At 54.0% G+C, this 72,089-nt stretch overlaps 1 protein-coding gene across 1 annotated transcript; it reads left to right on the top strand.

The window, feature by feature from the left end:
- Window positions 1-39,831: 39,831 nt before the first annotated feature.
- Window positions 39,832-69,337, top strand: surf2 (surfeit 2). Its single transcript, XM_070863647.1, has 6 exons — window positions 39,832-39,979; window positions 44,202-44,353; window positions 45,409-45,512; window positions 51,906-52,088; window positions 61,996-62,123; window positions 69,149-69,337. Exons 1-6 carry the CDS (start codon window positions 39,881-39,883, stop codon window positions 69,251-69,253), a joined length of 771 nt encoding a protein of 256 aa, XP_070719748.1. The 5' UTR covers window positions 39,832-39,880; the 3' UTR covers window positions 69,254-69,337.
- Window positions 69,338-72,089: the final 2,752 nt, after the last annotated feature.

Raw genomic sequence — 72,089 nt, 5'->3', positions numbered from 1 at the left:
CCGACTCTCTGCGACACTCTGCGACACTCTCCGACACTCTCCGACTCTCTGCGACGCTCTCCGACGCTCTCCGACACTCTCCGACTCTCTGCGACGCTCTCCGACGCTCTCCGACGCTCTCCGACACTCTCCGACACACTCCGACACTCTCCGACACTCTCCGACACTCTCCGACTCTCTGCGACGCTCTCCGACGCTCTCCGACGCTCTCCGACACTCTCCGACACTCTCCGACACTCTCCGACACTCTGCGACACTCTCTGCGACACTCTCCGACGCTCTCCGACGCTCTGCGACGCTCTCCGACACTCTCCGACTCTCTGCGACACTCTGCGACACTCTGCGACACTCTCCGACTCTCTCCGACTCTCTCCGACGCTCTCCGACACTCTCCGACTCTCTGCGACACTCTCCGACACTCTCCGACACTCTCCGACTCTCTGCGACGCTCTCCGACTCTCTGCGACTCTCTGCGACACTCTCCGACACTCTCCGACACTCTCCGACTCTCTGCGACACTCTCCGACACTCTCCGACACTCTCCGACTCTCTCCGACTCTCTCCGACACTCTCCGACTCTCTCCGACACTCTCCGACACTCTCCGACACTCTCCGACTCTCTGCGACACTCTCCGACACTCTCCGACTCTCTGCGACGCTCTCCGACGCTCTCCGACACTCTCCGACTCTCTCCGACGCTCTCCGACACTCTGCGACACTCTCCGACACTCTCCGACACTCTCCGACTCTCTGCGACACTCTCCGACACTCTCCGACTCTCTGCGACGCTCTCCGACGCTCTCCGACACTCTCCGACTCTCTCCGACGCTCTCCGACGCTCTCCGACACTCTCCGACTCTCTGCGACGCTCTCCGACGCTCTCCGACGCTCTCCGACGCTCTGCGACGCTCTCCGACTCTCTCCGACACTCTCCGACTCTCTCCGACGCTCTCCGACGCTCTCCGACGCTCTCCGACGCTCTGCGACGCTCTGCGACGCTCTCCGACTCTCTCCGACGCTCTCCGACACTCTGCGACACTCTCCGACACTCTCCGACTCTCTCCGACACTCTGCGACGCTCTCCGACGCTCTCCGACACTCTCCGACTCTCTCCGACACTCTCCGACTCTCTCCGACACTCTCCGACGCTCTCCGACGCTCTCTGACGCTCTGCGACGCTCTCCGACGCTCTCCGACGCTCTCCGACGCTCTGCGACACTCTCCGACTCTCTCCGACACTCTCCGACTCTCTCCGACACTCTCCGACTCTCTCCGACGCTCTCCGATGCTCTCCGACGCTCTCCGACGCTCTGCGACGCTCTGCGACGCTCTCCGACTCTCTCCGACGCTCTCCGACACTCTGCGACACTCTCCGACACTCTCCGACTCTCTCCGACACTCTGCGACGCTCTCCGACGCTCTCCGACGCTCTCCGACGCTCTGCGACGCTCTGCGACGCTTTGCGACGCTCTCCGACTCTCTCCGACTCTCTCCGACGCTCTCCGACACTCTGCGACACTCTGCGACACTCTGCGACACTCTCCGACTCGCTGCGACGCTCTGCGACACTCTCCGACACTCTCCGACACTCTCCGACTCTCTCCGACACTCTCCGACACTCTGCGACACTCTCCGACACTCTCCGACACTCTCCGACACTCTCCGACACTCTCCGACACTCTCCGACTCTCTCCGACACTCTCCGACACTCTCCGACACTCTCCGACTCTCTCCGACGCTCTGCGACACTCTCCGACACTCTCCGACACTCTCCGACACTCTCCGACACTCTCCGACACTCTCCGACTCTCTCCGACACTTTCCGACACTCTCCGACACTCTCCGACTCTCTCCGACTCTCTCCGACACTCTCCGACACTCTCCGACACTCTCCGACACTCTCCGACACTCTCCGACACTCTCCGACACTCTCCGACACTCTCCGACTCTCTCCGACACTTTCCGACACTCTCCGACACTCTCCGACACTCTCCGACTCTCTCCGACACTCTCCGACTCTCTCCGACACTCTCCGACACTCTCCGACACTCTCCGACTCTCTCCGACACTCTCCGACTCTCTCCGACACTCTCCGACACTCTCCGACACTCTGCGACTCTCTGCGACACTCTCCGACACTCTCCGACACTCTCCGACTCTCTCCGACACTCTCCGACACTCTCCGACACTCTCCGACACTCTCCGACACTCTCCGACTCTCTCCGACACTCTCCGACACTCTGCGACTCTCTCCGACTCTCTGCGACACTCTCCGACACTCTCCGGCTCTCTCCGACGCTCTCCGACGCTCTCCGACACTCTCCGACTCTCTCCGACACTCTCCGACACTCTCCGACTCTCTCCGACACTCTCCGACTCTCTCCGACACTCTCCGACACTCTCCGACACTCTCCGACACTCTCCGACTCTCTCCGACTCTCTCCGACACTCTCCGACACTCTCCGACTCTCTCCGACGCTCTCCGACGCTCTCCGACGCTCTCCGACGCTCTCCGACGCTCTCCGACGCTCTCCGACTCTCTCCGACGCTCTCCGACACTCTCCGACTCTCTCCGACTCTCTCCGACGCTCTCCGACACTCTCCGACTCTCTCCGACGCTCTCCGACGCTCTCCGACGCTCTCCGACGCTCTCCGACACTCTCCGACTCTCTCCGACATTCTCCGACACTCTCCGACTCTCTCCGACGCTCTCCGACTCTCTCCGACACTCTCCGACACTCTCCGACACTCTCCGACTCTCTCCGACGCTCTGCGACGCTCTCCGACGCTCTCCGACGCTCTCCGACGCTCTCCGACACTCTCCGACTCTCTCCGACACTCTCCGACACTCTCCGACACTCTCCGACTCTCTCCGACACTCTCCGACTCTCTCCGACACTCTCCAACACTCTCCGACACTCTCCGACTCTCTGCGACGCTCTCCGACTCTCTCCGACGCTCTCCGACGCTCTCCGACGCTCTCCGACACTCTCCGACACTCTCCGACTCTCTCCGACACTCTGCGACACTCTGCGACACTCTCCGACTCTCTCCGACACTCTCCGACACTCTCCGACTCTCTCCGACTCTCTCCGACACTCTGCGACACTCTCCGACTCTCTCCGACACTCTCCGACACTCTCCGACTCTCTGCGACGCTCTCCGACACTTTCCGACGCTCTCCGACGCTCTCCGACGCTCTCCGACACTCTCCGACTCTCTCCGACACTCTCCGACTCTCTCCGACACTCTCCGACTCTCTCCGACACTCTCCGACTCTCTCCGACACTCTCCGACACTCTCCGACACTCTCCGACTCTCTCCGACACTCTGCGACACTCTCCGACTCTCTCCGACACTCTCCGACACTCTCCGACTCTCTGCGACGCTCTCCGACGCTCTCCGACGCTCTCCGACGCTCTCCGACACTCTCCGACTCTCTCCGACACTCTCCGACACTCTCCGACTCTCTCCGACTCTCTCCGACACTCTCCGACACTCTCCGACTCTCTCCGACACTCTCCGACACTCTCCGACACTCTGCGACGCTCTCTGCGACGCTCTCCGACACTCTGCGACACTCTCCGACACTCTCCGACACTCTGCGACACTCTCCGACACTCTCCGACTCTCTCCGACACTCTCCGACGCTCTCCGACGCTCTCCGACGCTCTCCGACTCTCTCCGACACTCTCCGACTCTCTCCGACTCTCTCCGACACTCTCCGACACTCTCCGACACTCTGCGACGCTCTCTGCGACGCTCTCCGACTCTCTCCGACACTCTCCGACTCTCTCCGACGCTCTCCGACGCTCTCCGACACTCTCCGACTCTCTCCGACGCTCTCCGACGCTCTCCGACGCTCTCCGACGCTCTGCGACGCTCTCCGACGCTCTGCGACACTCTGCGACACTCTCCGACGCTCTCCGACTCTCTCCGACACTCTCCGACTCTCTCCGACACTCTCCGACACTCTCCGACTCTCTCCGACACTCTCCGACACTCTCCGACACTCTGCGACGCTCTCTGCGACGCTCTCCGACTCTCTCCGACGCTCTCCGACGCTCTCCGACTCTCTCCGACGCTCTCCGACACTCTACGACGCTCTCCGACGCTCTCCGACGCTCTCCGACGCTCTCCGACTCTCTCCGACGCTCTCCGACACTCTGCGACGCTCTCCGACACTCTCCGACTCTCTCCGACACTCTCCGACACTCTCCGACACTCTCCGACTCTCTCCGACACTCTCCGACACTCTCCGACACTCTCCGACTCTCTCCGACTCTCTCCGACACTCTCCGACACTCTCCGACTCTCTCCGACACTCTCCGACACTCTCCGACACTCTCCGACTCTCTCCGACACTCTGCGACACTCTCCGACTCTCTCCGACACTCTCCGACACTCTCCGACTCTCTGCGACGCTCTCCGACACTCTCCGACGCTCTCCGACGCTCTCCGACGCTCTCCGACACTCTCCGACTCTCTCCGACACTCTCCGACTCTCTCCGACACTCTCCGACTCTCTCCGACACTCTCCGACTCTCTCCGACACTCTCCGACGCTCTCCGACGCTCTCCGACTCTCTCCGACACTCTCCGACTCTCTCCGACACTCTCCGACACTCTCCGACTCTCTCCGACACTCTCCGACACTCTCCGACTCTCTCCGACACTCTCCGACACTCTCCGACACTCTGCGACGCTCTCTGCGACGCTCTCCGACACTCTGCGACACTCTCCGACACTCTCCGACACTCTGCGACACTCTCCGACGCTCTCCGACACTCTCCGACGCTCTCCGACACTCTCCGACTCTCTCCGACACTCTCCGACACTCTCCGACGCTCTCCGACGCTCTCCGACTCTCTCCGACACTCTCCGACTCTCTCCGACACTCTCCGACACTCTCCGACTCTCTCCGACACTCTCCGACACTCTCCGACACTCTGCGACGCTCTCTGCGACGCTCTCCGACTCTCTCCGACACTCTCCGACTCTCTCCGACGCTCTCCGACGCTCTCCGACACTCTCCGACTCTCTCCGACGCTCTCCGACGCTCTCCGACGCTCTCCGACGCTCTCCGACGCTCTGCGACGCTCTCCGACGCTCTGCGACACTCTGCGACACTCTCCGACGCTCTCCGACTCTCTCCGACACTCTCCGACTCTCTCCGACACTCTCCGACACTCTCCGACTCTCTCCGACACTCTCCGACACTCTCCGACACTCTGCGACGCTCTCTGCGACGCTCTCCGACTCTCTCCGACGCTCTCCGACGCTCTCCGACTCTCTCCGACGCTCTCCGACACTCTACGACGCTCTCCGACGCTCTCCGACGCTCTCCGACGCTCTCCGACTCTCTCCGACGCTCTCCGACACTCTGCGACGCTCTCCGACACTCTCCGACTCTCTCCGACGCTCTGCGACTCTCTCCGACACTCTCCGACATTCTGCGACGCTCTCCGACGCTCTCCGACGCTCTCCGACTCTCTCCGACACTCTCCGACACTCTCCGACACTCTCCGACTCTCTCCGACGCTCTGCGACTCTCTCCGACGCTCTCCGACATTCTGCGACACTCTCCGACGCTCTCCGACACTCTCCGACACTCTCCGACGCTCTCCGACTCTCTCCGACTCTCTCCGACGCTCTGCGACACTCTCCGACTCTCTCCGACGCTCTCCGACGCTCTCCGACACTCTCCGACGCTCTCCGACACTCTCCGACACTCTCCGACTCTCTCCGACGCTCTCCGACATTCTGCGACTCTCTCCGACGCTCTCCGACTCTCTCCGACGCTCTGCGACGCTCTCCGACGCTCTCCGACTCTCTCCGACGCTCTCCGACGCTCTCCGACTCTCTCCGACTCTCTCCGACGCTCTCCGACATTCTGCGACACTCTCCGACGCTCTCCGACACTCTGCGACACTCTGCGACGCTCTCCGACGCTCTCCGACACTCTGCGACGCTCTCCGACACTCTCCGACTCTCTCCGACACTCTCCGACACTCTCCGACACTCTCCGACTCTCTCCGACACTCTCCGACACTCTCCGACACTCTCCGACTCTCTCCGACTCTCTCCGACACTCTCCGACACTCTCCGACTCTCTCCGACACTCTCCGACACTCTCCGACACTCTCCGACTCTCTCCGACACTCTGCGACACTCTCCGACTCTCTCCGACACTCTCCGACACTCTCCGACTCTCTGCGACGCTCTCCGACACTCTCCGACGCTCTCCGACGCTCTCCGACGCTCTCCGACACTCTCCGACTCTCTCCGACACTCTCCGACTCTCTCCGACACTCTCCGACTCTCTCCGACACTCTCCGACTCTCTCCGACACTCTCCGACGCTCTCCGACGCTCTCCGACTCTCTCCGACACTCTCCGACTCTCTCCGACACTCTCCGACACTCTCCGACTCTCTCCGACACTCTCCGACACTCTCCGACTCTCTCCGACACTCTCCGACACTCTCCGACACTCTGCGACGCTCTCTGCGACGCTCTCCGACACTCTGCGACACTCTCCGACACTCTCCGACACTCTGCGACACTCTCCGACGCTCTCCGACACTCTCCGACGCTCTCCGACACTCTCCGACTCTCTCCGACACTCTCCGACACTCTCCGACGCTCTCCGACGCTCTCCGACTCTCTCCGACACTCTCCGACTCTCTCCGACACTCTCCGACACTCTCCGACTCTCTCCGACACTCTCCGACACTCTCCGACACTCTGCGACGCTCTCTGCGACGCTCTCCGACTCTCTCCGACACTCTCCGACTCTCTCCGACGCTCTCCGACGCTCTCCGACACTCTCCGACTCTCTCCGACGCTCTCCGACGCTCTCCGACGCTCTCCGACGCTCTGCGACGCTCTCCGACGCTCTGCGACACTCTGCGACACTCTCCGACGCTCTCCGACTCTCTCCGACACTCTCCGACTCTCTCCGACACTCTCCGACACTCTCCGACTCTCTCCGACACTCTCCGACACTCTCCGACACTCTGCGACGCTCTCTGCGACGCTCTCCGACTCTCTCCGACGCTCTCCGACGCTCTCCGACTCTCTCCGACGCTCTCCGACACTCTACGACGCTCTCCGACGCTCTCCGACGCTCTCCGACGCTCTCCGACTCTCTCCGACGCTCTCCGACACTCTGCGACGCTCTCCGACACTCTCCGACTCTCTCCGACGCTCTGCGACTCTCTCCGACACTCTCCGACATTCTGCGACGCTCTCCGACGCTCTCCGACGCTCTCCGACTCTCTCCGACACTCTCCGACACTCTCCGACACTCTCCGACTCTCTCCGACGCTCTGCGACTCTCTCCGACGCTCTCCGACATTCTGCGACACTCTCCGACGCTCTCCGACACTCTCCGACACTCTCCGACGCTCTCCGACTCTCTCCGACTCTCTCCGACGCTCTGCGACACTCTCCGACTCTCTCCGACGCTCTCCGACGCTCTCCGACACTCTCCGACGCTCTCCGACACTCTCCGACACTCTCCGACTCTCTCCGACGCTCTCCGACATTCTGCGACTCTCTCCGACGCTCTCCGACTCTCTCCGACGCTCTGCGACGCTCTCCGACGCTCTCCGACTCTCTCCGACGCTCTCCGACGCTCTCCGACTCTCTCCGACTCTCTCCGACGCTCTCCGACATTCTGCGACACTCTCCGACGCTCTCCGACACTCTCCGACACTCTGCGACTCTCTCCGACACTCTCCGACTCTCTCCGACACTCTCCGACGCTCTCCGACACTCTCCGACGCTCTCCGACTCTCTCCGACACTCTCCGACGCTCTCCGACGCTCTGCGACACTCTCCGACTCTCTCCGACACTCTCCGACTCTCTCCGACACTCTCCGACGCTCTCCGACGCTCTGCGACACTCTCCGACTCTCTCCGACGCTCTCCGACACTCTCCGACGCTCTCCGACGCTCTGCGACACTCTCCGACGCTCTCCGACACTCTCCGACACTCTGCGACACTCTCCGACTCTCTCCGACACTCTCCGACTCTCTCCGACACTCTCCGACACTCTCCGACTCTCTCCGACACTCTCCGACACTCTCCGACTCTCTCCGACACTCTCCGACACTCTCCGACTCTCTCCGACACTCTCCGACTCTCTCCGACACTCTGCGACTCTCTCCGACGCTCTCCGACACTCTCTGACGCTCTCTGACGCTCTCCGACGCTCTCCGACGCTCTCCGACGCTCTCCGACTCTCTCCGACACTCTCCGACACTCTCCGACACTCTGCGACGCTCTCCGACGCTCTCCGACGCTCTCCGACTCTCTCCGACACTCTCCGACACTCTCCGACACTCTCCGACGCTCTGCGACGCTCTCCGACGCTCTCCGACTCTCTCCGACTCTCTCCGACACTCTCCGACGCTCTCCGACGCTCTCCGACACTCTCCGACGCTCTCCGACTCTCTCCGACTCTCTCCGACGCTCTCCGACGCTCTCCGACGCTCTCCGACGCTCTCCGACGCTCTCCGACGCTCTCCGATGCTCTCCGACACTCTCCGACTCTCTCCGACGCTCTCCGACGCTCTCCGACGCTCTCCGACTCTCTCCGACGCTCTCCGACGCTCTCCGACGCTCTCCGACGCTCTCCGACTCTCTCCGACGCTCTGCGACTCTCTCCGACACTCTGCGACACTCTCCGACACTCTCCGACACTCTCCGACACTCTCCGACTCTCTCCGACGCTCTGCGACGCTCTCCGACTCTCTCCGACACTCTCCGACACTCTCCGACGCTCTCCGACTCTCTCCGACACTCTCCGACTCTCTCCGACACTCTGCGACACTCTCCGACTCTCTCCGACTCTCTCCGACGCTCTCCGACACTCTGCGACGCTCTCCGACACTCTCCGACTCTCTCCGACGCTCTGCGACTCTCTCCGACACTCTCCGACATTCTGCGACGCTCTCCGACGCTCTCCGACGCTCTCCGACTCTCTCCGACGCTCTCCGACACTCTACGACGCTCTCCGACGCTCTCCGACGCTCTCCGACGCTCTCCGACTCTCTCCGACGCTCTCCGACACTCTCCGACTCTCTCCGACACTCTCCGACACTCTCCGACACTCTCCGACTCTCTCCGACGCTCTGCGACTCTCTCCGACGCTCTCCGACATTCTGCGACACTCTCCGACGCTCTCCGACACTCTCCGACACTCTCCGACGCTCTCCGACTCTCTCCGACTCTCTCCGACGCTCTGCGACACTCTCCGACTCTCTCCGACGCTCTCCGACGCTCTCCGACACTCTCCGACGCTCTCCGACACTCTCCGACACTCTCCGACTCTCTCCGACGCTCTCCGACATTCTGCGACTCTCTCCGACGCTCTCCGACTCTCTCCGACGCTCTGCGACGCTCTCCGACGCTCTCCGACTCTCTCCGACGCTCTCCGACGCTCTCCGACTCTCTCCGACTCTCTCCGACGCTCTCCGACATTCTGCGACACTCTCCGACGCTCTCCGACACTCTGCGACACTCTGCGACGCTCTCCGACACTCTCCGACACTCTGCGACTCTCTCCGACACTCTCCGACTCTCTCCGACACTCTCCGACGCTCTCCGACGCTCTCCGACACTCTCCGACGCTCTCCGACACTCTCCGACGCTCTCCGACTCTCTCCGACACTCTCCGACGCTCTCCGACGCTCTGCGACACTCTCCGACTCTCTCCGACACTCTCCGACTCTCTCCGACACTCTCCGACGCTCTCCGACGCTCTGCGACACTCTCCGACTCTCTCCGACGCTCTCCGACACTCTCCGACGCTCTCCGACGCTCTGCGACACTCTCCGACGCTCTCCGACACTCTCCGACACTCTGCGACACTCTCCGACTCTCTCCGACACTCTCCGACTCTCTCCGACACTCTCCGACACTCTCCGACTCTCTCCGACACTCTCCGACACTCTCCGACTCTCTCCGACGCTCTGCGACGCTCTCCGACTCTCTCCGACACTCTCCGACACTCTCCGACGCTCTCCGACTCTCTCCGACTCTCTCCGACACTCTCCGACTCTCTCCGACACTCTGCGACACTCTCCGACTCTCTCCGACACTCTCCGACACTCTCCGACACTCTCCGACTCTCTCCGACACTCTGCGACACTCTCCGACACTCTCCGACACTCTCCGACACTCTCCGACGCTCTCCGACTCTCTCCGACTCTCTCCGACTCTCTCCGACACTCCCCAACACTCTCCGACACTCTCCGACTCTCTCCGACTCTCTCCGACACTCTCCGACGCTCTCCGACGCTCTCCGACGCTCTCCGACGCTCTGCGACACTCTCCGACTCTCTCCGACACTCTCCGACACTCTCCGACACTCTCCGACTCTCTGCGACACTCTCCGACTCTCTGCGACACTCTCCGACTCTCTCCGACGCTCTCCGACGCTCTCCGACGCTCTGCGACACTCTCCGACTCTCTCCGACACTCTCCGACACTCTCCGACGCTCTCCGACGCTCTCCGACTCTCTCCGACGCTCTCCGACACTCACCGACGCTCTGCGACACTCTCCGACTCTCTCCGACACTCTCCGACACTCTCCGACGCTCTGCGACACTCTCCGACACTCTCCGACACTCTCCGACGCTCTGCGACACTCTCCGACTCTCTCCGACACTCTCCGACGCTCTCCGACACTCTCCGACGCTCTGCGACACTCTGCGACACTCTCCGACACTCTCCGACTCTCTGCGACACTCTCCGACACTCTCCGACGCTCTGCGACACTCCGACACTCTCCGACACTCTCCGACGCTCTGCGACACTCTCCGACACTCTCCGACACTCTCCGACACTCTCCGACACTCTCCGACGCTCTGCGACACTCTCCGACACTCTCCGACGCTCTGCGACACTCTCCGACACTCTGCGACACTCTCCGACACTCTCCGACACTCTCCGACTCTCTCCGACACTCTCCGACACTCTCCGACTCTCTCCGACTCTCTGCGACACTCTCCGACACTCTCCGACTCTCTCCGACACTCTCCGACTCTCTGCGACTCTCTCTCTGACACTCTGCGACACTCTCCGACGCTCGCCGACGCTCTCCGACACTCTGCGACTCTCTCCGTCACTCTCCGACTCTCTCCGACACTCACCGACACTCTGCGACACTCTGCGACACTCTCCGACACTCTCCGACTCTCTCCGACACTCTCTGACACTCTCCGACACTCTGCGACACTCTCCGACACTCTCCGACACTCTCCGACTCTCTCCGACACTCTCCGACACTCTGCCACACTCTCTGACACTCTCCGACACTCTCCGACTCTCTCCGACACTCTCCCACGCTCTCCGACACTCTCCGACTCTCTCCGACACTCTCTGACACTCTCCGACACTCTGCGACTCTCTCCGACACTCTCCGACTCTCTCCGACACTCTCCGACTCTCTCCGACACTCTTCCACTCTCTCCGACACTCTCCGACACTCTGCGACACTCTCTGCGACACTCTCCGACTCTCTCCGACTCTCTCCGACTCTCTCCGACTCTCTCCGACTCTCTCCGACACTCACCGACTCTCTGCGACTCTCTGCGACACTCTCCGACTCTCTCCGACACTCACCGACTCTCTGCGACTCTCTGCGACACTCTCCGACACTCTCCGACTCTCTGCGACACTCTCCGACACTCTCCGACACTCTGCGACACTCTGCGACTCTCTCCGACTCTCTCCGACACTCTGCGACACTCTCCGACACTCTCCGACACTCTGCGACACTCTGCGACACTCTGCGACTCTCTCCGACTCTCTCCGACGCTCTGCGACGCTCTGCGACACTCTCCGACACTCTCCGACGCTCTCCGACACTCTCCGACACTCTGCGACACTCTGCGACACTCACCGACACTCTGCGACACTCTGCGACACTCTGCGACACTCTGCGACACTCACCGACACTCTGCGACACTCTCCGACTCTCTCCGACACTCTCCGACACTCTGCGACACTCTCCGACGCTCTCCGACGCTCTCCGACGCTCTCCGACGCTCTCCGACGCTCTCCGACACTCTCCGACTCTCTCCGACGCTCTCCGACGCTCTCCGACTCTCTCCGACGCTCTCCGACACTCTCCGACACTCTCCGACGCTCTCCGACGCTCTCCGACACTCTCTGACGCTCTCCGACGCTCTCCGACTCTCTCCGACGCTCTCCGACACTTTCCGACACTCTCCGACTCTCTCCGACACTCTCCGACACTCTGCGACACTCTCCGACTCTCTGCGACACTCTGCGACACTCTCCGACTCTCTCCGACACTCTCCGACACTCTCCGACTCTCTCCGACTCTCTGCGACACTCTCCGACTCTCTCCGACACTCTCCGACACTCTCCGACGCTCTCCGACGCTCTCCGACTCTCTCCGACACTCTCCGACTCTCTCCGACACTTTCCGACGCTCTCCGACGCTCTCCGACTCTCTCCGACACTCTCCGACTCTCTCCGACACTTTCCGACGCTCTCCGACACTCTCCGACACTCTCCGACGCTCTCCGACACTCTCTGACGCTCTCCGACGCTCTCCGACTCTCTCCGACACTCTCCGACTCTCTCCGACACTTTCCGACGCTCTCCGACACTCTCCGACACTCTCCGACGCTCTCCGACACTCTCCGACTCTCTCCGACACTCTCCGACACTCTGCGACACTCTCCGACTCTCTGCGACACTCTCCGACTCTCTCCGACACTCTCCGACACTCTCCGACACTCTCCGACTCTCTCCGACGCTCTCCGACGCTCTCCGACGCTCTCCGACACTCTCCGACTCTCTCCGACTCTCTCCGACTCTCTCCGACGCTCTCCGCCTCTCTCCGACGCTCTGCGACGCTCTGCGACACTCTCCGACACTCTCCGACGCTCTCCGACGCTCTCCGACGCTCTCCGACGCTCTCCGACGCTCTCCGACACTCTCCGACTCTCTCCGACACTCTGCGACACTCTCCGACACTCTCCGACACTCTCCGACGCTCTCCGACGCTCTCCGACGCTCTCCGACGCTCTGCGACACTCTCCGACTCTCTCCGACACTCTGCGACACTCTCCGACGCTCTCCGACGCTCTGCGACACTCTCCGACTCTCTCCGACACTCTGCGACACTCTCCGACTCTCTCCGACACTCTCCGACTCTCTGCGACTCTCTCCGACGCTCTGCGACGCTCTCCGACACTCACCGACGCTCTCCGACACTCTCCGACGCTCTCCGACACTCTCCGACTCTCTGCGACACTCACCGACGCTCTGCGACACTCTCCGACACTCTCCGACACTCTCCGACTCTTTGCGACACTCTCCGACGCTCTGCGACACTCTCCGACACTCTCCGACGCTCTGCGACACTCTCCGACTCTCTCCGACACTCTGCGACACTCTCCGACTCTCTGCGACTCTCTCCGACTCTCTGCGACACTCTCCGACACTCTCCGACGCTCTGCGACACTCTCCGACTCTCTGCGACACTCTCCGACACTCTCCGACGCTCTGCGACACTCCGACACTCTCCGACACTCTCCGACGCTCTGCGACACTCCGACACTCTCCGACACTCTCCGACACTCTCCGACACTCTCCGACTCTCTGCGACACTCTCCGACACTCTCCGACACTCTCCGATACTCTCCGACTCTCTGCGACACTCACCGACGCTCTGCGACACTCTCCGACACTCTCCGACACTCTCCGACTCTCTGCGACACTCTCCGACGCTCTGCGACACTCTCCGACACTCTCCGACGCTCTGCGACACTCTCCGACACTCTCCGACACTCTCCGACGCTCTGCGACACTCTCCGACACTCTCCGACGCTCTGCGACACTCTCCGACACTCTCCGACACTCTCCGACGCTCTGCGACACTCTCCGACTCTCTCCGACACTCTGCGACACTCTCCGACGCTCTGCGACACTCTCCGACACTCTGCGACTCTCTCCGACTCTCTGCGACACTCTCCGACACTCTCCGACGCTCTGCGACACTCTCCGACTCTCTGCGACACTCTGCGACACTCTCCGACGCTCTGCGACACTCTCCGACACTCTGCGACTCTCTCCGACTCTCTGCGACACTCTCCGACACTCTCCGACGCTCTGCGACACTCTCCGAGTCTCTGCGACACTCTCCGACACTCTCCGACACTCTCCGACACTCTCCGACACTCTCCGACGCTCTGCGACACTCTCCGACACTCTCCGACACTCTCCGACACTCTCCGACGCTCTGCGACACTCTCCGACACTCTGCGACTCTCTCCGACTCTCTGCGACACTCTCCGACACTCTGCGACACTCTCCGACACTCTCCGACACTCTCCGACTCTCTCCGACTCTCTGCGACACTCTCCGACACTCTCCGACGCTCTCCGACGCTCTCCGACACTCTGCGACGCTCTCCGACGCTCTGCGACTCTCTGCGACGCTCTCCGACACTCTGCGACTCTCTCTCCGACACTCTCTGACACTCTGCGACACTCTCCGACGCTCGCCGACGCTCTCCGACACTCTGCGACTCTCTCCGACACTCTCTGACACTCTCCGACACTCTGCGACACTCTCCGACACTCTCCGACACTCTGCGACACTCTCCGACACTCTGCGACTCTCTCCGACACTCTCCGACACTCTCCGACTCTCTCCGACACTCTCCCACTCTCTCCGACACTCTCCGACTCTCTCCGACACTCTTCCACTCTCTCCGACACTCTCCGACACTCTGCGACACTCTCTGCGACACTCTCCGACTCTCTCCGACTCTCTCCGACTCTCTCCGACACTCTCCGACACTCTCCGACTCTCTCCGACTCTCTGCGACTCTCTCCGACACTCTCCGACTCTCTCCGACACTCACCGACTCTCTGCGACTCTCTGCGACACTCTCCGACACTCTCCGACTCTCTGCGACACTCTCCGACACTCTCCGACTCTCTCCGACACTCACCGACTCTCTGCGACACTCTCCGACGCTCTCCGACACTCTCCGACACTCTCCGACTCTCTGCGACACTCTCCGACACTCTCCGACACTCTCCGACACTCTCCGACACTCTGCGACACTCTCCGACTCTCTCCGACACTCACCGACTCTCTGCGACACTCTGCGACACTCTCCGACACTCTGCGACACTCTCCGACACTCTGCGACACTCTGCGACACTCTGCGACACTCTCCGACTCTCTCCGACACTCTCCGACACTCTCCGACACTCTCCGACACTCTCCGACACTCTGCGACACTCTCCGACACTCTGCGACACTCTGCGACACTCTGCGACACTCTCCGACTCTCTCCGACACTCACCGACTCTCTGCGACACTCTGCGACACTCTCCGACACTCTGCGACACTCTCCGACACTCTCCGACACTCTGCGACACTCTGCGACACTCTGCGACACTCTGCGACACTCTGCGACACTCTCCGACTCTCTCCGACACTCTCCGACACTCTGCGACACTCTCCGACACTCTCCGACACTCTGCGACACTCTGCGACACTCTGCGACACTCTGCGACACTCTGCGACACTCTGCGACACTCTGCGACACTCTCCGACTCTCTCCGACACTCACCGACACTCTGCGACACTCTGCGACACTCTGCGACACTCTCCGACACTCTCCGACTCTCTCTGACACTCTCCGACTCTCTGCGACACTCTCCGACGCTCTCCGACACTCTCCGACACTCTCCGACTCTCTCCGACACTCTCCGACACTCTGCGACACTCTCCGACTCTCTCCGACGCTCTCCGACACTCTGCGACGCTCTCCGACACTCTCCGACTCTCTGCGACACTCTCCGACTCTCTCCGACACTCTGCGACACTCTCCGACTCTCTCCGACACTCTCCGACTCTCTCCGACGCTCTCCGACACTCTCCGACTCTCTCCGACACTCTCCGACTCTCTCCGACACTCTCCGACACTCTCCGACTCTCTGCGACACTCTCCGACTCTCTGCGACACTCTGCGACACTCTCCGACACTCTGCGACACTCTCCGACACTCTGCGACACTCTCCGACTCTCTCCGACTCTCTCCGACACTCACCGACTCTCTGCGACACTCTCCGACACTCACCGACGCTCTGCGACGCTCTCCGACACTCTGCGACACTCTCCGACTCTCTCCGACACTCTCCGACACTCTGCGACACTCTGCGACTCTCTCCGACTCTCTCCGACACTCTGCGACACTCACCGACACTCTCCGACGCTCTCCGACGCTCTCCGACACTCTCCGACACTCTGCGACACTCTCCGACACTCTGCGACGCTCTCCGACACTCTCCGACACTCTCCGACTCTCTCCGACACTCTCCGACACTCTGCGACACTCTGCGACTCTCTCCGACTCTCTCCGACACTCTGCGACACTCTGCGACACTCTCCGACACTCTGCGACACTCTGCGACACTCTCCGACACTCTGCGACACTCTGCGACACTCTCCGACTCTCTCCGACGCACTCCGACACTCTCCGACTCTCTCCGACGCACTCCGACACTCTCCGACTCTCTCCGACACTCTCCGACTCTCTCCGACACTCTCCGACACTCTGCGACTCTCTGCGACACTCACCGACTCTCTGCGACACTCTGCGACACTCTGCGACACTCTGCGACACTCTCCGACTCTCTCCGACACTCACCGACACTCTCCGACACTCTCCGACACTCTGCGACACTCTCCGACACTCTGCGACACTCTGCGACACTCTGCGACACTCTCCGACTCTCTCCGACACTCACCGACTCTCTGCGACACTCTGCGACACTCTCCGACACTCTGCGACACTCTCCGACACTCTCCGACACTCTGCGACACTCTCCGACACTCTGCGACACTCTCCGACACTCACCGACACTCTGCGACACTCTCCGACACTCTGCGACACTCTGCGACACTCTGCGACACTCTGCGACACTCTCCGACTCTCTCCGACACTCACCGACACTCTGCGACACTCTCCGACACTCTGCGACACTCTGCGACACTCTGCGACACTCTCCGACACTCTCCGACGCTCTCCGACACTCTCCGACACTCTGCGACACTCACCGACGCTCTCCGACACTCTCCGACTCTCTCCGACACTCTGCGACACTCACCGACGCTCTCCGACACTCTCCGACACTCTCCGACTCTCTCCGACACTCTGCGACACTCTCCGACACTCTCCGACTCTCTTTGACACTCTCCGACTCTCTGCGACACTCTCCGACGCTCTCCGACACTCTCCGACACTCTCCGACTCTCTCCGACACTCTCCGACTCTCTGCGACACTCTCCGACTCTCTCCGACACTCTCCGACTCTCTCCGACACTCTCCGACTCTCTTTGACACTCTCCGACTCTCTGCGACACTCTCCGACACTCTCCGACTCTCTCCGACACTCTCCGACTCTCTCCGACACTCTGCGACACTCTCCGACACTCTGCGACGCTCTCCGACACTCTCCGACTCTCTGCGACACTCTCCGACTCTCTCCGACACTCTGCGACACTCTCCGACACTCTCCGACTCTCTCCGACGCTCTCCGACACTCTCCGACTCTCTGCGACACTCTCCGACTCTCTGCGACACTCTGCGACACTCTCCGACACTCTGCGACACTCTCCGACTCTCTCCGACTCTCTCCGACACTCACCGACTCTCTGCGACACTCTCCGACACTCACCGACGCTCTGCGACGCTCTCCGACACTCTGCGACACTCTCCGACTCTCTCCGACACTCTCCGACACTCTGCGACACTCTGCGACTCTCTCCGACTCTCTCCGACACTCTCCGACACTCTCCGACGCTCTCCGACGCTCTCCGACACTCTCCGACACTCTGCGACACTCTCCGACACTCTGCGACGCTCTCCGACACTCTCCGACACTCTCCGACTCTCTCCGACACTCTCCGACACTCTGCGACACTCTGCGACTCTCTCCGACTCTCTCCGACACTCTGCGACACTCTGCGACACTCTCCGACACTCTGCGACACTCTGCGACACTCTCCGACACTCTGCGACACTCTGCGACACTCTCCGACTCTCTCCGACGCACTCCGACACTCTCCGACTCTCTCCGACGCACTCCGACACTCTCCGACTCTCTCCGACACTCTCCGACTCTCTCCGACACTCTCCGACACTCTGCGACTCTCTGCGACACTCACCGACTCTCTCCGACACTCTCCGACACTCTGCGACTCTCTGCGACACTCACCGACTCTCTGCGACACTCTCCGACACTCTGCGACACTCTGCGACACTCTGCGACACTCTCCGACACTCTCCGACTCTCTCCGACACTCTCCGACACTCTGCGACTCTCTGCGACACTCACCGACTCTCTGCGACACTCACCGACTCTCTCCGACTCTCTCCGACACTCTGCGACACTCACCGACTCTCTGCGACACTCACCGACTCTCTGCGACACTCTCCGACACTCTGCGACACTCTCCGACTCTCTCCGACTCTCTCCGACTCTCTCCGACTCTCTCCGACACTCTCCGACACTCTGCGACACTCTGCGACACTCTCCGACACTCTGCGACACTCTCCGACACTCTGCGACGCTCTCCGACTCTCTCCGACTCTCTCCGACGCTCTCCGACGCTCTCCGACGCACTCCGACACTCTCCGACTCTCTCCGACACTCTGCGACACTCTCCGACACTCTCCGACTCTCTCCGACGCTCTCCGACACTCTCCGACACTCTCCGACACTCTCCGACACTCTCCGACACTCTGCGACACTCTCCGACACTCTCCGACACTCTCCGACACTCTCCGACACTCTGCGACACTCTCCGACGCTCTCCGACTCTCTCCGACTCTCTGCGACACTCTCCGACTCTCTGCGACACTCTCCGACACTCTCCGACTCTCTCCGACTCTCTGCGACACTCTCCGACACTCTCCGACTCTCTGCGACACTCTCCGACTCTCTCCGACTCTCTCCGACACTCTCCGACACTCTCCGACTCTCTGCGACACTCTCCGACACTCTGCGACACTCTCCGACACTCTCCGACACTCTCCGACTCTCTGCGACACTCTCCGACACTCTCCGACACTCTCCGACACTCTCCGACACTCTGTGAGTCGGGCGTGATCCAAATACCGAGCCAATGTCACCGACCAGGCCGTTGCACACCGGTTTGCCGCTCCCGGGCGCTGCTGCTCCGCCACACCCCCCCACCCTCCCCCGTTCGATACCGGCACCGAATGTCCCGGCGAGGTGTGAGGACCCGCCCGTGCACAACTGCTTCCCGCCGCCATTGCCACCGCTCCGGGGCGCGAAGAGGGACGGCAAAATAGCGAAAATCTGGCCCCCAATATCTCCGCAAACAGTACGGGTCACGGACGGCCCAAAGTGTTCACAGACAATGAAATAACGCGTGAAGGTCAGTCAATGTTCTAACAGAGGAAACGCAGCAGCCAACATGTGCACAGCAAGATCCCACAAACAGCAACGGACCCCCAGCCTCAACAGCATTTGGGGGAGAGAGAGTTCCAGATTCCCACGGCCCTTTGTGTGAAGAAGTGCTTCCCGACATCACCCCGGAACGGCCGGGCTCTAATTGTAAGGTTCTGCCCCTTGTTGTGGACTCCCCCCACCCCAGGAAATAGTTTCTCTCTCTACCCGATCGAATCCTTTAATCATCTTAAACACCTCGATCAGTTCACTCACTCGCTGAGCATCAGGGTGAGGGAGTATTAGCGAGATTTCGCATCAATTATAACTCTGTAACTCTGATATACCCCACACCCCTCACTGTAACACTGATATACCCCACACCCCTCACTGTAACACTGACATACCCCACACCCCTTGCTGTAACACTGATATACCCCACACCCTCACTGTAACACTGATATACCCCACACCCCTCACTGTAACACTGATATACCCCACACCTCTCACTGTAACACTGATATACCCCACACCCCTCACTGTAACACTGATATACCCCACACCCCTCACTGTAACACTGATATACCCCACACCCCTCACTGTAACACAGATATGCCCCACACCTCTCACTGTAACACTGATATACCCCACACCTCTCACTGTAACACTGATATACCCCACACCCCTCACTGTAACACTGATATACCCCACACCCCTCACTGTAACACTGATATACCCCACACCCCTCACTGTAACACAGATATGCCCCACACCTCTCACTGTAACACTGATATACCCCACACCCCTCACTGTAACACTGATATACCCCACACCCCTCACTGTAACACTGATATACCCCACACCTCTCACTGTAACACTGATATACCCCACACCCCTCACTGTAACACTGATATACCCCACACCCCTCACTGTAACACTGATATACCCCACACCCCTCACTGTAAAACTGATATACCCCACACCCCTCGCTGTAACACTGATATACTCCACACCCCTCACTGTAACACTGATATACCCCACACCCCTCACTGTAACACTGATATACCCCACACCCCTCACTGTAATACTGATATACCCCACACCCCTCACTGTAACACTGATATACCCCACACCTCTCACTGTAACACTGATATAACCCACACCTCTCACTGTAACACTGATATACACCACACCCCTCACTGTAACACTGATATAACCCACACCCGTCACTGTAACACAGATGTGCCCCACACCCCTCACTGTAACACAGATATACCCCACACCCCTCTCTGTTACACTGATATACCCCACACCCCTCACTGTAAACCTGATATGCCCCACGCCCCTCACTGTAACACTGATATACCCCACACCCCTCACTGTAACACTGATATACTCGACAACCCTCTCTGTAACACTGATATACACCACACCGCTCACTGCAACACTGATATACCCCACACCCCTCACTGTAACACTGATATACCCCACACCCCTCACTGTAACACTAATATACCCCACACCCCTCACTGTAACACTGATATAACCCACACCCCTCACTGTAACACTGATATACCCCACACCTCTCACTGTAACACTGATATACCACACACCCCTCACTGTAACACTGATATACCCCACACCTCTCACTGTAACACTGATATACCCCACACCCCTCACTGTAACACAGATATACTCCACACCTCTCACTGTAACACTGATATACCCCACACCCCTCACTGTAACACTGATATGCCCCACACCTCTCACTGTAACACTGATATACCTCACACCACTCACTGTAACACTAATATACCCGACAGCCCACAATGTAACATTGATATACCCCACACGCCTCACTGTAACAATTATATGCCCCACACACCTCACTGCAACACTGATATACCCCACACACCTCACTGTAACACTGATAAACCCCACACTCCTCTCTGTAACACTGATATACCCCACACCCTCACTGTAACACTGATATATCCCACACCTCTCACTGTAACACTGATATACCCCACACCCCTTACTGTAACACTGATATTCCCCACACCTCTCACTGTAACACTGATATTCCCCACACCTCTCACTGTAACACTGATATACCCCACACCCCTCACTGTAACACTGATATATCCCACACACCTCACTGTAACACTGTCTGCCCCACCCCTCACTGTAACACTGATATACCCCACACCCCTCACTAACACTGATATACCCCACACCCCTCACTGTAACACTGATATACCCCACACCTCTCACTGTAACACTGATATACCACACACCTCTCACTGTAACACTGATATACACCACACCCCTCACTGTAACACTGATATAACCCACACCCCTCAATGTAACACTGATATATCCCACACACCTCACTGCAACACTGTCTGCCCCACCCCTCACTGTAACACTGATATACCCCACACCCCTCACTGTAAAACTCTGATGTACACCCCCACGTTGTAACACTCTGATGTACCACACACTCCTCATTGTAACACATATACCCCACACCCCTCACTGTAACACTGATTTACTCCACACCTCTCACTGTAACACTGATATACCCCACACCCCTCACTGTAACACAGATATGCCTCACACCCCTCACTGTAACACTGATATACTCCACACCCCTCACTGTAACACTGATAAACACCACACCCCTCACTGTAACACTAATATACCCCACACCCCTCACTGTAACACTGATATACACCACACCACTCACTGTAACACTGATATACCCCACACCCCTCACTGTAACACTGATATACCCCACACCTCTCACTGTAACACTGATATACCACACACCTCTCACTGTAACACTGATATACCCCACACCCCTCACTGTAACACTGATATGCCCCACACCTCTCACTGCAACACTGATATACCTCACACCCCTCACTGTAACACTAATATACCCGACAGCCCACAATGTAACATTGATATACCCCACACGCCTCACTGTAACAATTATATGTCCCACACACCTCACTGCAACACTGATATACCCCACACCCCTCACTGTAACACTGATATACCCCACACCTCTCACTGTAACACTGATATACCACACACCTCTCACTGTAACACTGATATTCCCCACACCTCTCACTGTAACACTGATATACCCCACACCCCTCACTGTAACACTGATATATCCCACACACCTCACTGTAACACTGTCTGCCCCACCCCTCACTAACACTGATATACCCCACACCCCTTGCTGTAACACTGATATACCCCACACCTCTCACTGTAACACTGATATACCACACACCTCTCACTGTAACACTGATATACATCACACCCCTCACTGTAACACTGATATAACCCACACCCCTCAATGTAACACTGATATATCCCACACACCTCACTGTAACACTGTCTGCCCCACCCCTCACTGTAACACTGATATACCCCACACCCCTCACTGTAAAACTCTGATGTACACCCCCACGTTGTAACACTCTGATGTACCACACACTCCTCATTGTAACACATATACCCCACACCCCTCACTGTAACACTGATTTACTCCACACCTCTCACTGTAACACTGATATACACCACACCACTCACTGTAACACTGATATACCCCACACCCCTCACTGTAACACTGATATACCCCACACCTCTCACTGTAACACTGATATACCACACACCTCTCACTGTAACACTGATATATCCCACACCCCTCACTGTAACACAGATATACTCCACACCTCTCACTGTAACACTGATATACCCCACACCCCTCACTGTAACACTGATATGCCCCACACCTCTCACTGCAACACTGATATACCTCACACCCCTCACTGTAACACTAATATACCCGACAGCCCACAATGTAACATTGATATACCCCACACGCCTCACTGTAACAATTATATGTCCCACACACCTCACTGCAACACTGATATACCCCACACCCCTCACTGTAACACTGATATACCCCACACCTCTCACTGTAACACTGATATACCACACACCTCTCACTGTAACACTGATATACCCCACACCCCTCACTGTAACACTGATAAACCCCACACCCCTCACTGTAACACAGATATACCCCACACGCCTCACTGTAACACTGATATGCCCCATACCCCTCATTGTAACACTGATAAACCCCACACCCCTCTCTGTAACACTGATATACCCCACACCCCTCACTGTAACACTGATATACCCCACACCTCTCACTGTAACACTGATATACCCCACACCCCTCACTGTAACACTGATATGCCCCACACCCCTCACTGTAACACTGATATACCCCACAACCCTCTTTGTAAAAATGATATAACCCACACCCCTCTCTGTAATACTCTGATATACCCCACACCCCTCACTGTAACAGTGATATACACCACACCGCTCACTGCAACACTGATATACCCCACACCCCTCACTGTAACAGTGATATACCCCACACCCCTCACTGTAACACTAATATACCCCACACCCCTCACTGTAACACTGATATACCCCACACCCCTCACTGTAACACTGATATACCCCACACCTCTCACTGTAACACTGATATACCCCACACCCCTCACTGTAACACTGACATACCCCACACCCCTCACTGTAACACTGATATACCCCACACCTCTCACTGTAACACTGATATACCCCACACCCCTCACTGTAACACCGATATACCCCACACCCTCACTGTAACACTGATATACCCCACACCCTCACTGTAACACTGATATACCCCACACCCCTCACTGTAACACTGATATACCCCACACCCCTCACTGTAACACTGATATACCCCACACCTCTCACTGCAACACTGATATACACCACACCCCTCACTGTAACACTGATATAACCCACACCCCTCAATGTAACACTGATATACCCCACACACCTCACTGTAACACTGTCTGCCCCACCCCTCACTGTAACACTGATATACCCCACACCCTTCACTGTAACACTGACATACCCCACACCCCTCACTGTAAAACTCTGATGTACACCCCCACGTTGTAACACTCTGATGTACCACACACTCCTCATTGTAACACATATACCCCACACCCCTCACTGTAACACTGATTTACTCCACACCTCTCACTGTAACACTGATATACCCCACACCCCTCACTGTAAAACAGATATGCCTCACACCCCTCACTGTAACACTGATATACTCCACACCCCTCACTGTAACACTGATAAACCCCACACACCTCACTGTAACACAGATATACCCCACACCCGTCACTGTAACACAGATATGCCCCACACCTCTCACTGTAACACTGATATACCCCACACCCCTCTCTGTAACACTGATATACCCCACACCCCTCACTGTAACACTGATATACCCCACACCTCTCACTGTAACACTGATATACCCCACACCCCTCACTGTAACACAGATATACTCCACACCCCTCACTGTAACACTGATATACACCACACCACTCACTGTAACACTGATATACCCCACACCCCTCACTGTAACACTGATATACCCCACACCTCTCACTGTAACACTGATATACCCCACACCCCTCACTGTAACACTGATATACACCACACCCCTCACTGTAACACTGATATAACCCACACCCCTCAATGTAACACTGATATACCCCACACACCTCACTGTAACACTGTCTGCCCCACCCCTCACTGTAACACTGATATACCCCACACCCTTCACTGTAACACTGACATACCCCACACCCCTCACTGTAACACTGATATACCCCACACCCCTCACTGTAACACTGATATATCGCACACCCCTCACTGTAACACTGATATACCCCACACCCCTTGCTGTAACACTGATATACTCCACACCCCTCACTGTAACACTTACATACACCACACTGTTCACTGCAACACTGATAAACCCCACACACCTCATTGTAACACAGATATACCCCACACCCCTCACTGTAACACTAATATACCCCACACCTCTCACTGTAACACTGATATACCCCACACCTCTCACTGTAACACTGATATACCACACACCCCTCACTGTAACACTGATATACCCCACACCTCTCACTGTAACACTGATATACCCCACACCCCTCACTGTAACACAGATATACTCCACACCTCTCACTGTAACACTGATATACCCCACACCCCTCACTGTAACACTGTCTGCCCCACCCCTCACTGTAACACTGATAAACCCCACACCCCTCACTGTAATACTGATATACCCCACACCCCTCACTGTAACACTGATATAGCCCACACCCCTCACTGTAACACTTATAAACCCCACACTCCTCTCTGTAACACTGATATACCCCACACCCTCACTGTAACACTGATATATCCCACACCTCTCACTGTAACACTGATATACCCCACACCCCTCACTGTAACACTGATATACCCCACACCTCTCACTGTAACACTGATATACCACACACCTCTCACTGTAACACTGATATACACCACACCCCTCACTGTAACACTGATATAACCCACACCCCTCAATGTAACACTGATATATCCCACACACCTCACTGTAACACTGTCTGCCCCACCCCTCACTGTAACACTGATATACCCCACACCCCTCACTGTAAAACTCTGATGTACACCCCCACGTTGTAACACTCTGATGTACCACACACTCCTCATTGTAACACATATACCCCACACCCCTCACTGTAACACTGATTTACTCCACATCTCTCACTGTAACACTGATATACCCCACACCCCTTACTGTAACACAGATATGCCTCACACCCCTCACTGTAACACTGATATACTCCACACCCCTCACTGTAACACTGATAAACCCCACACCCCTCACTGTAACACTAATATACCCCACACCCCTCACTGTAACACTGATATACACCACACCACTCACTGTAACACTGATATACCCCACACCCCTCACTGTAACACTGATATACCCCACACCTCTCACTGTAACACTGATATACCATACACCTCTCACTGTAACACTGATATACCCCACACCCCTCACTGTAACACAGATATACTCCACACCTCTCACTGTAACACTGATATACCCCACACCCCTCACTGTAACACTGATATGCCCCACACCTCTCACTGTAACACTGATATACCTCACACCCCTCACTGTAACACTAATATACCCGACAGCCCACAATGTAACATTGATATACCCCACACGCCTCACTGTAACAATTATATGTCCCACACACCTCACTGCAACACTGATATACCCCACACCCCTCACTGTAACACTGATAAACCCCACACCCCTCACTGTAACACAGATATACCCCACACGCCTCACTGTAACACTGATATACCCCACACCCCTCACTGTAACACTGATATACCCCACAACCCTCTTTGTAAAAATGATATAACCCACACCCCTCTCTGTAATACTCTGATATACCCCACACGCCTCACTGTAACAGTGATATACACCACACCGCTCACTGCAACACTGATATACCCCACACCCCTCACTGTAACAGTGATATACCCCACACCCCTCACTGTAACACTGATATACACCACACCACTCACTGTAACACTGATATACCCCACACCCCTCACTGTAACACTGATATACCCCACACCTCTCACTGTAACACTGATATACCCCACACCCCTCACTGTAACACTGATATACCCCACACCCCTCACTGTAACACTGATATACCCCACACCTCTCACTGTAACACTGATATACTCCACACCCCTCACTGTAACACAGATATACTCCACACCTCTCACTGTAACACTGATATACCCCACACCCCTCACTGTAACACTGATATACCCCACACCTCTCACTGTAACACTGATATACCCCACACCCCTCTCTGTAACACTGATCTACCACACCCCTCACTGTAACACTGATATGCCCCTCGCCCCTCACTGTAACACTGATATACCCCACACCCCTCACTGTAACACTGATATACCGCTCACCCCTCACTGTTACACTGATATACCCCACACCTCTCACTGCAACACTGATAAACCCCACACACCTCACTGTAACACTGATATACCACACACCCCTCACTGTAACACTGATATACCCCACACCTCTCACTGTAACACTGATATACCCCACACCCCTCACTGTAACACAGATATACTCCACACCTCTCACTGTAACACTGATATACCCCACACCCCTCACTGTAACACTGTCTGCCCCACCCCTCACTGTAACACTGATATACCCCACACCCCTCACTGTAATACTGATATACCCCACACCCCTCACTGTAACACTGATATACCCCACACCCCTCACTGTAACACAGATATACTCCACACCTCTCACTGTAACACTGATATACCCCACACCCCTCACTGTAACACTGTCTGCCCCACCCCTCACTGTAACACTGATATACCCTACACCCCTCACTGTAACACTAATATACCCCACACCTCTCACTGTAACACTGATATACCCCACACCTCTCACTGTAACACTGATATACCACACACCCCTCACTGTAACACTGATATACCCCACACCTCTCACTGTAACACTGATATACCCCACACCCCTCACTGTAACACAGATATACTCCACACCTCTCACTGTAACACTGATATACCCCACACCCCTCACTGTAACACTGTCTGCCCCACCCCTCACTGTAACACTGATATACCCCACACCCCTCACTGTAATACTGATATACCCCACACCCCTCACTGTAACACTGATATACTCCACACCCCTCACTGTAACACTGATATACCCCACACCCCTCACTGTAACACTGATATACCCCACACCCCTCACTGTAACACTGTCTGCCCCACCCCTCACTGTAACACTGATATACCCCACACTCCTCTCTGTAACACTGATATACCCCACACCCTCACTGTAACACTGATATATCCCACACCTCTCACTGTAACACTGATATACCCCACACCCCTCACTGTAACACTGATATACCCCACACCTCTCACTGTAACACTGATATACCACACACCTCTCACTGTAACACTGATATACACCACACCCCTCACTGTAACACTGATATAACCCACACCCCTCAATGTAACACTGATATATCCCACACACCTCACTGTAACACTGTCTGCCCCACCCCTCACTGTAACACTGATATACCCCACACCCCTCACTGTAAAACTCTGATGTACACCCCCACGTTGTAACACTCTGATGTACCACACACTCCTCATTGTAACACATATACCCCACACCCCTCACTGTAACACTGATTTACTCCACATCTCTCACTGTAACACTGATATACCCCACACCCCTTACTGTAACACAGATATGCCTCACACCCCTCACTGTAACACTGATATACTCCACACCCCTCACTGTAACACTGATAAACCCCACACCCCTCACTGTAACACTAATATACCCCACACCCCTCACTGTAACACTGATATACACCACACCACTCACTGTAACACTGATATACCCCACACCCCTCACTGTAACACTGATATACCCCACACCTCTCACTGTAACACTGATATACCATACACCTCTCACTGTAACACTGATATACCCCACACCCCTCACTGTAACACAGATATACTCCACACCTCTCACTGTAACACTGATATACCCCACACCCCTCACTGTAACACTGATATGCCCCACACCTCTCACTGTAACACTGATATACCTCACACCCCTCACTGTAACACTAATATACCCGACAGCCCACAATGTAACATTGATATACCCCACACGCCTCACTGTAACAATTATATGTCCCACACACCTCACTGCAACACTGATATACCCCACACCCCTCACTGTAACACTGATAAACCCCACACCCCTCACTGTAACACAGATATACCCCACACGCCTCACTGTAACACTGATATACCCCACACCCCTCACTGTAACACTGATATACCCCACAACCCTCTTTGTAAAAATGATATAACCCACACCCCTCTCTGTAATACTCTGATATACCCCACACGCCTCACTGTAACAGTGATATACACCACACCGCTCACTGCAACACTGATATACCCCACACCCCTCACTGTAACAGTGATATACCCCACATCCCTCACTGTAACACTGATATACACCACACCACTCACTGTAACACTGATATACCCCACACCCCTCACTGTAACACTGATATACCCCACACCTCTCACTGTAACACTGATATACCCCACACCCCTCACTGTAACACTGATATACCCCACACCCCTCACTGTAACACTGATATACCCCACACCTCTCACTGTAACACTGATATACCCCACACCCCTCACTGTAACACCGATATACCCCACACCCCTCACTGTAACACTGATATACCCCACACCCTCACTGTAACACTGATATATCCCACACCTCTCACTGTAACACTGATATAACCCACACCCCTCACTGTAACACTTATATACCCCACACCCCTTACTGTAACACTGATATTCCCCACACCTCTCACTGTAACACTGATATACCCCACACCCCTCACTGTAACACTGATATACCCCACACCCCTCACTGTAACACTGATAAACTCCACTTCTCTCACTGCAACACTGATATACACCACACCCCTCACTGTAACACTGATATAACCCACACCCCTCAATGTAACACTGATATACCCCACACACCTCACTGTAACACTGTCTGCCCCACCCCTCACTGTAACACTGATATACCCCACACCCCTCACTGTAAAACTCTGATGTACACCCCCACGTTGTAACACTCTGATGTACCACACACTCCTCATTGTAACACATATACCCCACACCCCTCACTGTAACACTGATTTACTCCACACCTCTCACTGTAACACTGATATACCCCACACCCCTCACTGTAAAACAGAAATGCCTCACACCCCTCACTGTAACACTGATATACTCCACACCCCTCACTGTAACACTGATAAACCCCACACACCTCACTGTAACACAGATATACCCCACACCCCTCACTGTAACACAGATATGCCCCACACCTCTCACTGTAACACTGATATACCCCACACCCCTCTCTGTAACACTGATATACCCCACACCCCTCACTGTAACACTGATATGCCACTCGCCCCTCACTGTAACACTGATGTACCCCACACCCCTCACTGTAACACTGATATATCCCACACCACTCACTGTAACACTGATATGCCCCTCGCCCCTCACTGTAACACTGATATACCCCACACACTTCACTGTAACACAGATATACCCCACACCCCTCACTGTAACACTAATATACCCCACACCTCTCACTGTAACACTGATATACCCCACACCTCTCACTGTAACACTGATATACCACACACCCCTCACTGTAACACTGATATACCCCACACCTCTCACTGTAACACTGATATACCCCACACCCCTCACTGTAACACAGATATACTCCACACCTCTCACTGTAACACTGATATACCCCACACCCCTCACTGTAACACTGATATACCCCACACCTCTCACTGTAACACTGATATACCCCACACCCCTCACTGTAACACTGATATATTCCACACCTCTCACTGTAACACTGATATACCCCACACCCCTCACTGTAACACTGATATGCCCCACACCCCTCATTGTAACACTGATATACGCCACACCCCTCTCTGTAACACTGATATACCCCACACCCCTCACTGTAACACTGATATGCCCCACACCCCTCGACGTAATACTGATATATCTCACAACCCTCTTTGTAACAATGATATAACCCACATCAATCTCTGTAATACTCTGATATACCCCACACCCCTCACTGTAACACTGATATACACCACACCGCTCACTGCAACACTGATATACCCCACACCCCTCACTGTAACAGTGATATACCCCACACCCCTCACTGTAACACTAATATACCCCACACCCCTCACTGTAACACTGATATACCCCACACCACTCACTGTAACACTGAAGTACCCCACACCTCTCTCTGTAATACTTTGATATACCCCACACCCCTCACTGTAACACTGATATACCCCACACCTCTCACTGTAACACTGATATACACCACACCCCTCACTGTAACACTGATATACCCGACACCCCTCACTGTAACACTGATATACCGCACACCCCTCACTGTAACACTGATATACCCCACACCCCTCACTGTAACACTGATATAACCCACACCCCTCACTGTAACACTGATATACCCCACACCCCTCACTGTAAAACTCTGATGTACACCCCCACGTTGTAACACTCTGATGTACCACACACTCCTCACTGTAACACATATACCCCACACACCTCACTGTAACACTGTCTGACCCACACCCCTCGCTGTAACACTAATATACCCATCTCTCACTGTAACACTGATATACCCCACACCCCTCACTGTAACACTGATATACCCCACACCTCTCACTGTAACACTGGTATACTTCACACCTCTCACTGTAACACTGATATACCCCACACCTCTCACTGTAACACTGATATACCCCACACCCTCACTGTAACACTGATATACCCCACACCCCTCACTGTAACACTGATATACCCCACACCTCTCACTGTAACACTGATATACACCACACCCCTCACTGTAACACTGATATACCCCACATCCCTCACTGTAACACTGATATACCCCACACCCCTCACTGTAACACTGATATACCACACACCCCTTACTGTAATACTCTGATATACCCCACACCCCTCACTGTAATACTCTGATATACTCCACACCCCTCTCTGTAGCACATATATACCCCACACCCCTCACGATAATACTGATATACCCCACAACTCTCACTGTAGCACTGATATACCCCACACCTCTCATTGTAACACTCTGATATAGCCCACACCCATCACTGAAACACTGATATACCCCACACGCCTCACTGTAACACTAATATACCCCACACCTCTCACTGTAACACTGATATACCACACACCCCTCACTGTAACACTGATATACCCCACACCTCTCACTGTAACACTGATATACCCCACACCCCTCACTGTAACACAGATATACTCCACACCTCTCACTGTAACACTGATATACCCCACACCCCTCACTGTAACACTGATATACCCCACACCCCTCACTGTAAAACTGATATACCCCACACCCCTCACTGTAACACTGATGTACCCCACACCTCTCACTGTAACACTGATATACACCACATCCCTCACTGTAACACTGATATACCCCACAACCCTCACTGTAACACTCTCTTGCCCTTATCTCCCAATTCCTCCTTGATGCCCTTGTTCCTCTCACTTGGGGGTTTTGTTCCTCCCCCCACAGGGGTATTGTTCCTCTCTCTCCCCCTGGGGTATGATCCCTGTCTGTGTGCTGTGTTAAACAGATGAAGTTCTGAATCCTCGATGAGGCTGGTTGCTGTTTCCTGGCCCTTGCTGCCAACTCCTGGGCCAACACAGCATTGCAGCCCGTGTCGGCAAACCTGGCCCAGCGACAGCTTCACGCCGGGATTCCTGATCGTTACAGACGTGACTGACTTCAGTCGCTGTTTGTCTCATTCCCCTGTTCAGAACTTCGGGACGTTCAAAGCGTTTTACAGGAAATTAAATACTTTTGGCGTGTAGTCGCTGTTGTCATGTAGGAAGTGATAGACACACCAACGTCGGTGTTCTCGATCAGACCAACATCCCCAGCATCGAAGCACTGACCACACTCGACCAGCTCCGTTGGGCGGGCCACATTGTCCGCATGCCCCCAGACACAAGACTCCCAAAGCAAGCGCTCTACTCGGAACTCCTTCACGGCAAGCGAGCCCCAGGTGGGCAGAGGAAACGTTACAGGGACCACCCTCAAAGCCTCCCTGATAAAATGCAACATCCCCACCGACACCTGGGAGTCACTGGCCAAAGACCGCCCTAAGTGGAGGAAGTGCATCCGGGAGGGTGCTGAGCACCTCGAGTCTCGTAGCCGAGAGCACGCAGAAACCAAACGCAGGCACCTGTGACAGGGACTGTAACTCCCATATTGGACTGTCCAGTCACCTGAGAACTCACTTTTCGAGTGGAAGCAAGTCTTCCTCGATTCCGAGGGACTGTCTATGATGAACACATGTAGGAAACGCGACAGCCAATCTGCGCACAGCAAGCTCCCACACTCAGCTGACCCCCGCCTTTGCCACTGCTTGAGTTGTTGCCTCCCTCCCTTTGGGATGTGATTCAGTGACTTAAAGAATAATCCTCCTGAAAGGTGGGGGCCGCTTCATCAGCTCTGGGTGGGGGAGAGATCAAAGGGGAAACATTCAGCTTCACTGGGCCTGCTCTTGTCAACCTAGGCTCAATGGGCAGCTCCCTCACCTGTGAGCCAGAAGGTCACGGGTTCAAGCTGAACTCCAGAGGCTCGAGCCTATGGTCCAGGCTGACATTCCCAGTGCCGTACTGTGGACAGAGAGTTCAAGATTACAGGGATAGAGATGGGCAAAGGATTGCACCACACTTTGGGCACTGCGCACAGTTCTGGTCTCCGTCTTAGAAACAGGATACAGATGCACTCGAGAGGGTGCAAAAAAGATTTACAAGGCTGACACCAGAACCGAAAGGGTATAACTATCAGGAAAGATTGAACAGGCTGGGGCTCTTTTCTCTAGAAGAGAGAGAAGGCCGAGGGGTGACCTGACAGAGGTCTTAAGATTATGGAAGGGTTCGATAGGGTAGACGTAGAGAAGATGTTTCCACTTGTGGGGGAGACCAGAACTCGGGGCCATCAATATAAGATAATCACTAAAAAAAAACAATTAACAACAACAACTTGTATTTCTATAGCGCCTTTAATTTAGTGAAATGTCCCATGGCGCTTCACAAGATATTGTGCGATAAATATTTGACACCGAGCCGCATAAGTAGAAATTAGTGCGGGTGACCAAAAGCTGGGTCAAAGAGGTCGGTTTTAAGGAGCGTCTTGAAGGAGGAAAGAGAGGTAGAGGCGGAGAGGTTTAGGAGGGAGTTCCTGTGGTGTATGAAATGATACAATGAACTCCGTACTGTGAGCCAGTGACTAGGTGTAACCTGGTCAGTCTTTAATGGCTTCCATAAGTGAAGACAAAAAGGTGAAGTTCAGGTTATATACCGGGCCCAGCACGAGTGTACCTATGACCTTAGGACCTCCGACGGTAGTGCCCCCTGGTGGTGGGAAGACCTTATGTACATACATTACATCATTTCCCCCCCCCCCCACCCCCCCAGTTCTTGGCACAAATCCATATTATAAGTTCAGACGGTCTGGAGCCCTTCGCTCCCTGGTTGACCGTCTCAGTACAATCACAGTGCTTTCCGAGTCTTTCACGACCTGGGGCTAGGCATTGACCACAGTGGGTTCTTCTGATGGCTGGACGTGAGTTGGTTGGTCGTCTAAGCTCGCGGTGTCTTCTTCCAACTGTTCCGGTTCATCAGTGTGTCTAAGCTTGATTTGATCAATGTGTTTCCTGCACATCTGCCCATTCTTGAGCTTAAGCATATACACCCGGTTACCCTCCTTATCCGTAACATTGCCCGGGAGCCACTTGGGTCCTTGACCATGGTTAAGTACATACGCTGGGTCATTTACAGATATGTCGCGTGACACTGCGGCGCGGTCGTGATACCACTGCTGGCGTTGATGTCGGGTTTCGACATGATCGTTAAGGTCAGGATAGACTAGAGAGAGACTGGTTTTGAGGCCTCTCCATCAATAGTTCCGCAGCGTGTGTGGCCGTGTCCTGTAACTGAGCAGTATGCGTGACAGGCGTGTCTGCAAGGAATCGTGAGTTACACAGTTCAGGCTCTGCTGATGGTTTGAACTGCCCGCTCCGCTTGACCATTGGATGCGGGTTTGAATGGGGCTGACCTCACGTGTTTTATGCCATTGCGTTTCATGAACTCTTGAAACTCCAGGCTCGTGAAACACGGTCCGTTGTCGCTGACAACGATGTCTGGCAGACCATGTGTGGCAAACATGGCTCTCAGGTTCTCAATGCTAGATGACATGATCACACATTCTTTCCATTTGGATTATGCATCCACCACCACAAAAAACATTTTACCGAGGAAGGGGCCCGCAAAGTCGATGTGGATTCTAGACCACGGTTTGAATGGCCATGACCACAGACTGAGCGGAGCTTCCTTTGGGGCATTGCTTAACTGCATGCAAGTGCTGCACTGATGCACGCTTGAATCTAAGTCCGAGTCAATGCCAGGCCACCAAACATGGGACCTGGCGATGGCCTTCATCATGGCAATACCTGGATGTGTACTTTGTAACTCCCATACAAATCTCACCCTGCCTTTCTTGGGCATTACAACACGATTACCTCACAGTAAACAGTCGGACTGGATGGAAAGCTCATCTTTGCGATGGCTGTACGGGGTTTCATCACCCAGTTCCTTGGGGATGGTCGACCAGTCCCTGTTAGGAACACAACGTTTTACAACCGTCAGGGTCGGATCCTGGTTGGTCCAGGTCTTAACTTGTTGAGCAATGACAGGCGACCCTTCACTCAAAGGCATCCATGATCATGAGTAGCTCTGCGGGCATTGGCGTTTCCACCTCCGGTGTGGGCAAAGGTAACCGGCTCAATGCATCAGTGCAGTTGTCGGTGCCTGGTCTATGGTAAATGACATAATCATAGGCAGATAATGTCAGCACCCACCTCTGGATGTGGACGACGCGTTGGTATTGATACCTTTATGTTCCGAGAACAACGATGTAAGCGGCTTGTGATCGGTTTCCAGCTCGAAGCGAAGCCCAAACAGGTACTGGTGATTTTTTTTTTACTACATAAACACATGCTAAAGCCTCTTTCTCCACCATGCTGTAGGCTCTTTCCACCTTGAACAGGCTTCGAGACGTGTATGCAACTGGTTGCAGTTTGCCTGACTCACTGGCTTGCTGGAGTACTCGGCCGACCCCATAGGACGACGCATCACAGGTCAAAACTAGACGCTTGCATGGGTCATACAGTACCAGTAGCTTGTGGGAACACAACGGATTTCTAGCCTTCTCAAAGGCTCTGTCTTGAAGTTCACCCCACACCCAGTCGTCTCCTTTCCTGAGCAGCTTGTGCAAAGGTTCTAATACTGTGCTCAATTTGGGTAAGAAGTTACCGAAGTAGTTGAGAAGACCCAGGAACGAATGCAGCTCTGTATCATTCTGGGGCCTGGGCGCATTTTTGATGGCCTCTGTTTTCGAGACTGTAGGCCTGATTCCATCTGCAGCAATCTTTCGTCCAAGGAATTCGACCTCTGGTGACATGAAAATGCACTTAGAACGTTTCAGCCTGAGTATCACTTTGTCCAGTCGACGCAGAACCTCTTCCAGATTGTGCATGTGCTCGGCGGTGTCACGCCCTGGGACTAGGATGTCGTCTTGGAATACCACGGTCCTGGGGACGGATTCAATCGGTTCTCTATGTTTCTCTGAAAAATGGCTGCAGCCAAATGAATGCCAAAAGGGCACCTGTTATAAATAAACAGTCCTTTGTGCGTGTTTTTACACGTAAGTTTCTTTGAAGATTCAACCAGTTCCTGTGTCATGTAGGCCGACGTTAGATCCAATTTGGTGAACGATTTTCCCCCGACTAGCGTTGCAAACAGGTCATCAGCTTTGGTAGTGGGTACTGATCTTGTTTCGAAACTTGGTTGATTGTGACCTTGCAGTCTCCACAAATCCTGACCGTGCCGTCGCTCTTTAACACCGGAACAGTGGGACTGGCCCATTCATTAAATTCGACCGGTGAGATGACCCCCTCGCGTTGTAGCCTGTCCAATTCGAGCTCGACCTTTTCTCTCAGTGTGTGCGGGACCGTCCTGGCTTTGTGATGGATGGGCCTTGCGTCTGGGCCTAGGTGAATATGCACCTTGGCTCCCTTGAAGCTGCCAATTCTCAGTTCAAACAGTGAGGGAAATTTGCTCAACACTTGAGCACATAAATCATCATCCACTGATGACAAGCTTTGATAATATACCATTTCCATTTTATTTTCTTGAGCCAACTCCTGCCGAATAACGATGGGCCATTGTCCGGGATAATCCATAACGGTAGATCATGAACCGCTACCTCGTACGACACCATTACTGCTGCACTACCGATCACTGGTATGAGCTCTTTGGTCTAGGTACGCAACTTCGCATTTATTGGACTCAGCTTGGGTCTCTCTGCCTTGGTCTCCCACAGCCTTTCAAAAGTCCTCTGGCTCATTATCAACTGACTCGCACCCGTGTCTAATTCCATGGATACCGGCACGCTATTTAATTTTAGCTCCATCATTATCGGTTGGCTCTTTGTTAAGAACGCACGTACGCCACACACTTCCTCCTCGGAGCTCTCAAATGTCTCGGGCTGCATCGCCAGCTCCACGCTGAATCGATTATCCTCCACATGGTGTGTCGCAGCTCGCTTGCTCTGCTGTGACCACGTCCGCTGAAGATGCCCCGTCTTCGCACACCCTCTGCATACGTACTGCCTGAAGCGGCACTGATGGGGTCGGTGATTTCCCCCGCAACGCCACACGTTGAGCTTGCATTTGCATCCGATGGCGGGCTTTGAGCGGCTCCCGTTCTCGCATACGCAGTCGAGTAGGCCCTCGATGGCGAACTTTGAGTGGCTCCCGGTCTTGAAGACGCAGTCGAGTAGGCCCTGCTATGTGCAGCTCTGTCGGCCGTCGATACAATTTTGTACACAGTACTTGCCGTGGAGTTCTTGTTTTGTCGCGATATCTGCTTCGTGCTTTTCTGCGGGACATGCACGCCTGGGCCATGGTGATGACCTTGCTGAGGTCCGGCGTCTCCGCAGCCAGCAGCTTACTTACGATCACCTCGTGGTTGACCCCGATCACGAAAAAGTCACGCAGCATGTCTTCCAACACAGGCCCAAATTTGCAAGGCCCTGCAAGACGTCTCAGGTCGGCAACAAATGCTGCTATGTCCTGGCTTTCTGGACGAACATGTGTATAGAAGTGATATCTGGATACGATGATTCCTTCCGTGGGTTTAAGGTGTTCCCGAACTAGAGCACACAGTTCTTCATAATCCTTTTCTGTAGGAAGAGTGGGTGAGAGCGGATTCTTGATGAGTGCATAGATCGTGGGGCCACAGACGGTGAGAAGAACTGCCCTGCGCTTCTCTGCATCCTTGTCTTTGTTTAGGTCGTTTGACACGAAATACTTGTGAAGACAATCCGTGAAATCTCCCCAATCCTCTCCCTCATTGAGTCTCTCGAGAATTCCAACAGTACTCGATTGTGCTGTGCTCGCCATACGTTTGTGTGGGTTCGTATTTGCCCCGTCGCCAGTTGTAGTGTGTGAAATGATACAATGAACTCCGTACTGTGAGCCAGTGACTCGGTGTAACCTGGTCAGTCTTTAATGGCTTCCAGAAGTGAAGATACAAAGGTGAAGTTCATACCAGGTTATGAGTGTACCTTTGACCCCAGGACCTCCGACGGTAGTGCCCCCTTATGTACATACATTACAGTTGCAGAGCTTGGGGCCCAGGCAACAGAAGGCACGGCCACGAATGGTTGAGCGATTATAATCAGGGATGCTCAGGAGGGCTGAATTCAAGGCCAGATAAACTGTTTTTATTATGTCTAAATATTGGTCAGGACACCAGGGATAACTCCCCTGCTCTTCGTCGAAATAGTGCCGTCCACTTGAGAGGGTAGACGGGACCTCGGTTTAACGTCTCATCTGAAAGACGGCACCTCCGACAGTGCGGCGCTCCCTCAATCCTGCACTGGGAGTGGCTTGAACTCACAACCTTCTGACTCTGAGGCGAGGGCGCTAGCCAGTGAATCACGGCCAACAGCCGATAAACAATGGCATGAGCCTGATGGGCCGAATGGCCTGTTTCTGTGCTGTAAAGTCTGTGTAAAAACAAGAATTACAAGAAACCCCCTCCTCCCTGCATTTTTTGGAATGTCAGGCTGGTGGAGTTGAGTTAAGGCTGGTGGAGTTGAGTTAAGGCTGGTGGAGTTGAGTTGAGGATTGAGTGTGAGGGAGTGACGATGTGTCTCAGCCTCTGCAGTGGCCCAGGTTCCATGTGCGGAAGATAGGGCACTTTCACATCCGCCATTATCCCGGAAGTGCACCATTTACTCTCCAAAGGGATGAAAAGCTGTATCTGGTTAAAGTTCCCGGGTGTTGGGGCGGGGCCAGGGGCGGGGCGGACTGGGGGCCTCGGCCTTTGGGGTTTGGGGGCATTTTGAATTTTCCAGGATTGGGGTCATTTAAAAAAGACATTTAAATACCTGGAAGTGGATGGCACTTCCGGGTTGCTGGCGGCCCATGTGTCTGACCCGGAAGTTCAGTCGCGACCTTTTTCGATTCTAGTCGGAACGCCGCCGCCGCCATGGAGCCGCCGCCCGGCCCGAGTCCCGGCTCCCAGTCCCCGGAGATCGCTGCCTTCCTCCGGCAACACCCGGCGCTGCGGCCCGGAGACAACAACCGGGTGAGGCGGCCCCTTTAAACAATCCCCCGCGGCCCCTTTAAATAATTCCTGCCCCTCCCCCCCCCGCGGCCCCTTTAAACAATCCCCCCCACGACCCCTTTAAACAATCCCCCCCCCCGCGGCCCCTTTAAACAATTCTCCCCGGCCCCTTTAAACAATCCCCCCCCACGGCCCCTTTAAACAATCCCCCCCCCCGCGGCCCCTTTAAACAACCCCCCTCCCCATTTAAACAATCCCCCCCCCCCCGCGGCCCCTTTAAACAATTCTCCCCGGCCCCTTTAAACAATCCCCCCCCCCCCACGGCCCCTTTAAACAATCCCCCCCCCACGGCCCCTTTAAACAATCCCCCCCCGCGGCCCCTTTAAACAATTCTCCCCCTCCCCGGCCCCTTTAAACAATCCCCCTCCCCCTTTAAACAACCCCCCCCCCACGGCCCCTTTAAACAATCCCCCCCCCCCGCGGCCCCTTTAAACAATCCCCCCCCCCACGGCCCCTTTAAACAATCTCCCCCCCCCCCCCCCCCACGGCCCCTTTAAACAATCTCCCCCCCCCCCCCCCACGGCCCCTTTAAACAATCTCCCCCCCCCCCCCCCCACGGCCCCTTTAAACAATCTCCCCCCCCCCCCCACGGCCCCTTTAAACAATCTCCCCCCCCCCACGGCCCCTTTAAACAATCCCCCCCCCCCACGGCCCCTTTAAACAATCCCCCCCCCCCACGGCCCCTTTAAACAATCCCCCCCCCCCCCACGGCCCCTTTAAACAATCTTCCCCCCCCCCCCACGGCCCCTTTAAACAATCTTCCCCCCCCCCCCACGGCCCCTTTAAACAATCCCCCCCCCCCACGGCCCCTTTAAACAATCCCCCCCCCCCCACGGCCCCTTTAAACAATCCCCCCCCCCACGGCCCCTTTAAACAATCTCCCCCCCACAGCCCCTTTAAACAATCTCCCCCCCCCCCCCCCCCACGGCCCCTTTAAACAATCCCCCCCCCCCCACGGCCCCTTTAAACAATCCCCCCCCACGGCCCCTTTAAACAATCCCCCCCCCCGCGGCCCCTTTAAACAACCCCCCTCCCCATTTAAACAATCCCCCCCCCCCCGCGGCCCCTTTAAACAATTCTCCCCGGCCCCTTTAAACAATCCCCCCCCCCCACGGCCCCTTTAAACAATCCCCCCCCCACGGCCCCTTTAAACAATCCCCCCCCGCGGCCCCTTTAAACAATTCTCCCCCTCCCCGGCCCCTTTAAACAATCCCCCTCCCCCTTTAAACAACCCCCCCCCCCACGGCCCCTTTAAACAATCCCCCCCCCCCGCGGCCCCTTTAAACAATCCCCCCCCCCACGGCCCCTTTAAACAATCTCCCCCCCCCCCCCCCCCACGGCCCCTTTAAACAATCTCCCCCCCCCCCCCCCCACGGCCCCTTTAAACAATCTCCCCCCCCCCCCCCCCCACGGCCCCTTTAAACAATCTCCCCCCCCCCCCCACGGCCCCTTTAAACAATCTCCCCCCCCCCACGGCCCCTTTAAACAATCCCCCCCCCCCACGGCCCCTTTAAACAATCCCCCCCCCCCCACGGCCCCTTTAAACAATCCCCCCCCCCCCCCACGGCCCCTTTAAACAATCTTCCCCCCCCCCCCACGGCCCCTTTAAACAATCTTCCCCCCCCCCCCACGGCCCCTTTAAACAATCCCCCCCCCCCACGGCCCCTTTAAACAATCCCCCCCCCCCCACGGCCCCTTTAAACAATCCCCCCCCCCACGGCCCCTTTAAACAATCTCCCCCCCACAGCCCCTTTAAACAATCTCCCCCCCCCCCCCCCCCCACGGCCCCTTTAAACAATCCCCCCCCCCCCACGGCCCCTTTAAACAATCCCCCCCCACGGCCCCTTTAAACAATTCCCCCCCCCCCACGGCCCCTTTAAACAATTCCCCCCCCCCCCCCACGGCCCCTTTAAACAATTCCCCCCCCCCACGGCCCCTTTAAACAATTCCCCCCCCCCCACGGCCCCTTTAAACAATCCCCCCCCCCCCCACGGCCCCTTTAAACAATCCCCCCCCCCCGCGCGGCCCCTTTAAACAATTCTCCCCCTCCCCGGCCCCTTTATAAACAATCCCCCTCCCCATTTAAACAATCCCCGCCCCCCCCCCCCCCACGGCCCCTTTAAACAATCCCCCACGGCCCCTTTAAACAATCCCCCCCCCCCGCGGCCCCTTTAAACAATTCTCCCCCTCCCCGGCCCCTTTATAAACAATCCCCCTCCCCATTTAAACAATCTCCCCCCCCCCCCCCCCCACGGCCCCTTTAAACAATCCCCCCCCCCCCCACGGCCCTTTAAACAATCCCCCCCCCCCCACGGCCCCTTGGCCCCTTTAAACAATCCCCCCCCACGGCCCCTTTAAACAATCCCCCCCCACGGCCCCTTTAAACAATCCCCCCCCCCACGGCCCCTTTAAACAATCCCCCCCCCCACGGCCCCTTTAAACAATCCCCCCCCACGGCCCCTTTAAACAATCCCCCCCCCCACGGCCCCTTTAAACAATCCCCCCCCCCACGGCCCCTTTAAACAATCCCCCCCCACGGCCCCTTTAAACAATTCTCCCCCCGGCAGACCCCTAAGCTGCTTGTTTTCTCTCCAGCTGAGGGTTTGCACTGTGAATGCAGCTCCCCCTAACGTCTCGGGACTGGCGATCCAGAGCTCGCGAGTTCAGACCCCCTCGTGGGCAACCTGAGAGTTGGGGATAAAAAGCTGGGATCGATAACAGTGAGCATGAAGTTGTCGGATTGTCGTTAAAAACCCCACGGGTTCACTGATGCCCTTTCGGGGGGGAGGAAACCTGCCGTCCTTACCCGCTCTGGGCCTATAGGTGACTCCAGTCCCACACCCAGCCTGGTCGATTCTTCACTGCCCCCCGAAACAGACAAGCAGGACCCAGCATTCTATCAGGAGGTTCACCTCCGCCTCCTCGGGGGGGGGGGGGCGCGATGCGGGGGTGGGCGACAAACGCCGGCCTCTGCAGCAAGGGTCTCCAGGAATTCATTCAAAATAAAAGTTGGTGCCGGGGATTGGGTGGCTGCAGACTTTCATGGCAAACGAGCCCCAGGTGGGCAGAGGAAACGTTACAGGGGACCACCCTCAAAGCCTCCCTGATAAAGTGCAACAACCCCACCGACACCTGGGAGTCCCTGGCCAAAGACCGCCCTAAGTGGAGGAAGTGCATCCGGGAGGGCGCTGAGCACCTCGAGTCTCGTCGCCGAGAGCATGCAGAAACCAAGCGCAGGCAGCGGAAGGAGCGTGCGGCAAACCTGTCCCACCCTCCCCTTCCCTCAACCACTGTCTGTCCCACCTGTGACAGGGACTGTGGTTCCTGTATTGGACTGTTCAGCCACCATGGATTAATTTTAAGAGTGGAAGCAAATCTTCCTCGATTCCAAGGGACTGCCTTTGATGATGATGATGGGGGGGGGGGGGAGTGGAGCACTGAGGAATTGGGGGGTGCAGGGCGGACTGAGTGGAGCACTGGGGAATTGGGGGGTGCAGGGTGGACGGAGTGGAGCACTGGGGAATTGGGGGGTGCAGGGCGGACTGAGTGGAGCACTGGGGAATTGGGGGGTGCAGGGTGGACTGAGTGGAGCACTGGGGAATTGGGGGGTGCAGGGCGGACTGAGTGGAGCACTGGGGAATTGGGGGGTGCAGGGCGGACTGAGGCGGCACGGAGCAAAGCGGGCTAGTGTGGCGATTGTCCATCGACTCCTCAGTACGCGGGGGCGATATGAAATGGATTGGATGTCACTGGTCGGATTGGTCACGTATCCATCCACCTGCCTTCCGGTACCCGGGAGAGCGACTCAGGGTGGGGGGGTCACTGGACAAACATGGCAGCAATTTGCGTGCACAGCAAGATCCCACAAATGGCGAGCCACGTTGACCAACCGCTGTGCTTTTGGAGGAGCGAGGAAATGCTGGGCCGGGTCACCGGGGCAGAACTTCCTCCCCTGCCTGACTGCTCCTCATCCGGTTATCCCGTGGGGATTTTAGCTCCTTGCTGCACAGGCGGGCGGTGCCTGATAAACGCAGGCTCTGGTGGTGCCCGGGATTGAAGCTCGCGACCTTCACAGATCGAGGTTGGCCGACCGACTCCAGCCGACTCGCAGTTTGAGATCTTCGAATAAATACTTGAATATTTTCAGCTGACTGTGATGTTGCTTATTTTCGGTGTGTTTTAGGTGAAGTGTTCACTGACTGGCCACGAGATGCCGTGCCAATTAGCTGAGCTACAGGCCTACACCAAGGGCAAGAAATACCAGCGCCTGGTGACCAAAGAGACGTTTAACTACAGTCAGTTTGAGCCACACATCATCCCCAGCACCAAACACCCGTGAGTTCTAGACGTTCACAGTCTGTCTGTCCAAGAGTTTACCGCAATCAAACACTCCCAGGGCAGGTACAGGGGGTTAGATACAGAGTAAATCTCCCTCTACACTGTCCCATCAAACACTCCCAGGGCAGGTACAGGGGGTTAGATACAGAGTAAAGCTCCCTCTACACTGTCCCATCAAACACTCCCAGGGCAGGTACAGCACTGTCGGAGGGGCAGTACTGTGGGAGTGCTGCACTGTCGGAGGGGCAGTACTGTGGGAGTGCTGCACTGTCGGAGGGGCAGTACTGAGGGAGCGCCGCACTGTCGGAGGGGCAGTACTGAGGGAGCGCCGCACTTCGGAGGGGCAGTACTGTGGGAGTGCCGCACTGTCGGAGGGGCAGTACTGTGGGAGTGCCGCACTGTCGGGGGGGCAGTACTGCGGGAGTGCTGCACTGTCGGAGGGGCAGTACTGAGTGAGCACTGCACTGTTGGAGGGGCAGTACTGAGGGAGGGCCGCACTGTCGGAGGGACAGTACTGAGGGAAGGCCGCACTGTCGGAGGGGCAGTACTGAGGGAGTGCCGCACTGTCGGAGGGGCAGTACTGAGGGAAGGCCGCACTGTCGGAGGGGCAGTACTGAGGGAGGGCCGCACTGTCGGAGGGGCAGTACTGAGGGAGTGCCGCACTGTCGGAGGGGCAGTACTGTGGGAGTGCTGCACTGTCGGAGGGGCAGTACTGAGTGAGCACTGCACTGTTGGAGGGGCAGTACTGAGGGAGGGCCGCACTGTCGGAGAGACAGTACTGAGGGAAGGCCGCACTGTCGGAGGGGCAGTACTGAGGGAGCACTGCACTGTCGGAGGGACAGTACTGTGGGAATGCTGCACTGTCGGAGGGGCTATCCTTCAGATGAGATATTAAACTGAGGCTCCACCATCCCCTCTCGGATGGATGTAAAAGGCCCCATGGCACGATTCGAGGATGAGCAGGGGCGTTCTCCCTGGTGTCCTGCTATGTAAAAGATACATAAATGCCAGTGTGTTCTATTCTCTCTCTAACGGTTCCTGTATCTGTTCAGGCAGCAGCTGTTCTGCAAACTAACAATCCGCCACCTCAACAAGATTCCACAACATGTCCTTCGCCACGTCAACGGCAAACGCTACCAGAAAGCACTGAGGAAATGTGAGTGTGCTGATAGGGGCGGGGGGCTGGAGCGCGGGAAGGTGCGGAGTGGGGGCGGGGGACTGGAGCGCGGGAAGGTGCGGAGTGGGGGCGGGGGGCTGGAGCGCGGGAAGGTGCGGAGTGGGGGCGGGGGGCTGGAGCGCGGGAAGGTGCGGAGTGGGGGCGGGGGACTGGAGCGCGGGAAGGTGCGGAGTGGGGGCGGGGGGCTGGAGCGCGGGAAGGTGCGGAGTGGGGGGGGCGGGGGGCTGGAGCGCGGGAAGGTGCGGAGTGGGGGGGGCGGGGGGCTGGAGTGGGGGAAGGTGCGGAGTAGGGGGGCGGGGGGCTGGAGCGCGGGAAGGTGCGGAGTGGGGGGGGCGGGGGGCTGGAGCGCGGGAAGGTGCGGAGTGGGGGGGGGCGGGGGGCTGGAGCGCGGGAAGGTGCGGAGTGGGGGGGGCGGGGGGCTGGAGCGCGGGAAGGTGCGGAGTGGGGGGGGCGGGGGGCTGGAGCGCGGGAAGGTGCGGAGTGGGGGGGGCGGGGGGCTGGAGCGCGGGAAGGTGCGGAGTGGGGGCGGGGGGCTGGAGTGCGGGAAGGTGCGGAGTGGGGGGGGCGGGGGGCTGGAGCGCGGGAAGGTGCGGAGTGGGGGCGGGGGGCTGGAGCGCGGGAAGGTGCGGAGTGGGGGGGGCGGGGGGCTGGAGCGCGGGAAGGTGCGGAGTGGGGGCGGGGGGCTGGAGCGCGGGAAGGTGCGGAGTGGGGGCGGGGGGCTGGAGCGCGGGAAGGTGCGGAGTGGGGGCGGGGGGCTGGAGCGCGGGAAGGTGCGGAGTGGGGGCGGGGGACTGGAGCGCGGGAAGGTGCGGAGTGGGGGCGGGGGGCTGGAGCGCGGGAAGGTGCGGAGTGGGGGGGGCGGGGGGCTGGAGCGCGGGAAGGTGCGGAGTGGGGGGGGCGGGGGGCTGGAGTGGGGGAAGGTGCGGAGTAGGGGGGCGGGGGGCTGGAGCGCGGGAAGGTGCGGAGTGGGGGGGGCGGGGGGCTGGAGCGCGGGAAGGTGCGGAGTGGGGGGGGGCGGGGGGCTGGAGCGCGGGAAGGTGCGGAGTGGGGGGGGCGGGGGGCTGGAGCGCGGGAAGGTGCGGAGTGGGGGGGGCGGGGGGCTGGAGCGCGGGAAGGTGCGGAGTGGGGGGGGCGGGGGGCTGGAGCGCGGGAAGGTGCGGAGTGGGGGCGGGGGGCTGGAGTGCGGGAAGGTGCGGAGTGGGGGGGGCGGGGGGCTGGAGCGCGGGAAGGTGCGGAGTGGGGGCGGGGGGCTGGAGCGCGGGAAGGTGCGGAGTGGGGGGGGGCGGGGGGCTGGAGCGCGGGAAGGTGCGGAGTGGGGGCGGGGGGCTGGAGCGCGGGAAGGTGCGGAGTGGGGGCGGGGGGCTGGAGTGGGGGGGTGGCGGAGGCAAACAATAAATGAGGGGAAAGTGCGCAAGGTGAGTGATAGTTTGGAGTTTATTAATCATGGGGCTCAGGTAATTGATCATAAACAACTCGTAGTTCTTTCAAAACTGCTTCACATGTTGCAAACTGTAATTAGATTCCAGCCTGTAACTCACTCCCGGGTATCTGATATTCTATATATAAACCCCCCAAACCCCTCGATTAGATTCCAGCCTGTAACTCACTCCCGGGTATCTGTTATTCTATATATAAACCCCACAATTAGGTCTCAGCCTGTATCTCACTCCCGGGTATCCGTCATTCTATATATAAACCCCCCTGAACGCCTCGATTAGATTCTAGCTCATATCTCACTCCTGGGTATCCGTTATTCTATATATGAACCCCTCGATAAGAGTCCAGCCTGTAATTCGCTCCTGGGTATCCGTTATCCTAAATATAAACCCCCCAAACAAGTTCCAGCCTGCAACTCACTCCCGGGTATCTGTTGTTATAAACATAAACCGCTCGATTAGATTAGAAACATAGAAAATAGGTGCAGGAGTAGGCCATTCGGCCCTTCGAGCCTGCACCACCATTCAATAAGATCATGGCTGATCATTCCCTCAGTACCCCTTTCCTGCTTTCTCTCCATACCCCTTGATCCCTTTAGCTGTAAGGGCCATATCTAACTCCCTCTTGAATATATCCAATGAACTGGCATCAACAACTCTCTGCGGCAGGGAATTCCACAGGTTAACAACTCTCTGAGTGAAGAAGTTTCTCCTCATCTCATTCCTAAATGGCCTACCCCTTATCCTAAGACTGTGTCCCCTGGTTCTGGACTTCCTCAACATCGGGAACATTCTTCCCGCATCTAACCTGTCCCGTCCCATCAGAATCTTATACGTTTCTATGAAATCCCCTCTCATCCTTCTAAACTCCAGTGTATAAAGGCCCAGTTGATCCAGTCTCTCCTCGTATGTCAGTCCTGCCATCCTGGGAATCAGTCTGGTGAACCTTCGCTGCACTCCCTCAAGAGCAAGAATGTCCTTCCTCAGATTAGGAGACCAAAACTGAACACAATATTCCAGGTGAGGCCTCACTAAGGCCCTGTACAACTGCAGTAAGACCTCCCTGCTCCTATACTCAAATCCCCTAGCTATGAAGGCCAACATACCATTTGCCTTCTTCACCGCCTGCTGTACCTGCATGCCCACTTTCAGTGACTGATGAACCATGACACCCAGGTCTTGTTGCACCTCCCCTTTTCCTAATCTGCCGCCATCCAGATAATATTCTGCCTTTGTGTTTTTGCCCCCAAAGTGGATAACCTCGCATTTATCCACATTATACTGCATCTGCCATGCATTTGCCCACTCACCTAACCTGTCCAAGTCACCCTGCAGCCTCTTGGCATCCCCCTCACAGCTCACACCGCCACCCAGTTTAGTGTCATCTGCAAACTTGGAGATATTACACTCAATTCATTCATCTAAATCATTAATGTATATTGTAAAGAGCTGGGGTCCCAGCACTGAGCCCTGCGGCACCCCACTAGTTACTACCTGCCGTTCTGTAAAGGACCCGTTATCCCGACTCTCTGCTTCCTGTCTGCCAACCAGCTCTCTATACCCCCAGTACCATGCGCTTTGATTTTGCTCACCAATCTCTTGTGTAGGACCTTGTCAAAAGCCTTTTGAAAGTCCAAATACACATCCACTGGTTCTCCCTTGTCACTGCTTTCCAAATGCGCTGTTATTTCATCCTTAATGATTGATTCCAACATTTTCCCCACTACTGATGTCAGGCTAACCGGTCTATAATTACCCGTTTTCTCTCTCCCTCCTTTTTTTAAAAAGTGGTGTTACATTAGCTACCCTCCAGTCCATAGGAACTGATCCAGAGTCGATAGACTGTTGGAAAATGATCACCAGTGCATCCACTATTTCTAGGGCCACTTCCTTAAGTACTCTGGGATGCAGACTATCAGGCCCTGGGGATTTATCGGTCTTCAATCCCATCAATTTCCCTAACACAATTTCCCGCCTAATAAGGATATCCTTCAGTTCCTCCTTCTCACGAGATCCAGTGTCTCCTTGTACATTCGGAAGGTTATTTGTGTCTTCCTTCGTGAAGACAGAACCGAAGTATTTGTTCAATTGGTCTGCCATTTCTTTGCTCCCCATTATAAATTCACCTGAATCCGACTGCAAGGGACCTACGTTTGTCTTCACTAATCTTTTTCTCTTCACATATTTATAGAAGCTTTTGCAGTCAGTTTTTATGTTCCCTGCAAGCTTCCTCTCGTACTCTATTTTCCCCCTCTTAATTAAACCCTTAGCCTTCCTCTGTTGAATTCTAAATTTCTCCCAGTCCTCCGGTTTGTTGCTTTTTCTAGCCAATTTATGTGCCTCTTCCTTGAATTTAACACTATCCTTAATTTCCCTTGTTAGCCATGGTTGAGCCACCTTCCCCGTTTTATTTTTACTCCAGACAAGAATGTGCAATTGTTGAAGTTCATCCATGTGATCTTTAAATGTTTGCCATTGCTTATCCACCGTCAACCCTTTTAGTATCATTTGCCAGTCTATTCTAGCCAATTCACCCCTCATACTGTCGAAGTTACCTTTCCTTAAGTTCAGGACCCTAGTTTCTGAATTAACTGTGTCACTCTCCATCTTAATAAGGAATTCTACCATATTATGGTCACTCTTCCCCAAGGGGCCTCGCACAACAAGATTGTTAATTAGTCCTTTCTCATTACACATCACCCAGTCTAGGATGGCCAGCTCTCTAGTTGGTTCCTTGACAAATTGGTCTAGAAAACCATCCCTAATAAACTCCAGGAAATCCTCCTCCACCGTATTGCTACCAGTTTGGTTAGCCCAACCAATATGTAGATTAAAGTCGCCCATGATAACTGCTGTACCTTTATTGCACACATCCCTTATTTCTTGTTTGATGCTGTCCCCAACCTCACTACTACTGTTTGGTGGTCTGTACACAACTCCCACTAGCGTTTTCTGCCCTTTGGTATTCCACAGCTCCACCCATACAGATTCCACATCATCCAAGCTAATGTCCCTCCTTACTATTGCATTAATTTCCTCTTTAACCAGCAACGCCACCCCGCCTTCTTTTCCTCTCTGTCTATCCTTCCTGGATGTTGAATACCCTGGATGTTGAGTTCCCAGCCTTGGTCACCCTGGAGCCATGTCTCCGTGATGCCAATTACATCATACCCATTAACTGCTGTCTGCGCAGTTAATTTGTCCACCTTATTCCGAATACTCCTCGCATTGAGGCACAGAGCCTTCAGGTTTGTCTTTTTAGAATTTTGCTGCAATGTGGCCCTCAGGCTCCTGTATCTGTTATTGTGTATATAAACCCCCTGAACCGCTCGATTCGATTCCAACCTGGAACTCACTCTCAGGTATCTGTTATTGTGTATATAAACACCCCTGACCCCTCGATTCCATTCCAACCTGGAACTCACTCTCAGGTATCTGTTATTGTGTATATAAACCCTCTGAACCCCTCGATTCCATTCCAACCTGGAACTCACTCTCAGGTATCTGTTATTCTATATATAAACCCCCTGAACCCCTCGATTCGATTCCAGCCTGTAACTCACTCTCAGGTATCTGTTATTGTGTATATAAACCCCCTGAACCCCTCGATTAGATTCCAGCCTGTAACTCACTCTCAGGTATCTGTTATTGTGTATATAAACACCCTGAACCCCTCGATTCGATTCCAACCTGGAACTCACTCTCAGGTATCAGCTTTTCTATATATAAACCGCTTAATTAGTCTGTAACTCGCTCCCGGGTATCCGTTATTCTATATATAAACACCCCGAATTCCTCAATTAGATTCCAGCCTGTTACTCACTCCCGTGTATCCGTTAGTCTATATATAAACACCCCGAATTCCTCAATTAGATTCCAGCCTGTTACTCACTCCCGTGTATCCGTTAGTCTATATATAAACACCCCGAATTCCTCAATTAGATTCCAGCCTGTAACTCACTTCCGTGTATCCGTTTGTCTATATATAAACACCCCGAATTCCTCAATTAGATTCCAGCCTGTAACTCACTCCCAGGTATCTGTTATTCTATATATGAACCCCTCGATTAGATTCCAGCCTGTAACTCACTCCCAGGTATCTGTTATTCTATATATGAACCTCTCGATTAGATTCCAGCCTGTAACTCACTCCCAGGTATCTGTTATTCTATATATGAACCTCTCGATTAGATTCCAGCCTGTAACTCACTCCCAGGTATCTGTTATTCTATATATGAACCTCTCGATTAGATTCCAGCCTGTAACTCACTCCCAGGTATCTGTTATTCTATATATGAACCTCTCGATTAGATTCCAGCCTGTAACTCACTCCCAGGTATCTGTATTCTATATATAAACCCCCCGAACACCTCGAAGGAGTTAGATGAAGTCCTTACTACTCGGGGGATCAAGGGGTATGGCGAGAAAGCAGGAATGGGGTACTGAAGTTGCATGTTCAGCCATGAACTCATTGAATGGCGGTGCAGGCTCGAAGGGCCGAATGACCTACTCCTGCACCTATTTTCTATGTTTCTATGTTTCTATGATTAGATTCCAGCCTGTAACTCACTCCCGGGTGTCGGTTGTTCTATATATAAACCCCCCGAACTCCCCGATTAGATTCCAGCCTGTAACTCACTCCCAGGTATCCGTTATTCTATATATATATTTAAACCCCCCGATTAGATTCCAGCCTGTAACTGACTCCCGGGTATCTGTTATTCTATGTACAACCCACCCGAACCCCTCAATTAGATTCCAGCCTGTAACTCACTCCCGGGTATCGGTTATTCTATATATAAACCCCCCGAACTCCCCGATTAGATTCCAGCCTGTAACTTGGTTCCAGTGAGCGCCCAGTGTGAGGATTGCTTTGTGGAGTCTGGCTCTGGGGGTGTACTGTGACCTGACGCTGTGCCCCTCTGCCCCCCACCAGATACGGAATGTGCCTCTCTCGGGGTGCCCTATGTCCCGGCCTGCCTGTCGCAGAAGAAGCAGCGGAATCGACAGTCCGATGGGATGGAGTCTCGGGGCAAGCGCAGTGATTTCTGGGAGCCAGATGGCAGCGGTGCCAGTGAGAGTGACCAATCGGACGACAGTATGAGCGACCTGTACCCCGGTGAGTGAGCATGCGCGCCGAGCAGGTGCGACCTTTAACCCCAGTCCCTCCAGTGGTTTCCAGTCCCGAGATTCTCGTGATGATCACACAGCAAAGGTGGCCATTCAGCCCAAAGAGCGAACCATTCAGTCCCAGCAACCCCTGCTCTTTCCCCATCTCCCTGCAAATGTTTCCTTTGTCATGTTATGTTATCCAATTCCCTTTTGAAAGTTACGATTGTACCTGCTCCCACCGCCCTTTCAGGCAGAGCATTCCAGATCACAACAACTCGCTGCGTAAAGAAGAAAAATTAAATTAATTCTCATCTCTGAGTTGAACAATCTCACTTTCTCTAATCTCTCCAGCTCCCTCACACTGTCACTCAGTAACCCCTCTCCCCCAGCGCCCTGTGTTACTGGTTGTATCTGTACTGATGTTAATCCACCTCCCTCACACTGTCACTCAGTAACCCCTCTTCCCCCAGCGCCCTGTGTTACTGACTGTATCTCTACTGATGTTAATCCAGCTCCCTCACACTGTCACTCAGTAACCCCTCTCCCCCAGCGCCCTGTGTTACTGACTGTATCTGTACTGATGTTAATCCACCTCCCTCACACTGTCACTCAGTAACCCCTCTCCCCCAGCACCCTGTGTTACTGGCTGAATTGTACTGATGTTAATCCAGCTCCCTCACACTGTCACTCAGTAACCCCTCTCCCCCAGCACCCTGTGTTACTGGCTGTATCTGTACTGATGTTAATCCAGCTCCCTCACACTGTCACTCAGTAACCCCTCTCCCCCAGCACCCTGTGTTACTGGCTGTATCTGTACTGATGTTAATCCAGCTCCCTCACACTGTCACTCAGTAACCCCTCTCCCCCAGCGCCCTGTGTCACTGACTGTATCTCTACTGATGTTAATCCAGCTCCCTCACACTGTCACTCAGTAACCCCTCTCCCCCAGCGCCCTGTGTCACTGACTGTATCTCTACTGATGTTAATCCAGCTCCCTCACACTGTCACTCAGTAACCCCTCTCCCCCAGTGCCCTGTGTTACTGACTGTATCTGTACTGATGTTAATCCACCTCCCTCACACTGTCACTCAGTAACCCCTCTCCCCCAGCACCCTGTGTTACTGACTGTATCTCGACAGATGTTAATCCAGCTCCCTCACACTGTCACTCAGTAACCCCTCTCCCCCAGCACCCTGTGTTACTGACTGTATCTCGACAGATGTTAATCCAGCTCCCTCACACTGTCTCTCAGTAACCCCTCTCCCCCAGCGCCCTGTGTTACTGGCTGTATCTGCACTGATGTTAATCCAGCTCCCTCACACTGTCACTCAGTAACCCCTCTCCCCCAGCACCCTGTGTTACTGACTGTATCTGTACTGATGTTAATCCACCTCCCTCACACTGTCACTCAGTAACCCCTCTCCCCCAGCACCCTGTGTTACTGACTGTATCTGTACTGATGTTAATCCACCTCCCTCACACTGTCACTCAGTAACCCCTCTCCCCCAGCACCCTGTGTTACTGGCTGTATCTGTACTGATGTTAATCCAGCTCCCTCACACTGTCACTCAGTAACCCCTCTCCCCCAGCACCCTGTGTTACTGGCTGTATCTGTACTGATGTTAATCCAGCTCCCTCACACTGTCACTCAGTAACCCCTCTCCCCCAGCACCCTGTGTTACTGGCTGTATCTGTACTGATGTTAATCCAGCTCCCTCACACTGTCACTGAGTAACCCCTCTCCCCCAGCGCCCTGTGTTACTGGCTGTATCTGTACTGATGTTAATCCAGCTCCCTCACACTGTCACTCAGTAACCCCTCTCCCCTCGCGCCCTGTGTTACTGACTGTATCTGCACTGATGTTAATCCAGCTCCCTCACACTGTCACTCAGTAACCCCTCTCCCCCAGCACCCTGTGTCACTGACTGTATCTGTACTGATGTTAATCCACCTCCCTCACACTGTCACTCAGTAACCCCTCTCCCCCAGCACCCTGTGTTACTGACTCTATCTGTACTGATGTTAATCCAGCTCCCTCACACTGTCACTCAGTAACCCCTCTCCCCCAGCACCCTGTGTTACTGACTCTATCTGTACTGATGTTAATCCAGCTCCCTCACACTGTCACTCAGTAACCCCTCTCCCCTCGCGCCCTGTGTTACTGACTGTATCTGTACTGATGTTAATCCAGCTCCCTCACACTGTCACTCAGTAACCCCTCTCCCCCAGCGCCCTGTGTCACTGACTGTATCTCGACTGATAATCCAGCTCCCTCACACTGTCATAAGAACATAAGAATATAAGAATTAGGAACAGGAGGAGGCCATCTAGCCCCTCGAGCCTGCTCCGCCATTCAACAAGATCATGGCTGATCTGGTCGTGGACTCAGCTCCACTTACCCGCCCGCTCCCCGTAACCCTTAATTCCCTTATTGTTTAAAAATCTATCTATCTGTGACTTGAATACATTCAATGAGCTAGCCTCAACTGCTTCCTTGGGCAGAGAATTCCACAGATTCACAACCCTCTGGGAGAAGAAATTCCTTCTCAACACGGTTTTAAATTGGCTCCCCCGTATTTTGAGGCTGTGCCCCCTAGTTCTAGTCTCCCCGACCAGTGGAAACAACCTCTCTGCCTCTATCTTGTCTATCCCTTTCATTATTTTAAATGTTTCTATAAGATCACCCCTCATCCTTCTGAACTCCAACGAGTAAAGACCCAGTCTACTCAATCTATCATCATAAGGTAACCCCCTCATCTCCGGAATCAGCCTAGTGAATCGTCTCTGTACCCGCTCCAAAGCTAGTATATCCTTCCTTAAGTAAGGTGACCAAAACTGCACGCAGTACTCCAGGTGCGGCCTCACCAATACCCTGTACAGTTGCAGAAGGACCTCCCTGCTTTTGTACTCCATCCCTCTCGCAATGAAGGCCAACATTCCATTCGCCTTCCTGATTACCTGCTGCACCTGCAAACTAACTTTTTGGGATTCATGCACAAGGACCCCCAGGTCCCTCTGCACCGCAGCATGTTGTAATTTCTCCCCATTCAAATAATATTCCCTTTTACTGTTTTTTTTTTCCCAAGGTGGGTGACCTCACACTTTCCGACATTGTATTCCATCTGCCAAACCTTAGCCCATTCGCTTAACCTATCTAAATCTCTTTGCAGCCTCTCTGTGTCCTCTGCACAACCCGCTTTCCCACAAATCTTAGTGTCATCTGCAAATTTTGTTACACTACACTCTGTCCCCTCTTCCAGGTCATCTATGTATATTGTAAACAGTTGTGGTCACAGCACCGATCCCTGTGGCACACCACTAACCACCGATTTCCAACCCGAAAAGGACCCATTTATCCCGACTCTCTGCTTTCTGTTAGCCAGCCAATTCTCTATCCATGCTAATACATTTCCTCTGACTCCGCGTACCTTTATCTTCTGCAGTAACCTTTTGTGTGGCACCTTATCGAATGCCTTTTGGAAATCTAAATACACCACATCCATCGGTACACCTCTATCCACCATGCTCATTATATCCTCAAAGAATTCCAGTAAATTAGTTAAACATGATTTCCCCTTCATGAATCCATGTTCCGTCTGCTTGATTACACTATTCCTATCTAGATGTCCCGCTATTTCTTCCTTAATGATAGTTTCAAGCATTTTCCCCACTACAGATGTTAAACTGACAGGCCTATAGTTACCTGCCTTTTGTCTGCCCACTTTTTTAAACAGAGCGTTACATTAGCTGCTTTCCAATCCGCTGGTACCTGTCACTCAGTAACCCCTCTCCCCCAGCACCCTGTGTTACTGACTGTATCTGTACTGATGTTAATCCAGCTCCCTCACACTGTTACTCAATAACCCCTCTCCCCCAGCGCCCTGTGTCACTGACTGTATCTGTACTGATGTTAATCCAGCTCCCTCACACTGTCACTCAGTAACCCCTCTCCCCCAGCGCCCTGTGTTACTGACTGTATCTGTACTGATGTTAATCCAGCTCCCTCACACTGTCACTCAGTAACCCCTCTCCCCTCGCGCCCTGTGTTACTGACTGTATCTGCACTGATGTTAATCCAGCTCCCTCACACTGTCACTCAGTAACCCCTCTCCCCCAGCGCCCTGTGTTACTGACTGTATCTGTACTGATGTTAATCCAGCTCCCTCACACTGTCACTCAGTAACCCCTCTCCCCCAGCACCCTGTGTCACTGACTGTATCTGTACTGATGTTAATCCACCTCCCTCACACTGTCACTCAGTAACCCCTCTCCCCCAGCACCCTGTGTTACTGACTCTATCTGTACTGATGTTAATCTAGCTCCCTCACACTGTCACTCAGTAACCCCTCTCCCCTCGCGCCCTGTGTTACTGACTGTATCTGTACTGATGTTAATCCAGCTCCCTCACACTGTCACTCAGTAACCCCTCTCCCCCAGCGCCCTGTGTCACTGACTGTATCTCGACTGATAATCCAGCTCCCTCACACTGTCATAAGAACATAAGAATATAAGAATTAGGAACAGGAGGAGGCCATCTAGCCCCTCGAGCCTGCTCCGCCATTCAACAAGATCATGGCTGATCTGGCCGTCGACTCAGCTCCACTTACCCGCCCGCTCCCCGTAACCCTTAATTCCCTTATTGGTTAAAAATCTATCTATCTGTGACTTGAATACATTCAATGAGCTAGCCTCAACTGCTTCCTTGGGCAGAGAATTCCACAGATTCACAACCCTCTGGGAGAAGAAATTCCTTCTCAACTCGGTTTTAAATTGGCTCCCCCGTATTTTGAGGCTGTGCACCCTAGTTCTAGTCTCCCCGACCAGTGGAAACAACCTCTCTGCCTCTATCTTGTCTATCCCTTTCATTATTTTAAATGTTTCTATAAGATCACCCCTCATCCTTCTGAACTCCAACGAGTAAAGACCCAGTCTACTCAATCTATCATCATAAGGTAACCCCCTCATCTCCGGAATCAGCCTAGTGAATCGTCTCTGTACCCGCTCCAAAGCTAGTATATCCTTCCTTAAGTAAGGTGACCAAAACTGCACGCAGTATTCCAGGTGCGGCCTCACCAATACCCTATACAGTTGCAGCAGGACCTGCCTGCTTTTGTACTCCATCCCTCTCGCAATGAAGGCCAACATTCCATTCGCCTTCCTGATTACCTGCTGCACCTGCAAACTAACCTTTTGGGATTCATGCACAAGGACCCCCAGGTCCCTCTGCACCGCAGCATGTTGTAATTTCTCCCCATTCAAATAATATTCCCTTTTACTGTTTTTTTTTCCCAAGGTGGGTGACCTCACACTTTCCGACATTGTATTCCATCTGCCAAACCTTAGCCCATTCGCTTAACCTATCTAAATCTCTTTGCAGCCTCTCTGTGTCCTCTGCACAACCCGCTTTCCCACTAATCTTTGTGTCATCTGCAAATTTTGTTACACTACACTCTGTCCCCTCTTCCAGGTCATCTATGTATATTGTAAACAGTTGTGGTCCCAGCACTGATCCCTGTGGCACACCACTAACCACCGATTTCCAACCCGAACAGGACCCATTTATCCCGACTCTCTGCTTTCTGTTAGCCAGCCAATTCTCTATCCATGCTAATACATTTCCTCTGACTCCGCGTACCTTTATCGTCTGCAGTAACCTTTTGTGTGGCACCTTATCGAATGCCTTTTGGAAATCTAAATACACCACATCCATCGGTACACCTCTATCCACCATGCTCGTTATATCCTCAAAGAATTCCAGTAAATTAGTTAAACATGATTTCCCCTTCATGAATCCATGTTCCGTCTGCTTGATTACACTATTCCTATCTAGATGTCCCGCTATTTCTTCCTTAATGATAGTTTCAAGCATTTTCCCCACTACAGATGTTAAACTGACAGGCCTATAGTTACCTGCCTTTTGTCTGCCCACTTTTTTAAACAGAGCGTTACATTAGCTGCTTTCCAATCCGCTGGTACCTGTCACTCAGTAACCCCTCTCCCCCAGCGCCCTGTGTTACTGACTGTATCTGTACTGATGTTAATCCAGCTCCCTCACACTGTCACTCAGTAACCCCTCTCCCCCAGCACCCTGTGTTACTGACTGTATCTGTACTGATGTTCATCCAGCCCCCTCACACTGTCACTCAGTAACCCCTCTCCCCCAGCGCCCTGTGTTACTGACTGTATCTGTACTGATGTTAATCCACCTCCCTCACACTGTCACTCAGTAACCCCTCACCCCCAGCACCCTGTGTCACTGACTGTATCTGTACTGATGTTAATCCAGCTCCCTCACACTGTCACTCAGTAACCCCTCTCCCCCAGCACCCTGTGTTACTGACTGTATCTGTACTGATGTTAATCTCCCTCACACTGTCACTCAGTAACCCCTCTCCCCCAGCGCCCTGTGTTACTGACTATATCTGTACTGATGTTAATCTCCCTCACACTGTCACTCAGTAACCCCTCTCCCCCAGCACCTTGTGTTACTGACTGTATCTGTACTGATGTTAATCCAGCTCCCTCACACTGTCACTCAGTAACCCCTCTCCCCCAGCACCCTGTGTTACTGACTGTATCTGTACTGATGTTAATCCAGCTCCCTCACACTGTCACTCAGTAACCCCTCTCCCCCAGCACCGTGTTACTGACTGTATCTGTACTGATGTTAATCCAGCTCCCTCACACTGTCACTCAGTAACCCCTCTCCCCCAGCGCCCTGTGTTACTGGCTGTATCTGTACTGATGTTCATCTAGCTCCCTCACACTGGCACTCAGTAACCCCTCTCCCCCAGCGCCCTGTGTTACTGACTGTATCTCTACTGATGTTAATCCAGCTCCCTCACACTGTCACTCAGTAACCCCTCTCCCCCAGCGCCCTGTGTTACTGACTGTATCTGTACTGATGTTAATCCAGCTCCCTCACACTGTCACTCAGTAACCCCTCTCCCCCAGCACCCTGTGTTACTGACTGTATCTGTACTGATGTTAATCCAGCTCCCTCACACTGTCACTCAGTAACCCCTCCCCCAGCACCCTGTGTTACTGACTGTATCTGTACTGATGTTAATCTCCCTCACACTGTCACTCAGTAACCCCTCTCCCCCAGCGCCGTGTGTTACTGACTGTATCTGTACTGATGTTAATCTCCCTCACACTGTCACTCAGTAACCCCTCTCCCCCAGCACACTGTGTTACTGACTGTATCTGTACTGATGTTCATCCAGCCCCCTCACACTGTCACTCAGTAACCCCTCTCCCCCAGCGCCCTGTGTTACTGACTGTATCTGTACTGATGTTAATCCAGCTCCCTCACACTGTCACTCAGTAACCCCTCTCCCCCAGCGCCCTGTGTTACTGACTGTATCTGTACTGATGTTAATCCACCTCCCTCACACTGTCACTCAGTAACCCCTCTCCCCCAGCTCCCTGTGTTACTGACTGTATCTGTACTGATGTTAATCCAGCTCCCTCACACTGTCACTCAGTAACCCCTCTCCCCCAGCACCCTGTGTTACTGACTGTATCTGTACTGATGTTAATCCAGCTCCCTCACACTGTCACTCAGTAACCCCTCTCCACCAGCGCCCTGTGTTACTGACTGTATCTGTACTGATGTTAATCCACCTCCCTCACACTGTCACTCAGTAACCCCTCTCCCCCAGCACCCTGTGTTACTGACTGTATCTGTACTGATGTTAATCCAGCTCCCTCACACTGTTACTCAGTAACCCCTCTCCCCCAGCGCCCTGTGTTACTGACTGTATCTGTACTGATGTTAATCCACCTCCCTCACACTGTCACTCAGTAACCCCTCTCCCCCAGCACCCTGTGTTACTGACTGTATCTGTACTGATGTTAATCCAGCTCCCTCACACTGTCACTCAGTAACCCCTCCCCCCAGCACCCTGTGTTACTGACTGTATCTGTACTGATGTTAATCTCCCTCACACTGTCACTCAGTAACCCCTCTCCCCCAGCGCCGTGTGTTACTGACTGTATCTGTACTGATGTTAATCCAGCTCCCTCACACTGTCACTCAGTAACCCCTCTCCCCCAGCGCCCTGTGTTACTGACTGCATCTCTACCGATGTTAATCCAGCTCCCTCACACTGTCACTCGGTAACCCCTCTCCCCCAGCGCCCTGTGTTACTGACTGTATCTGTACTGATGTTAATCCAGCTCCCTCACACTGTCACTCAGTAACCCCTCTCCCCCAGCACCCTGTGTTACTGACTGTATCTGTACTGATGTTAATCCAGCTCCCTCACACTGTCACTCAGTAACCCCTCTCCCCCAGCACCCTGTGTTACTGACTGTATCTGTGCTGATGTTAATCCAGCTCCCTCACACTGTCACTCAGTAACCCCTCTCCCCCAGCACCCTGTGTCACTGACTGTATCTCTACTGATGTTAATCCAGCTCCCTCACACTGTCACTCAGTAACCCCTCTCCCCCAGCGCCCTGTCTTACTGACTGTATCTGTACTGATGTTAATCCACCTCCCTCACACTGTCACTCAGTAACCCCTCTCCCCCAGCACCCTGTGTTACTGACTGTATCTCTACTGATGTTAATCCAGCTCCCTCACACTGTCACTCAGTAACCCCTCTCCCCCAGCACCGTGTTACTGACTGTATCTGTACTGATGTTAATCCAGCTCCCTCACACTGTCACTCAGTAACCCCTCTCCCCCAGCGCCCTGTGTTACTGACTGTATCTGTACTGATGTTAATCTCCCTCACACTGTCACTCAGTAACCCCTCTCCCCCAGCACCCTGTGTTACTGACTGTATCTGTACTGATGTTAATCCAGCTCCCTCACACTGTCACTCAGTAACCCCTCTCCCCCAGCACCCTGTGTTACTGACTGTATCTGTACTGATGTTAATCCAGCTCCCTCACACTGTCACTCAGTAACCCCTCTCCCCCAGCGCCCTGTGTTACTGACTGTATCTGTACTGATGTTAATCCAGCTCCCTCACACTGTCACTGAGTAACCCCTCTCCCCCAGCACCCTGTGTTACTGACTGTATCTCTACTGATGTTAATCCAGCTCCCTCACACTGTCACTCAGTAACCCCTCTCCCCCAGCACCCTGTGTTACTGACTGTATCTGTACAGATGTTAATCCAGCTCCCTCACACTGTCACTCAGTAACCCCTCTCCCCCAGCGCCCTGTGTTACTGACTGTATCTGTACTGATGTTAATCCCGCTCCCTCACACTGTCACTGAGTAACCCCTCTCCCCCAGCGCCCTGTGTTACTGACTGTATCTGTACTGATGTTAATCCAGCTCCCTCACACTGTCACTCAGTAACCCCTCTCCCCCAGCACCCTGTGTTACTGACTGTATCTGTACTGATGTTAATCCAGCTCCCTCACACTGTCACTCAGTAACCCCTCTCCCCCAGCGCCCTGTGTTACTGACTGTATCTGTACTGATGTTAATCCAGCTCCCTCACACTGTCACTGAGTAACCCCTCTCCCCCAGCACCCTGTGTTACTGACTGTATCTCTACTGATGTTAATCCAGCTCCCTCACACTGTCACTCAGTAACCCCTCTCCCCCAGCACCCTGTGTTACTGACTGTATCTGTACAGATGTTAATCCAGCTCCCTCACACTGTCACTCAGTAACCCCTCTCCCCCAGCGCCCTGTGTTACTGACTGTATCTGTACTGATGTTAATCCCGCTCCCTCACACTGTCACTGAGTAACCCCTCTCCCCCAGCGCCCTGTGTTACTGACTGTATCTGTACTGATGTTAATCCAGCTCCCTCACACTGTCACTCAGTAACCCCTCTCCCCCAGCGCCCTGTGTTACTGACTGTATCTGTACTGATGTTAATCCCGCTCCCACACACTGTCACTCAGTAACCCCTTCAGTCCAACAGTTAACGTCTGTCTTGCAGCGCATATGTTTAGCAGCCGAGACGTTCCTGGGAAAGTGGAGGAAACGGCTGAGACGCTCCCGGACGAGGAGGATGGTGACGATGAGAAAATGGAGGTCGTGACCCAGTTGTCGAGGAAACGGAAAAAGGTAACGAACACACGCGTCGTGAGAGAGATGTAAAGTAGTGATTCCTCGTGATCTTAGCAACAGGTGGCCATTCAGCCCCTCGAGCCTGTTACACAGGAACAGGAGGAGGCCATTCAGCCCCTCGAGCCTGTTACACAGGAACAGGAGGAGGCCATTCAGCCCCTCGAGCCCAGGAGGAGGCCATTCAGCCCCCTCGAGCCTGTTACACAGGAACAGGAGGAGGCCATTCAGCCCCTCGAGCCTGTTACACAGGAACAGGAGGAGGCCATTCAGCCCCTCGAGCCTGTTACACAGGAACAGGAGGAGGCCATTCAGCCCCTCGAGCCTGTTACACAGGAACAGGAGGAGGCCATTCAGCCCCTCGAGTCTGTTACACAGGAACAGGAGGAGGCCATTCAGCCCCTCGAGCCTGTTACACAGGAACAGGAGGAGGCCCATTCTGCCCCTCGAGCCTGTTACACAGGAACAGGAGGAGGCCATTCAGCCCCTCGAGCCTGTTACACAGGAACAGGAGGAGGCCATTCAGCCCCTCGAGCCTGTTACACAGGAACAGGAGGAGGCCATTCAGCCCCTCGAGCCTGTTACACAGGAACAGGAGGAGGCCATTCAGCCCCTCGAGCCTGTTACACAGGAACAGGAGGAGGCCATTCAGCCCCTCGAGCCTGTTACACAGGAACAGGAGGAGGCCATTCAGCCCCTCGAGCCTGTTACACAGGCGCGAGTCTGGGGTTGGAGGCCTATAAAAGGCCCAGCGGCAGCGAGAGGCGTGACTTGTGCAGCTACAGGGAGAAGGCAAAAAAGAAGTAGAAAGAAACAGAAAGGTGACATCACAGCCAAAGGGGTTGGTGATTGGTGAGTAGCTTTTTCTTTTTTCTCTTCTATAACAGTGAGTAAACTTTAGCATTGTCGTTGCCTATCGAAAGGTTAAGTCATGGCAGGAGAGCTCGGTCACGTGATATGCTCCTCCTGTACCATGTGGGATATCAGGGACGACTTCAGTGTCCCTGACGACTACGTGTGCGGGAAGTGTATCCGCCTCCAGCTCCTGACTGACCGCGTTGCTGAGAATGATGTGAGTAGCACGTGTAGCGAGTTGGTCTTACCGCAGGAGAAGGGTCCACAGCCAGATAGGGAATGGAAGACCAGCAGGAAGAGCAGTGGAAGGAAGGTAGTGCAGGGGACCCCTGCAGTCATCCCCCTGCAAAACAGATACACCGCTTTGAGTGCTGTTGTGGAGGATGACTCATCAGGGGAGGGCAGCAGCAGCCAAGTTCATGGCTCCGTGGCTGGCTCTGCTGCACAGGAGGGCAGGAAAAAGAGTGGGAGAGCGATAGTGATAGGGGATTCAATTGTAAGGGGAATAGATAGGCGTTTCTGCGGCCGCAACCGAGACTCCAGGATGGTATGTTGCCTCCCTGGTGCAAAGGTCAAGGATGTCTCGGAGCGGGTGCAGGACATTCTAAAAAGGGAGGGAGAACAGCCAGTTGTCGTGGTGCACATTGGTACCAACGACATAGGTTTAAAAAAAAAGGGATGAGGTCCGACGAAACGAATTTTAGGAGCTAAATTAAAAAGTAGGACCTCAAAAGTAGTAATCTCAGGATTGCTACCAGTGCCACGTGCTAGTCAGAGTAGGAATCGCAGGATAGCTCAGATGAATACGTGGCTTGAGCAGTGGTGCAGAAGGAAGGGATTCAAATTCCTGGGGCATTGGAACCGGTTCTGGGGGAGGTGGGACCAGTACAAACCGGACGGTCTGCACCTGGGCAGGACTGGAACCAATGTCCTAGGGGGAGTGTTTGCTAGTGCTGTTGGGGAGGAGTTAAACTAATATGGCAGGGGGATGGGAACCAATGCAGGGAGACAGAGGGAGACAAAAAGGAGACAAAAGCAAAAGACAGAAAGGAGATGAGGAAAAGTGGAGGGCAGAGAAACCCAAGACAAAAAACAAAAAGGGCCACTGTACAGCAAAATTCTAAAAGGACAAAGGGTGTTAAAAAAAACAAGCCTAAAGGCTTTGTGTCTTAATGCAAGGAGTATCCGTAATAAGGTGGATGAATTAACTGTGCAAATAGATGTTAACAAATATGATGTGGTTGGGATTACGGAGACGTGGCTCCAGGATGATCAGGGCTGGGAACTCAACATCCAGGGGTATTCAACATTCAGGAAGGATAGAATAAAAGGAAAAGGAGGTGGGGTAGCATTGCTGGTTAAAGAGGAGATTAATGCAATCGTTAGAATGGACATTAGCTTGGATGATGTGGAATCTATATGGGTAGAGCTGCAGAACACCAAAGGGCAAAAAACGTTAGTGGGAGTTGTGTACAGACCTCCAAACAGTAGTAGTGATGTTGGGGAGGGCATCAAACAGGAAATTAGGGGTGCATGCAATAAGGGTGCAGCAGTTATAATGGGTGACTTTAATATGCACATAGATTGGGCTAACCAAACTGGAAGCAATACGGTGGAGGAGGATTTCCTGGAGTGCATAAGGGATGGTTTTCGAGACCAATATGTTGAGGAACCAACTAGGGGGGAGGCCATCTTAGACTGGGTGTTGTGTAATGAGAGAGGATTAATTAGCAATCTCATTGTGCGAGGCACCTTGGGGGAAGAGTGACCATAATATGGTGGAATTCTGCATTAGGATGGAGAATGAAACAGTTAATTCAGAGACCATGGTCCAGAACTTAAAGAAGGGTAACTTTGAAGGTATGAGGCGTGAATTGGCTAGGATTGATTGGCGAATGATACTTAAGGGGTTGACTGTGGATGGGCAATGGCAGATATTTAGAGACCGCATGGATGAATTACAACAATTGTACATTCCTGTCTGTCGTAAAAATAAAAAAGGGAAGGTGGCTCAACCGTGGCTATCAAGGGAAATCAGGGATAGTATTAAAGCCAAGGAAGTGGCATACAAATTGGTTAGAAATAGCAGTGAACCCGGAGACTGGGAGAAATTTAGAACTCAGCAGAGGAGGACAAAGGGTTTGATTAGGGCAGGGAAAATGGAGTACGAGAAGAAGCTTGCAGGGAACATTAAGACAGATTGCAAAAGTTTCTATAGATATGTAAAGAGAAAAGGGTTAGTAAAGACAAACGTAGGTCCCCTGCAGTCAGAATCAGGGAAAGTCATAACGGGAACAAAGAAATGGCAGACCAATTGAACAAGTACTTTGGTTCGGTATTCACTAAGGAGGACACTAACAACCTTCCAGATATAAAAGGGGTCAGAGGGTCTAGTAGGGAGGAGGAACTGAGGGAAATCCTTATTAGTCGGGAAATTGTGTTGGGGAAATTAATGGGATTGAAGGCCGATAAATCCCCAGGGCCTGATGGACTGCATCCCAGAGTAGTTAAGGAGGTGGCCTTGGAAATAGCGGGTGCATTGACAGTCATTTTCCAACATTCCATTGACTCTGGATCAGTTCCTATCGAGTGGAGGGTAGCCAATGTAACCCCACTTTTTAAAAAAGGAGGGAGAGAGAAAACAGGGAATTATCGACCGGTCAGCCTGACATCGGTAGTGGGTAAGATGATGGAATCAATTATTAAGGATGTCATAGCAGCGCATTTCGAAAGAGGTGACATGATAGGTCCAAGTCAGCATGGATTTGTGAAAGGGAAATCATGCTTGACAAATCTTCTAGAATTTTTTGAGGATGTTTCCAGTAGAGTGGACAAGGGAGAACCAGTTGAAGTGGTATATTTGGACTTTCAGAATGCTTTCGACAAGGTCCCACACAAGAGATTAATGTGCAAAGTTAAAGCACATGGGATTGGGGGTAGTGTGCTGACATGGATTGAGAACTGGTTGTCAGACAGGAAGCAAAGAGTAGGAGTAAATGGGGACTTTTCAGAATGGCAGGCAGTGACTAGTGGGGTACCGCAAGGTTCTGTGCTGGAGCCCCAGCTGTTTACACTGTACATTAATGATTTAGATGAGGGGATTAAATGTAGTATCTCCAAATTTGCGGATGACACTAAGTTGGGTGGCAGTGTGAGCTGCGAGGAGGATGCTATGAGGCTGCAGAGCGACTTGGATATGCATGGCAGATGAAGTATAATGTGGATAAATGTGAGGTTATCCACTTTGGTGGTAAAAACAGAGAGACAGACTATTATCTGAATGGTGACAGATTAGGAAAAGGGGAGGTGCAACGAGACCTGGGTGTCATGGTACATCAGTCATTGAAGGTTGGCATGCAGGTACAGCAGCGGTTAAGAAAGCAAATGGCATGTTGGCCTTCATAGCGAGGGGATTTGAGTACAGGGGCAGGGAGGTGTTGCTACAATTGTACAGGGCCTTGGTGAGGCCACACCTGGAGTATTGTGTACAGTTTTGGTCTCCTAACCGAAGGAAGGACATTCTTGCTATTGAGGGAGTGCAGCGAAGGTTCACCAGACTGATTCCCGGGATGGCGGGACTGACCTATCAAGAAAGACTGGATCAACTGGGCTTGTATTCACTGGAGTTCAGAAGAATGAGAGGGGACCTCATAGAAACGCTTAAAGTTCTGACGGGGTTAGACAGGTTAGATGCAGGAAGAATGTTCCCAATGTTGGGGAAGTCCAGAACCAGGGGTCACAGTCTAAGGATAAGGGGTAAGCCAGTTAAGACCGAGATGAGGAGGAACTTCTTCACCCAGAGAGTGGTGAACCTGTGGAATTCTCTACCACAGAAAGTTGTTGAGGCCAATTCACTAAATATATTCAAAAAGGAGTTAGATGTAGTCCTTACTACTAGGGGGATCAAGGGGTATGGCAAGAAAGCAGGAATGGGGTACTGAAGTTGCATGTTCAGCCATGAACTCATTGAATGGCGGTGCAGGCTAGAAGGGCCGAATGGCCTACTCCTGCACCTATTTTCTATGTTTCTATGAAGAGGAGGAGGCCATTCAGCCCCTCGAGCCTGTTACACAGGAACAGGAGGTGGCCATTCAGCCCCTCGAGCCTGTTACACAGGAACAGGAGGAGGCCCTTAATAACCTTACTCTACAAAAATCTATTGATCTCTGTTTTGAAATTTTCAACAGCTTTTTTTTTAATTTAAGAATTAGGAGCAGGAGTAGATTATATGACATTGCCAGTCAATAAGGTCACGGCTGATCTGATCTTGGCCTCAACTCCACTTTCCTGCCTGCTCCCCATAACCCTCGACCCCCCTATAGTTCAAGAATCTGTCTATCTCAGCCTTGAAGTTATCCCGTGTTCAGGCTAATATTTAATCCCTCAACCAACATCACTGAAAAACAGATAATCTGGTCCTTATCCCATTACTGTGTGTGGGAGCTTGCTGTGCGCAAATTGGCTGCCACGTTTCCCACATTACAACAGTGACTACACTTCAAAAGTACTTCATTGGCTGTGAAGCGCTTTTGGACGTCCTGAGCTGGTGAAAGGTGCTATATAAATGCAAGTCTTTCTTTATCAGGATTAGTGGGGTGTGAACCATGCCAGACAGATGTTGTGCAATAATTCAAATCCACGGTCTGTGTTTTTAAGCTGAGCCGGTTCATAGTCTCAATTCAGACAGATTCAGGGATCCAGGTACTGAATATAATGCAAAGCTAATGGAATGTTGTCCATTATCTTGAGGGGGCTGGAATACAAAGAAATACTTCAGCTGGATAGAGCTCGGGTCTGAGCCCGCCTGCAGTAACTGTGTTCGGCCCTGGGCCCCATCCCTCAGGGAGGGGCTAGCGGCCTTGGAGAGGGAGCAGTGCAGATTCACCAGAATGGTACCGGGGATAAAAGGGTTAAATTATGAGGACAGGTTGCACAGACTGAGCTTGTGTTCCCTCGAGTGTAGAAGGTTAAGGGATGATCTGGTGTTTAAGATGATTGGAGGCTTTGATAGGGTGGATAGAGATTGTTTCCTCTAGTGGAGGGAGTCCAGAACATGAGAATTAGGAACAGGTCAATCGGCCCCTCGAGTCTGCTCCACCATTCAATGAGATCAACTCCACTTTCCTGCACTGTCCCCATATCCCTTGATTCCCTTAATATCCAAAAATCTGTCGATCTCTGTCTTGAATTTACTCACAGACTGAGCCTCCACAGCCCTCTGGGCTCGAGAACTCCAACAAGGAGGCATAACTTAAAATTAGAGCCAGGCTGTTCAGGGGTGATGTCAGGAAGCGCATCTTCACACAAAGGGTTAGTGGAACTCTCGTTCCCCCCCCCCCACCCAAAAAGGCTCGGGGTCAGCTGGAGCTTTCAAGACTGAGATTGTCAGATTTTTGTTGGGCATGGGAATTGAGGGCTAGATAAAGAAAAAGACTTGCATTTATATAGCGCCTTTCACGACTACCAGATGTCTCAAAGTGCTTTACAGCCAATGAAGTTCTTTTGGAGTGTAGTCACTGTTGTAATATAGGAAACACAGCAGCCAATTTGCGCACAGCAAGCTCCCACAAACAGCAATGTGATAATGACCAGATGTTTTTTTTAATGTTGATTGAGGGATAAATATTGGCCCCAGGGGCTAACTCCCCTGGTCTCCAGTTGTCTTGGTTAATCCTTGCCACTGGACCCAGACCTAGCTCGGTCGAGCCTGTGTGATGGCTGGTGTGCAACGGTCACCTCGTTAAAAAAATCCACGCACAGGCATCTTCCACCCTTCAACATGTAGTTCAGAACCTGGAATATTAGGTCCTTCATTGAAACAGCTGTGAACTCATCCCTTTTTGGCGTGGAAGCAAGTCACCCTCGCTTCGAGGGACCGCCTATGATGATGATCTTTGAAATAGTGCCATGGGATCTTTTACGTCCCATTGGGAGGGAAGACAGGGCCTTGGTTTAATGTCTCATCCGAAATATGGAGCAATGGTGGGTAAATGGAGTTCAGGCACAGATCAGCCGTGCTCTGCTTGAATGATGGAACAGGCTCGAGGGGCTGAATGGCCTCCCCGTGGGTGCAGTGTCTCTGGCTGGAGTATGGACATGAATTGAAGTAGCGCAGTTCGTCGGTCCTCACGTGATATTTGCTGTGTTTCTCTTCCCCCACCCGCCCACAGACCCCACCGAGGCCCTATCTGAAGAAGCTGAAGGAAGGGCCCGCTGGAAAACCCAACAACCGCAGCAAGGCTGGAACCAAACAGAAAGCTGGAGAGCGGGCCTGATTGCAGGAGCAACTCGTGATGGGCGTTAACTGTACAGTTTCAATTTGTTTTTGTGTGTTAAGTAAAGCTGATCTGATAAATGCACCAGGGCCTTTAACTGTTGTTTTTACACTTGCTTTAATCAACTAAGTGAAGGATGAGTTATTCCCGCTCATCTTCCGGTGATGCAGACTCTCACGGGGAGGAGACCTGGGCTCAACCACAAATTGCTTTTTGTAGCGCCTTTAATATCATAAAAACATCCCAGGGCGCTTCACAGACAAGGATCGACACCGAGCCACCGCTGAGTGAAAGAGGTAGTTTTAAAGGTGGAGGGAGAGATTTCGGGAGGGAATTCCAGAGCTTGGGGCCGAGGCACGGCCGCCAATGGTGGAGCGATGGAAATTGAGAATATGCAAGAGGCCGGAATTGGAAGGAGTGCAGACATCTGAGGGAAGGTTAGCAGACATCTGAGGGAAGGTTAGAGATGGGGAGGGGCAAGGCCACGGAGTGATTTGATAAGGACGAGGGTGAGAATTTTGAAATCGAGGCGTTGCAGGATCGGGAGCCAATGTAGGTCGACGAGCACAGGGGGACTTGGTGCGAGTTAGGACACGGGTGGGGGGGGGGGTGGGGGAGCAGAGTTTTGCATGAGTACGATGCCCACGTGGCTGTTCTTTGTGTGTGGGGGATATTGAACTGCCATGTGCATCAGTTGATTAGTTGTTTCAATCCAGGCCTGGCTCAACCAGTGATTAGTAGGTAGCCTTGCTCATATCCTCCATCATGCCAATCCAGGAATACTATCTCCAGCTCCGGCTGAGATGGGTTAACTGGGCACAGCCATGGCACCCAACCTTCCGTGCCAAGAGATCGTGGGATAATCCAATCCAGCTGTTTTTATTATAAGAACATAAGAATTAGGAGCAGTAGGAGGTCATTTGGCCCTCGAGCCTGCACTGCCATTCATTGAGACCACAACTGACCTTCGACCTCAACTCCACTTTCCTGCACTGTCCCCATATCCCTTAATATTCAAAAATCTATCGATCTGTGTCTTGAATATACTCAAAGACTGAGTCTCCACAACCCTCTGGGGTAGAGAATTCCAAAGATTCACCACACTCTGAGGGAAGTTGTTTCTCCTCATCTCAGTCCTAAATGGCTGACCCTTTATTGAGACTGTGACCCCTGGTTCTAGACTCCCCAGCCCGGGGGAAACATCCTCCCTGCATCTACCCTGTAAGAATTTTGTACGTTGCAATAAGATCACCTCTCATTCTTCTAAACTCGAGAGAATATAGACCTAGTCCACTCAATCTCAGGAATCAGTCTGGTGAACCTTTGTTGCTCTCCCTCTGTGGCAAGTATATCCTTCCTTAGTTAAGGAGACCAGAACTGTGCACAATACTTCAGGTGTGGTCTCACCAGGGCCCTGTATAATTGCATTAAGATGTCTTTACTCTCATACTCAAATCCTCTTGTAATAAAGGCCAACATACCATTTGCATTCTTAATTGCTTGCTGTACCTGCATGTTGCTGCCTATTCCCAATCGCCATTGAGGAGGTGGTGGTGAGCCGCCGCCTTGAACCGCTGCAGTCCGTGTGGTGAAGGTGCTCCCACAGTGCTGTTAGGGAGGGAGTTCCAGGATTGTGAGCCAGCGACGATGAAGAAATGGTGAGGATGGTGTGTGACGTGGAGGGGAACGGGAGGTGGTGGTGGTGGTCCCATGCACCTTTTAGATGGTAGAGGTCGCGGGTTTGGGAGGGTGCTACGGTGCATCGTGAATCGAGTGCGGACTGGGATCGCAGAACCTTCAGGTCGGTCAATTGACAAACAAATCATACGAAAGTCAACAATGTGAGGGGAGGGGGGGGGAAAATTCACGGCTTTTATTTCAACAACTAACAAATTAAACACCACATTTTCTGAAGGAATGGGAGGTTCCTGACTTTTTGCAGCAACAGTGGTCTGCAGGGCGAGCTCAGATCACCGCTCCACTGAACCTGGACCTTGCCCAGCTGACTGCACCCACTCCTCCCAGTCAGGCACAGCGCCTAATACTGACACAGCTACTGCACCGAGTGACTCACGAACAAGAGTCCAGCTTTATTACTGACCTTTATAAATAAATCCTTCCCCCTCCCTCCCGCAGTTGACTTTTGCCACGGATGTCCAATTCCGTGGGTGCTTCACATGCCAGCCTGAACAGTGAGCGTCGGACGGCTATTTAACTGCAGAGGCCGTCACAGCCGGTCTTGAACGCCAACCCCCCCACATTCCACAAACCGGGGCATGGGCGGGTGAACAGCAGCAGGAATGCCGGCCCAGGAGCAGGGCAGACATATTTAGAGTTTTGTTTAAAACAGATACACACACTTTTACAGCGGCCGCGTGAGAATCGCCTTCTCTGCTGCTGCTCACTGAGCAGGACACCAGAACTCGGGTGAAGGGGAAGACTGGAGAGAGAAATGGGCCGACTGCTGCTGAAAACACATGGCTCGGAGAGTGGCCCTTTGGGAGTCGGGATGTGCGCGACCCCGGGTGAGAGTTTCATTTTAAACCCCAGATACTTGGTGGCAGTGTGGGTGACAAGGTTAATGCCAATTCCATCGGTAGCATGATCAGAATTGTTTTGCACACTTCACTTACACATGCAGGGGTCCACTGCCTCTCGAGCTGCCCTCCACACATTTAAACTCTGTTTTGGCGGCGGTCAGTGACATTCAGCTTTGATCCTCTGCGGAAGGGGCGATCGCTATCTGGTCCCTGGGGGGGGGGGGGGATAGAATTCTTCATGCGAGAATGCCGGAGAGTGAGGGCGGCAGTGAAGCACTGACCACACTCGACCAGCT

The sequence above is a fragment of the Pristiophorus japonicus genome, chromosome 20 (assembly GCF_044704955.1).
Source record: "Pristiophorus japonicus isolate sPriJap1 chromosome 20, sPriJap1.hap1, whole genome shotgun sequence".
NCBI classification, from domain to species: domain Eukaryota; kingdom Metazoa; phylum Chordata; class Chondrichthyes; family Pristiophoridae; genus Pristiophorus; species Pristiophorus japonicus.
This window is presented reverse-complemented; position numbering and strand designations above follow the sequence as displayed.

Coding starts and splice junctions, on each gene's coding strand:
- surf2 (XM_070863647.1), top strand. CDS start 39,881: ATGGAGCCGCCGCCCGGCCCGAGTCCCGGCTCCCAGTCCCCGGAGATC. Junction 45,513..51,905: donor CCAGAAAGCACTGAGGAAAT/GTGAGTGTGCTG, acceptor GCCCCCCACCAG/ATACGGAATGTGCCTCTCTC. Junction 62,124..69,148: donor TGTCGAGGAAACGGAAAAAG/GTAACGAACACA, acceptor ACCCGCCCACAG/ACCCCACCGAGGCCCTATCT.